Raw genomic sequence first — 72,089 nt, 5'->3', positions numbered from 1 at the left:
TCACAAAGAGTCAGACACAACTGTGACTAAACGTATGAGAGACTAAACATAACACATTTGTGTATCTGTCCCCTAAGGTGTGAGCTTCTTCTAGGTCCAAAGGGTGTGCCATGTAGTAGGAGTTTAACGAATGTGTTGAAAGAATGAATGGATAAGCAGTACAGGATGCATGACTATTTGGCCTAGTTCTTATGCTCCTGGTTCCTACTGTCATGACACCAGCTCTGTGGTAGGTAGAACAGTGGGAACTCTGCTCTCGTAGGTCTACAACCATTATCATCATCAGATAAACTTGCCCTCTAGCTTCATCTTTCCCTTTATTCCATTCTTTTCCCCACTTACCACTGAGACTGTTGGACCTCACCTGATATAAAGAGACAGTATTAAAAGAAGAAGCATGATCCAAATCATCTCTCTCTTCTCTGATAAAACACTATTGCTCACCTAGAGATCAGTGAACAGAAATAGGCCTCAGGAGTAGACTTGTATTTGGTCCTAGAGAACTTTTAACTCAACTGGTAATTAATTCATCTTCTCAAATATATGGGGTCTAAGAGAAAAGGTTAGGGCAGCCTGACGGTACAGTACCAGGACTTGGCCACATGTGGTACAAACGGTCCACAGTTAAAAAGGTGCAGAAGAGAAATAAGCAGACTTTGCAGACCGAAAAAAGAGAGGCATGGCCTCTTTCTGAGAGATTTTACTTCTTTGTACTGCCTGATACTGATAATATAGAACTTTGAAACATAGTAGGTACTCAGTAAATCCCTATTGAAAGGATGGAGGATGTTATCATTCACAATATTTTTCATAGCAAGTAACTGAAAATCCACATTCACCTGGCTTAGGTATTATGTAATTTATTAAACCATATAAATAAAAATCCAGGTCTGGACTTCAGCGGCTTTAGTCAGTTCTACCTCCAAGTCTCTGGAATTCTGGATCTGACAGACCTCCAAGGATCCGTTCTCCTCTGTGGTTTTATTTGGGCTGGCTTTCTTTTTGGTGGGCTTCCCTCATAGCTCAGCTGGTAAAGAATCCACCTGCAATGCAGGAGACCCCGGTTCAATTCCTGGGTCAGGAAGATTCCCTGGAGAAGGGATGGGCTCTCCACTCCAGTATTTGGGGCTTCTTTGTGGCTCAGCTGGTAAAGAATCTGCCTGCAATGTGGGAGACCTGGATCCAATCCCTGGGTTGGGAAGATCCCCTGGAGAAGGGAAAGGCTACGCACTCCAGTATTCAGGCCTGGAGAATTCCATAGACTGTATAGTCCATGGGGTCACAAAGAGTTGGACACAACTGAGTGACTTTCACTTTCAGCTTCACTTTTCTTCTTCTTGGTAGCAGAATGGCCTCCTCGGCATCAGACATTATATTTGTTTAATTTCACCATCCAGAGGAAAAGAAAGGGCCACTTAAGCTTGGAAAATTATCCCCTATTTTTGAACCAATGGCTGGGGAAAGGGGAATGAGATTATACTGATTAGCCCAAGTCAATAAAGATTCATGTCTGGATCATCAATCCCAACCTGACAATCTTTGGGGAAATATCTAGAAACTAAAAATAGCAAATGGATACTGAGGAGGAATCAAGAGAATTCTACAAAAAGTAGAAAGCAGAAAGGGAGGGAGGATGGGATGAGGGAAGGAAAGAGAGTCATGGGGAGGGAAATAAAGGAAGGAAAACAGAAAAGAAAAAGTCTATTCTTATACCTAGTCCCTGCTGCTGCTGCTGCTAAGTCACTTCAGTCGTGTCCGACTCTATGTGACCCCATAGACGGCAGCCCACCAGGCTCCCCCGTCCCTGGGATTCTTCAGGCAAGAACACTGGAGTGGGTTGCCATTTCCTTCTCCAATGCATGAAAGTGAAAAGTGAAAGTGAAGTAGCTCAGTCATGTCCGACCCTCAGCAACCCCATGGATTGGAGCCCACCAGGCTCCTTCGTCCATGCAATTTTCCAGGCAAGAGTACTGGAGTGGGGTGCCATTGCCTTCTCTGTACCTAGTCCCTAGGTTATGGATAATATAAAGGATGTAGGTCTATTGGGGGTGGGGAGGGACTTCAAGGGGTGAAGCATTAATTAAACTATTTGGGTTAGACTGACATTCTATATCATTGTATTCCTCCAGCTTACATTATATTTAATTAAAACAAAAATAGTTTAACATCTCCACAAGTGACTGGATTGATGTTGCTATACATAGAGATGTAAGAGGTGGATCTTTTTCCCAGTCTAGGTGTCTATCCCTATATCTTGATCACACACCATGACTCCACTGATGTGAAAGGCAAGAGGAGAGGGAAGCATGGTGCTAGAGAAGAATGACTATGTAAAAGTATCAAGTGCAGGTCTAAAGATTCAAGTTCAAGTCTGCCCTTCCACTTACTATATAAAGTTAATAGAGTTACATAATTCCTCAGCATCTTAGTATCCTTATCAATAAAATGGAGATAATATCTACCTCACAGTGTTATTGAGAGGATTATATAAAATCACCTACACATAGAACTGAGGAACTGGGCACAGCAACAACATATAAAGCTGCTATGAGTGTGTGCTGAGTTGCTTCAGTTGTGTCCGACTCTGCAACGCTATGGATTGTAGCTGGCCAGGCTCCTCTGTCCAAGGGATTCTCCAGGCATGAATACTGGAGGGAGCTGCCATGCCTTCCTCCAGGGGATCTTCCTGACCCAGGGATCGAACTGGAGTCTCTTGTCTCCTGCATTGGCAGGTGGATTCTTTACCACTAGTGCCACTCGGGAAGCCCAAAGCTGCTATAGAAGGTATTTAATGAGCAGTGAGTTTGAATCCCCTTAAGAATTTCTTCTGAGAATGAATATATATATATATTTTACCAGCTTTAAGACATTTAGCCTGAGGGACTTTCCTGATGGTGGAAGAATCCACCTTTTACTTCAGAGGATGCGGGTTTGATCCCTGGTCAGGGAACTGAGATCCCACACGCCATAGGGCAACTAAGCCCTTGCTGTGCGCCACAGCTAGAGAAGCCCTCGCTGCAATGAAGAGCCCGCAAGACACAACGGGTACAGCGAAAACTAAAAAGCACATTCAACCTGAATTCTTAGCTTCAGATATAATACTGTCTGATCAGATCCTAAAGGCTCTTAATCCTTTATTCAGAGCTCTCACAATAGCAGAAAAATGTCTACTATTTCTCAGGACAAACTGTCAGATATCCTCTATCTGCATTTCCTGCAACAGACATTTATTCAATATTTCTTAATAGCTATTGCTTGGCAAGAACCAGATGGAAAAGAGGAAGAGAAGGAGAAAATAACAGAAAGGAGGGAGGAAGGGGTTGAATTATTTTTAATTTATTAGGTTCATTATCATTGTTAAAGGTGAATATCATCTAACCCTTGTATATGAATCTCTGTTGGTGAAATATACATAATATAGTCCCGCCCTTACTCTTTTCTCCTTCTTCAAATCTCAGGTTTTCCTTATTTAAACACCAACAAAATGCTGAAACCTGAATGAAGAATGAAGCTGCCAGGCCCAGGAATCGCTGTCTCAGCACTTTCTCTGAGAATATTCTACAGCCCCTTTCAAGAAGAGCTGCAGTTCCCAGTTCTAAATTCTTTCAATTCTATGAGCACAGTTCTTAATTTTGCTACATATTACAGACTAGTGATCTAAATGGATAACCTTAATATTGACTGTTTAATTATTCAGCAACACTTCACACACCTGAACAAAAATATAGCTACTGTTTTTAACTCCTCAGGTCTTCAATTTTTGTGATTTCATTTATCAAGGCTAAATTCAGTAACTTTTAAGTGCAACATCAGTAATTATACAAATAACTATCCACATACCATCTTAAAATTCTAACACATAGTAAGTAGGCTATTTAAATAAGTTATTTATAAGGATATGATAGAATATAATGTCTAAAGAACCTCAGTGATCTAAATTCAAAAAGAAAATGCAGCAGTAGGCGAAAAAAAAAAAAACAACGTTCATTGTCATTTCTTCAGGAAAAGAAAAAAACTGTAACTTGTCCATCTGGCATAGGATTAATGAACAGGAAGATATAGTGCATAAGTTTTAAATTATTCATAAATTTGTTAACTAAATGAAAGTTTTTCCAAGACAAATTCTACTCAAAGTGAACTGATTTCAAAATAATAGCAGGGAAAAAACTTTTCTTCTACTCCTTAGCTTAGTAATATTAAATCAAAAATTCTATACAAACAGCTTCCGAGGAAGACATACTGATGGCCAAGAGGCATATGAAAAGGTGCTCAACATCACTAATTCTCAGAGAAATGCAAACCAAAAGGACAACAAGGTGCCACCTCACACCAGTCAGAATGGCCGTCATTAAAAAGTCTACAAATAATCAATGCTAGAGAGGCTGTGGAGGAAAGGGAACTGTTGGTGCGGATGTAATTTGGCACAGTGACTATGGAAAACTTTACAGAGGGTCCTCAAAAAACTAAGAACAGAGTTGTAATATGACCCCACAACCCCACTCCTGGGCATAGACTTAGACAAAACTACAATTCAAGAAGATACATACACCCCTATGCTCATAGCAGCACTATTTGTAGTACCCAAGACAAGGAAACAACCTAAATGTCCATCACCGGATGAACGGATAGAGAAGATGTGCTATGTGTGTGTGTGTGTTATACACGATGGAGTATTACTCAGCCATAAAGAAAACAACGCCATTTGCAGCAACATGGATGGACGTAGAGATTATCCTACTAAGTGAAGTAAGTCAGAGAAAGAAAGGCAAATACCATATGATATCATTTGTATGTGGAATCTACAACACAAATGAACACATCTACAAAACAGAAATAGGCTCATAGACATAGAGAGCAGACTTGTGGTTGCCAAGGGGAAGGAGGGTCAGGGGAGGCAAGGAATGGGAGTTGGGATCTGTGGAGGCAAACTATTATATATAGGATGGATAAACAACAAAGTTCTGTTGTATAACACAGGGAACTATATTCAATATCGTGTGATAACCCACAATGCAAAAGAATATGAAAAAGAATAGATATACAGCTATTATATATATATAGCTAGGCCTTGGAGTAAGAGTCAATAGAGGGAAAGGAGGGCAGTGGGATGTTGCAGATCCAGATAATGGCATGAACAAAATCAGATAACCTGAAATGGCATGACACATTAAAAAAAAAAAAGTCAGGTGCTGTGTTAATTTCCTAAGGCAGCTGGAACAAAGTACCACAACCTGAGCGGCTTAGAATCGACAGAAATATATTATCATCCAACTCTGGAGGCTGGAGGTCAAAGATCAGGGTGCCAGCATGGTTGGTTTCTATCCCGAGGCCTTCTCTTGGCATACAGTCAGCCATCATCTTGCTGTGGGCTCACAGGACTTTATCCTGGCGGGAGCCTGAGCTCTAGCAGGACAGGGAGGGGAGAGAGAGAGAGACAGAGGGAGAGCTCTATGGTGTCTCTTCTTAAAAGGGCATTAATCCAATGGTAGAGCTTCACGCTCATGACTTCATCGGACCCTAATTACCTCTTAAAGGCCTTGTCTCCAAACACCAGCACATTGAGTGTTAGGGATTCAATGTATGAATTTTGAGGGGACCCAAACATTCAGTCCATACAGCTTGTACGCAACACTTTGTAGAGAATTCAAAAAATTTAACAAGATGAAAAGATGTGAGAATCTATTCTTAGCATTGAGATTTAGGCTTCCAGATTAAATACAGGACACCCCATTAAATATGAATTTCAGATAAACCACAAATACATTTTTGTATAGGAATCTAATAACTAGCCATTTGTTACTTTTCTGAAGCTCAAATTTAACCAGAAATTGTGTATATTTGTTTTCTGAATATGATAACCACAGGAAGATTTTTTTGAAAGAACATATATTTCTTAATGGAATCAGACCTATATATATTTGGGACATGCAACACTTGGAACACACTGATACAAGAAAAAAGTATTCAGGGTTATCTGAAACTGCAATATAACTGACCCTGACCCTGTATTTTTATTGGCTAAATCTGCCAACCCTAATTGGAATGATTTACTGATCTGCAGGACTGGAACTTAATAAGAAGAAAAATTTCAAAGGATATCAGCAAAAAAGAGAAGTTACTCTCCCAAGGCATATAAAAACCACAGGTTTTCTGTTGGAGGCCCTGTCTGAAAGGACTGGATCTTACCTTTTTTTCCCTAATACCTATAAAAGCATTGGAAAAATTATGATCAAATAAGCATTTATTGGAATTCCAAAAGACTGAATTATCCAACAGATAAGAAGAGATTCACATGAATACCCCAACTCCAACTTCCCAGACAGTAGAGACTGCCAAAGTTGATCCAAAGGCTCCTGGAGTTTAGGTACTAACAGTGGAAGGTTCAAAGGCTGTACCACATTGAAGGCCGGTCAGTGCTGCTGGCGCATTGTTCTCTGGGAAGGCTGCCAGTCTTTGACTCCCTAATTCTCCACCCACAGAGTCTGCTGTCCCATTTTCTTCTCACCTTTGCCCTGGCCCTGGTCTCTTACCGCTTGGAGGGAGATGTTTCTTCATTTTGCTGCCTCTCTTGTACACAGGAAATAAACTTCTGACAGGAAGCAGCACCAAGAGACTCCTGCAACTGGCACAGAGCAGCCGGAGGGTCTGCTCTGCTGGGGTTAGGCCTACCCGGATCTAACATCCGCAAGGTTCCTTTTGCCAACTTCCTCAGGCTCACTCTCGCCCTCGCTGTGCACTGCCACATTTTTCTTTTGACATGTTTTCTACTTACATTTAAGCCTCTGAGATTCAGTCACATCCTAATCCTAGAGCTTAATGCATTTAATGAAATGTTTGTTTTGGACAAGATTCCAGTTGAAATCTTAAAAAGCCAACAGAAACCTTTTTTTGTCCATTATCTACTTAAGTGATTCTGCTCTGCATGGAGATTTCCGATATTAGAGATAAACATGGATGAGGCTTTTATGACATCACCAGGAGCACACAGGCCTATGGAAACCTTGCAGATGACCTGGATTCCCCTCTACCTGTACTTTTAAATATGCTGGTGAGGAGGGGTTGACAGGGAATAGTTCTAATGAGTATCAGCGCCAACTCATCATTTAGTTTCTTGCATATTAGGTTCTCTCACTTCTCTAATATCTTTTAGTCCAGCACTGTATGTGCCATACAGAAAGTTTCCAATATCCATTTCTTTCACTGTGAGCAGGTACTGATTGAAGTCTATCCAGCTTTCAAATGAGTATAAGCCCTAAAATACTCCCAAATGGGGAGTCCCCAACGAGGGGCTAAGAGCCATCCTTTCAGTCTATGTTTCCAATAAGTCCTCACAATTTTTTTCTGATTATAATGATGTGACCATAGAAAAGTCAGATCATTGCCTTATCAAGCACAAGATCACTGTCCAGTGAAGACAACGACCTTCATGCAATGACAAGAGCCCAGCGGTCAATACAGTCGTAGTGTTAGGTAGCTAGTTAGACATGAGTGGGTTCCACGCCATCCTGAGTGGGGTCGTCTTTCTCTTCTCCACCTGCACACTGGTGATCCAGACATGCCAGGAGATCCACACCCTTCTGGTCAAGGACCACCATAAAGTTCCCAGGCTTATCAGGACCAAGCAAGATAAAGCCAGCACAGGTTGGTGCAGGCACTCAAAGACCTAAAAGGTGACTCAAAGTAACTCAGGTTCATTATGCCATATTTGTAATAAACGAACATTGCAATCCCCCCACCCCAACGGGTTTCACCCGGGTGCTTATGGATAAGCGCCTGTGTCGCCGGAGAAAAGTTATTTAACCTAAAGCTGTCAGTCAATTGACACAGGATACAGCAAAGGACCACGACTGTAAAAAACCCAACCCTGCCCACTGCGGGGCTGCTCCTGGTCTCCAGACAGCTTGGTCCCATCCTTTCTCAGGAGTGTACTTTCACACTACTTAATAAAACTCCTGCTATTTAAATCTGCTCTATGCTTCTCAACTGAATTCTTTCCCTTGACAGAGCAAGAACCGAGGAAACCACCATTCTGAAGGGGACTTTAGGATACATATGAGTAATACATAATGAATACTCTCTAATGTCACTGAAGTAGAGTCTTTAAAATAGAATTATGAAAATATAAGTAAAGTCTTTCTAAGAGGTAGGTTTTTTAAGGAGATAAAGCACTAAAAGCACTATGAAAACATCATGGATTTCTTTCCTTGAGTATGTCTTTGTAAATGTGCTATTCCTCTAAATAGAAATCTTAAGGAGAGTCTTCTTTAAAACCAGAAAAATACATCTACTGTATTGCCTCTTTGAGGACTAGTCCCAGAATCCTATGAAACTTTTCTATTCTTATATTCAACTCTTTCAAGCTTGCTCCTTATCACTGAGTTGTTTTTTTTTTTTTTTTTTAACTCATCAGAATGTTCCCAAATTGCCTCTGTTGGTAAATTATTCATATAAGGCAGAAAAAAGCTTTTAAAAAGATTTGACAAAACAACTTCTTCAGCAAAGTCATTAAGATAAGAGACCTCAGCGGGGTTGGATGTTATTCAGATTAGATACAAAGCCTGCTACGTGAGGCAAGGCTTTTCTCTTCTCTTCTCCCTTTCTACCTCACAATTTTTTTGTTTGTTTGTTTTTTGTATCTTTAACTAAATGTCATTCAGTATAACAAATCACCACTTTGCCACAAGTAATGTAGGACTCTGGCAGAGTGCAAAACCATTTCACTTGCAGTATTATAAAGCATTGAACATGGAAATGTAGCCTGAGGAAAAATATTCAAAGTTCAGAGGTGGTTTTAGACACGGAGACTATTAACGACAGCCTCTTTCCGGGGATTCCGGTGACAGCAGTAACGGAAGAATTGGGTTAAGAATGGGTGCACTATGCGTGTTTGCCCAAGATAAAGACATGAATGACATGCTCTAAAAGCACATATGTGCTTATTTAGACAATATTTAGTGGCTCCAGAATTTTCACGCAAACAAAAGACATATGTTCAAACTTCAGTGTTACCAGCAGATGACCTCAAAATCCTCTGTCAACCTAAATTCAAAAGAATCAACAGAGTTTACCCTGTGGGGGCTTTTAGGCAATAACGTTTAAGGGGTAATCTGAGTCGGGAGAAAATTCCACCAGCAAAATTATGATATTACTTAGGAAGCAGAACCCGAAAGGGAAGCAAGAACTTCAAAGCTTCTACCGAGCTGTTCAGAACTTCCTCTCCACATGTAGTTAATTCATTCAGGTCCACACATCATTACAGGCAATTTGCATGAAACCTGATGTTAATGATTAAACAAGGCTAACTGGACAACTTCACAGTCTCAATATTGCTTATTAAACTGGAAAAAAAAAAAAACACCTACATTTGAGAAAATATCTTTATTGGTTCGTAACTAATCCATTATACTGTTACAGTTTTTCAGTACTCCAACTTGTTGAAAATTGTCTTAGCTCCCTTATGAGAAGATTCAGTAAATGTAAAGCTAAGGCAATTATACCTATTTGATTCTCCTGTCCCAGGAAGACCACCTTCTGAGGGGATTCTTTGCTGAGGATGAGGGTTATAGACCCACACAGGAGGCAAAACATGATAAGAAGGATTAAAAAAAAAAGGGGGGGCCAACTGATGCAAACAGTCAGGTTTTCCACAGGAGACCACTAAATGCTCTTCTTGGTTTCCATATCACCATCATCTATAGTGAGAGTAGACATCACAACACTTGAAAGATGGCACACTCTGTTTTTCGTTCATGACATTTGACACCTTAAAAGAATTTTAAATGTTCTTTATCTAGAGGTCACATAAAATCAGTCCATAGGCCAAGTGTAACCTCAAGTTTGTTTTCTTGACCTGATTATTTTTGTAAACATATTAATTACAAACCTTAAAAATGATGAGATTCCATATATAAACATCTATGTCTGGCTCCTTTTGAATACTCAAAGGAAGAAGTAACATTTGAAGCTGAGTCATTGTATCCCCTTTAGATCTAGTATATCAGTTTGCCCAAGTTTCAATCCAGCCTGCAAGCTTCTATTACATAATTAGCCAACCTGAATCTTGTACAGATATTTGACTTTCTACTTCAAGGCTCAGAGAAAGTACTTGTCCAGTATCAAGAGCTAATAGTCAAGAGTTAGGCCTAGAACCTAGTTCTTTCCATTATAACTCTCTATCGCTTCTTCTTGATATCCTACCTGATCTTGATTCTGGAATACTGATTATGATGGCAGATTTTAATTACAATAACCATAACTGAAAAAAAAAAACATTTTTTTCAATGAATGAATCCAAGGAGTTATAATAAGATAAAAAATGTAAGAAAGAAACTAAACCTTAAGATTGGTGAACACATCAACTGAAGATTTTCAGAGTTTCCACAATATTTTTAAACAATGCAATATGTATATATGTAAAAAAAAATATATATATATATATATATATGTATATATGCTGTGCTGTGTGCTCAATCATGTCCAACTCTTTGTGACCCCATAGACTGTAGCCCAATAAAGGAACTCAATTCTCTTGCCTGGAAAATTCCATGGAGAGAAGATCCTGGTGGGCTACAGTCCATGGAATTGCAAAGAGTTGGACACGACTGAAGCGACAGAGCACAGCACATATATACATATGTTGCAGGGCATGTGGGATCTTAGTTCCCTGATCAAGGACTGCACCCTGCAGTAAAAGCACAGAGTGTTAACCACTGGACTGTCAGGAAAGTCCCTAAGCAATGTAATATACTAATTAAAGCCATACTTAGGGCCAACTAAATGACAGGTAGGAAAATGTAGCAGTCAAATTATGGTAATATCTAGTAAGCAGGACTCCAAGAGAACCAAGAACTTCAGTGTTTATACCCAACTCTGTAGAGCTTCCTCTCTCTATAATTATCAGTGTGTTAATCAGAACTGAAAAATATGGAAACTAATTTTTGGTTTGAATTCAGTTTGCTTTTGGCAAGTAGCATTGAGGATGCCTTCGTCACACTTTTAGACTGATTCCTGTTAACAAGAGGTATTAATCCAATGACTACAGAAAGTCTTTGATTCTTTGAAATTTGGAATTTGACTAAACTCCATGGCTGATTCATGTGAATGTATGGCAAAAGCCACCACAATATTGTAAAGTAATTAGCCTCCAATTAAAATATATTAAAAAAAAAGAACACTGTAGATGTTAGGTGTAGATGACTGTTTACAATGGACTGTTAAGAGATTCTTTCTAAAGCTGCCAGTCCCTGGTTCAACACTCCCAATTGCACCTGTACACCTCAACCCTTCCAGTCTGATGTAACCATGGACAGAATCTTAGAGTCCCACCAGGTCTTTGAAGTTCAAGCAAAGGAATAATCACTTGATTTTTCTAACTTTAGGAAGCTCCATTCTGTCTTTATGCCCACACTGGGGTCACCATTTGCATTGAGTGAGAATTGGTGGTACCAAGTCACAACACTTGAGGCTCTCAAAATTCAAAATCAACAATCTACTTTACATAGGCGGCTCCTGCTCTCATACATTCAGTTCAGTCTGCTCAGTCGTGTCCGACTCTTTGCGACCCCGTGAACCGCAGCACGCCAGGCCTCCCTGTCTATCACCGACTCCCAGAGTTCACCCAAACCCATGTCCATTGAGTCAGTGATGCCATCCAACCATCTCATCCTCTGTCGTCCCCTTCTCCTCTTGCCCTCAATCTTTCCCAGCATCAGGGTCCCTTCAAATGAGTCAGCTCTCTGAACCAGGTGGGCAAAGTTTTGGAGTTTCAGCTTCAACATCAGTCCTTCCAATTAACACCCAGGACTGAGCTCCTTTAGGATGGACTGGTTGGATCTCCTTGCAGTCCAAGGGGACTCTCAAGAGTCTTCTCCAACACCACAGTTCAAAAGCGTCAATTCTTCTGTGCTCAGCTTTCTTTATAGTCCAGCTCTCACATCCATACATGACCACTGGAAAAACCATAGCCTTGACTAGACGGACCATTGTTGACAAAGTAATGTTTCTGCTTTTTAATATGCTATCTAGGTTGGTCATAACTTTCCTTCCAAGGAGTAAGCGTGTTTTAATTTCATGGCTGCAATCAACATCTGCAGTGATTTTCGAGCCCAGAAAAATAAAGTCAGCCACTGTTTCCCCATCTATTTGCCATGAAGTGATGGGACCAGATGCCATGATCTTAGTTTTCTGAATGTTGAGCTTTAAGTCAACTTTTTCACTCTCCTCTTTCACCTTCATCAAGAGGCTCTTTAGTTCTTCTTCACTTTCTGCCATAAGGGTGGTGTCATCTGCATCTTGTACATTACACATTCCCAATCTGTCAAGGACTAATGGTCAGAGCACTAAGGCATTGATATAAAGTTCATGTTTTACTGTCTGCCACCAAGTCTAAGATCACACCACTTTCTCTGTGTGTTTTCTGAAGAATGCAAGGGGATGATGGAACTACAAGGGACCCAGATTCAGAGGGAATTAAGAGGATGGCATTTATGCACAGGCTCTACAATAAGCACTGGTCCTCTTCCATGGTTTCTACTTCTTTGCTCTATCAAAACCACACACAGACACACAACTCTCTCTGGCTGTTAACTCAGAATCCATACTCCTGCTTTGAAAATCATGAAGTAGCTATGGCTCAGGATTCTGTCATTGGGAAAAAAAATCAGTTTTCCCATTTATAAAGTGAAAAGCTTGGACTGATCTCTAAGATCAAAAGATAGAAATTCTAAGATCTTGTTAGTCGTGAGTTACTTTGCAAAATTCAACTAATTCAGAAATAGAATACCTTGACATTATAAAGTGGATGCTGCTGTATAGGATGATATTCACCTGAAGGAAAACTACCGTTTCTTCTCTTTTGAAAGTGAGTTTCAGAGATGATGGCATTTTTTTCAGGTCAGCTCAACAAACATTCCTTTAGCCTTGTTAGATATTGGGAGCGTGGGTATGCAGTCAACCATTTCACAAATATTAAGGAGATAACATTGAATTGATACATAAATAATGTGACTAGGCAGAGAAAGCAGCAACTGCAAAGACCCTAAGACCCATATTTGGCAAGTTGGAAGAATCTGAAGAACATAAAGGAGGCCGATATTTGTAGGGAAGAATAGTGGGAGATGAGACACAGCAGGAGGCCAGGATCAGAGCGTGTAGTCCTGGAAAAGACTTCAGATTTCGTTCTGAGTGCAACTTAGATTTTATCCTTTGTGCTTCTGGAGAGTTGGAGAGAGAGTAGCAGCAAATTTAACAAGATTGATGAGGTGAGGTGACCTGAGCGAACTGCAAAAGTTGATGGCTAAGCTGAATCTTAAAGGATTAACGTGTTTCAGCAGGAGAGTGGGAGGAAAAGTTGAAAAGAAAGAGGAAAATAGGAGAAAGAGAGAAGGCAGTTGAAGTGGAGACAATGTCATGAATAAAGATAGAGGATTTTCATGGTGTTTAGGGAAGCCATAAGAGGACCAGAGTTGCTAGGGCGTAAAGTAAGAGACGGCACAAGCAGTATCTGAACCTAGGAAAGGTGGAAGGTTCTAGAAATGTTCATATTGCAACCACTGCCACTCATATATATAAAGCACATTTGCTTATACACGCTAAGATTCTATATTTTATTAGACTACACTTGTGACCAGCAGGCTTACAACCTTAGGTAATTTGCTTCTTCTTTTAGCATCTAGCCTAGAATTCCATGGACTGACCCAAAAAGAGTCAGATGAGACTGAGCTACTCTCACTTTCACAGAGCTAGTAGATAATCAATAAATACTTGTGACTTGAGGACCCTTAAGTAAACTGCACTGACAGTTTCTATGCACCTCCCCCAAATGTACCACCAGGGTTTTCACCAAGTCGCGTAAATCAAGACAACTTGTAGGCATTGATAATTGCTGCTTAGAATTCATGGTGAAACAATGTTCAAAGGGCCCCATCACCTCTTATATTTCTGGCCTATAAAGTTAACAAGACATCCAATTTGTTCAGATGACTTGTCTTGCCTGAGTAATGCTTTATTACTTTACCTGAAGTGCAAAGCAACTTCCTTAGGGAAGATAATTTTACAGGAAATAATAATAACTTATGTAGAAAAGCTTTAGAGTTTTCAAAATGCTTTTACATATGTAATGTTTTATCCTCATAGCAATTCTTTGTGTTAGGCAAGATAGATATTGTCATTTTCATTTTACTTTTATGAAAACTAACACCCAGAGAGGTCACACAACTAATAGACTGGATCCTAGATTAGAACTAAGTCTTTGACTCATATTTTTGTCACCAAGGGCTTTCCGTGGAGAACAATTTTAAGAAAGAAAAATGCATTATAATTCTACTATTTTGGTAAGAAAAGTACATGAATTTGCTAATCTTTTGTGTAAAAGACCTGCATCTGTTCTTCCGTTTCTTTATTGAACAAATATTAATCCAGTGCCTAGTATATATCAAATATTTTTCTAATCACTGGGGATATAACAAAATAAAAATCCCTGACCATGTGCTGTTTACATTCTATTGAGAGATGGACAGTCATCAAGTAAATTACATAGAATGTCAGGTAACAGGTGGAATGGAGGCAAATGAAGCTGGGAAGGGAGATGGGAGCCATAGAGTGAGTATGTATAGGTCAAATAGGATGATCGGGAAAAAGGCATGGCTGAGATGACAGCAATGGAGCAAAGGTCTGTGGAAGGTAAGGCAAGCCCAGCAGATAGCTGGGAAAAAAGCCTTTAGGTGGATAAAATATCAACTGCCAGAGCCCTGACATGGTATAATGCCTTGCTTATCGGTGGATCAGTAAAAGTTCCATGTGGCAGGAACAGTGGGCAAAGCAGGTAGTTTGCTATGATGTAGTTTGCTAATGATGTACGTGTTGAGGATGAGGAAGCCTTGGAGGGTTTTGAGCACAAGACTGACAAGTTGTTTTACTTCTTAAAACGATGATTCTAGCTGTTGTGGGAAGACTGGATTATATGGAGGAGGTGGTGGTAAAGATAGATGCAGCAAGACTCATATAAAGATGACCACAATAACCCAGATAAGGGAAGACATTGCATAAGTTCCAGGTGGGAACAGTGGAGGAGGTGAGCAGCAGTTGGACTGAGAATATATTTTGAGAATGGGGCCATAAGAACTTGCTAAAGGATTCAATGTAGATTGTGAAAGAGAAATATTTTTGCTGTGTCTCTTTCTTGCTCCAGGAACTTGGTTAAGCAAAGAGAATGTAAAGATGCTTCAGATATACATAGTTCCTGCCTTTGTTGAATAGCCACCTCCAAATTTGACCAATGGCCACACAGATCAATAAAGTCTCATTTGTTTCAGTGTTTCCATTCTAAATGATCACCCATCACGCCAGGCCTGAGAAAATCCACCATTTTCATTGAGTCTCAATTTCCTCATAGGGAATTGATAAGACAACCAAACTTAAATCTCTTTTAGTTTCCATATTTTATGAGTTGGTGCACCTAAAATAAAAGGAGAAGGGTTCTCTTTTTCATTATCTTCTATGAAAAAGGACTGTATTTTTTTTTTTAGGAAACCTAGGATCGCTCCAAAAATTGGAAATGTTAGAATTGGGGAATATGAGGAGCCTCTTCTATATCTGTGTTCTCACTTTGAAAGCACGTGATTGCCAATTCATCTGTCACAGACTCTGAATTGCAGTCTATACCCTGCTAAAATGCTACCTCCAATACACAGAAAAAAATGAGACCCAAGAGAGCTCTATCTTTAGGAAACCCCTGGCTTTCTTAGGATGCCACGGAGGTCACTGAAGCAGGAAGTTTGGCTCTGCTTTTCCCCAACAGAGACTTAGAGAACCAGCTTTACAGCCTCACTTTGGACTTGATCTCTCTGTGTTGCTTCTGAAAGACTTTATTTATATTTCATTGTCTCACTATTTATCATTGCTCCTTCTTTTCCTTTCTTTCTTTGATGCAGAAAGCTGCACAGGCTCTGAGTGATGTATAAGGTGGATTCTAAACATCACATTCGCTCTCGCCACTACAAGTCCAGCTGGGGAAACAGGAGCACAGCAATGGCCCATGTGGAGCCCAGGAAGACAATGACTCAGTAACTTCCTCCCACAGGTTGGAGCTCTGCCAAGGAGATGCATGCAAACCGAACATTCCCCCTGCCTCCTGCTTTGCTCCCAGGTGTCCACTCCTCTCCCCTGCCTCACCTCTTACAAGATGACCCTGTCTCTTTGGCCCCCACCTTCCCCTCCTTGTCAATGGGTGATTGCATCTCTCTGCATCTGCATCCTCAGCTAACCCTCATAACAAAGGTAGCTTTTTTCTGCTCATCTCTCTCTCTCCAACTGGCCTCACATACAGAACCTAGGAAAGAGGCAAAGCTTAAAAACATTTTCTGTAGATAGAATCCTATGATGCAACCCATTTTGTTTTCATGAAGATTTTTTCTATGGGAAAAATTTGTCCTAGGGCACAAGGAATCATCGGACCAGTAGCAGGCTTGGTTCTGCGGCACCGTGGGCCACTGTGCACCCCAAAATTGGTTTTCTTCACTCCATCCCTTTGGCCTTTGTCTTATCTGGTTTCTGTCCTTACTTTCAGGAGTCAGGGCATATTTCTTCCTTTCTCCCCTCTCCCCTACAAATTAGTCATTATTTTGAACTTCCCCCACCTGTATCCTCTTCCTCAGTTCTATGTGTGTGGACTGAGAGATACAAATCCATGGTTAATTTCTTTTATTTTTTGATGGTAATTTATTTAATTTTTATTGAATGTTGTGTTCGTTTCTGGCATACAGCAAGGTGATCCAGACTCTTTTCCATTATAGGTTATTTTGTGTGTGTATTCAGTTCTGTCTGGACCAACCTTTTGGACTATGGCCCACCAGGCTCCTCTGTCCATGGGATTTCCCAGGCAAGAATATTGGAGTAGGTTGCCATTTCCTCCTCCAGGGAATCTTTCCAACCCAGGGACTGAACCTGTGTCTCTTGTGTTTCCTGCATTGCAGGCAAATTCTTTACCACTGAACCATGGAGGGCTTCCCGGGTGGCTCAGTGGTAAAGAATCCACTTGCCAGTGCAGGAGACACAGAAAACACGGGTTCAATCCTTGGGTCAGAAAGATCCCCTAGAGGAGGAAATGGCAACCCACTCCAGTATTCGTGCCTGGAGAATTCCATAGACAGAGAAGCCTGGCAGGCTACAGTCCATAGGTTTGCAAAGAGTCAGACACAACTGAGGGACTGAGCACAGAACTGCACACTTGAGGGAAGCCCATTATAGGCTATTACAAGGTATGAAATACAGTTCTCACCACCATGGTTAATTTCTATACAATCCTGTGTTTCTTCCAGTGGCAAGGAGGGCTTCTTTTTCTTTTCTTTTTCTTTTTTTTTTTTTTTCTGAATATGCTTATGTTTGTTTGTGTGTGGAAGAAGGTGGTTATTAATTTAAATAAAAAATCTTCTCTAGCACTGTGTAGTCCTTGCCAGAGGAAGTCACAGTCTGGCTGCCTCTCTACCCAGAAAACACTACCCCACCATTCCTGGATCCATGGCCAGAGTGAGCATGTGGCCCTGGCCTGGGGCCAACAGGGCTCTGCTACTGGCAGGGAGGTGGTGACAGATTGAGGGGGGCTCAGAATCCTCTCATCGCACTTTCTCTGGGAAGCTCGTCCAAATTCATGTCTCTGCTTCATACATTCTGTTAGAGTCAAAGCCAGCAAGTATCTCGTAAAAGGGGGATTTTTAAATACACTTCAGACTACAGGATTGTTTTTCTCATGATCAGGTTTGTAAATTACAGGGGAGGAAAGGTGCTGGGAACTTCTCCTACACACAGAAATGTGTGGCTGTGCCTTTGGGGTTAGGAAATAAAATGAACACTGGCAACCTGTCCTCTGGGTGGAGGCGAGGAAGAGAGAGAGAGAAGATTTTGGGGTTTCTCTGCCAAATGGTGGTTTTGACTTTGCCAAGATCGTCCTGGAGTAACTCCTGCTTTTCCAAGAAGGTCCAGGATCCACATAACAGCAGCCAGATGTGAGAAATCCTTCCAACCTGCCTCCAGCCCCTCCCCTGGCTGAGGACTTTCAAGGGTGAGTCCACCTGCATGCAGCAGGCAAACAGAGGTCCTCCTCTCTGCCTGTAGCTTTATGAGTTGGCAGCACCGGAAAAGCCTCCCTTTGATCTGGAGCTTTGAAGGGATCAAACAAGCTGCTTTAATGGGTGGGAATGCTGCTCTGAAAATCCTACCTTTTGTCGGTAAAGCATTTCTCCTTCTCCTCCTGGGGCAGGTGCAACCGAAGGATGGAGTCTGCTTTCCAGGCCTCGCACCAGATGTTCGTTCTTGCAACCAGTAGAACAAAGGAGTGAAAGTGAGATCAGGGCAGCGACTGACAAGGCCTTGTCCACAAATGAGCTCAGCTGGGCTGGGGAGTTCGTTCTTGATGTGTTCCTTCCTGAAGCCTGCTTGAAGTAACGCTGCATTCTACAAAGGCTAGAAATCAGCCGCTTTGGTGGTAAACGTGCTGATCATGACTTCTTCGGAGCTTTTCGATTCTGTTTGGAAGAAGGCTCACCTTTAAGCAAGGGGATTTGGGCTAACATCCTTTGATTTATGAGATATGTTTCCAACCCTTTCAGCCTAGGATCGCAGACTCTTTCTGAATGCCAAAACAGTCTTTAAATAACCACTTTTATTCCCTCAGCCTGTGCTGCTACTATGACAGCAGAAAGAGAGAAAGAAAAATTGGATTATGGTTGTTCTCCTGAGGACCTTTCCAACATGCCTCCAAGGACTTACTGCTAAAATCTCACATCAGAGAGATATTTCCAAAGCTCACCCAAAATAAGTAAATTCTGCACACTTTCTAATTCCTGGATAAGTTTAATACTGTTTCCTTATAATGTTTTCCAGAAATTGCCTTCCATACCTTTAGGGAAGAGATACTGGTGATGATTTCTCTAAATGATTCCATAACTGTTCAAGCTAGCAGCTGAGATTTTCTTGGTGATGCTTATATTTCATTAAGCACCCCATAGAACTAGATCTCCCAGGGTATACTGTGCAAATCCTTAGTCCCAGGAGATGCTTCTTGAAGAAAGCACTCCATAGCCAAAGGACTTAGGGAAACATTTGAGTACCACAATTACCTCCTGATAATCTCACTGAGCAGTAAATGCAAAATCTCTTAGAAGAACTTTGTTAGATATCATTTAACCCATACGTCCCTAAATTATCTGACCAGGGGAAATGTTCTCCATATTACAATTAATATCCCATGGAACTAACTCTTGGGGGAAAACATTTCAAGATAATCTGCCTTAGAGCAGGAACCCAGGATATACCAGGAGCAGTTTCTTAGCAGATTCCCAGGTCCTTCCCTGGGGATCTGATGGTTCAGATCTGGAGTCGGGGCTGGGAACCTGAGTTTTAAGATGGACTCCTGCTGATTCTTATCAATGAGGAAAGTTTGAGAAGTTCTAGCTTTCTGTATACCCATCCTCTCCACCCGTCTCTTTCTCGCTCACACACACAAACACAAATATATGCTAGTTATCAAAGATCACCTAAAAATATAAATAAGTTCCTGAAAGTAACAAAGCAGATTTCTTCTTGCAATAAGAAGGCAGAGAGAATGTAGGCAGTAGCATTCTAGCTTAAGTCAAAGCAGGTAAAACAAGCCTATCTTTTTATTGTCAGGCCTCTGAGAATAAGGAGCAGCAGCCTGAGAGTGGGCGCTGGTACAAGACAGTGGGTCAGGCCGCAGACCAGGAATGCAGCCACCTGGACTTGGGACCCTCACTCTCCGGCCCTGTTTTCAGAGCCTCAATTTCCTCATTGGGTAAAATCGGAAGTGAACAACATTATAGTTTGCTAACCCAAGTTGTTAGAGAGGATTAACTTCAACAACATGGGTAAATTGCTAAGTATAACACCCAGAGTGTTCTAAGTGCTTGATAAACATCAGCTATCATTTTGAAGTAAAGATTTTAGGAGGCACGAAAATACCCAAAAGAAGCAAATATTGAAAGTGGAGAAAATCTTGGATGTCTGGAAATTCACCACTGCAGAAGACTCTTTGGAGGGAATCACAAAATGACCCTCGGGGAGAGTGCTGCATGCCTTACTTACCTGGGCTGCCATCAGTTGCTCCCAGACTCCTGCGGCTGGAGGAGGTGAGCATTTCTGGAAATGCTTAGACCTACCAAGGTCCAGGCCACCAGCCCCCAGGGCTAACCTCAGCTTCCTCCTCCAACAAATGCAAGGCAGCACAAAAAGGGTTACAGCCATGCTTCTAAACAAATAAGAACTGCCACGGCTTGGTGCTGATATGAAATTATAATCAACACATTCATGGATTGGTAGTATTTATCATGTTGTTAGCATTGTAAATTTGTACCATTGTAGATAGGAGTCACACAGCTTGGGGCCCTGTCCCTTCACCTATTGTTTTCCCTGTGTTATGATAAATTTCCAGCAACACTTGATTAAAACTGCCAATTTGTTGGGAATAAAGAGAATCTCTCGACACCACCAGGACTAATTACGTTGTCCTTGCCAAAGGGGTAGTTGAATAATTGCACGCGATTATTGCTCAGGCCTGGCGCTTTTCACGTCAGCAGCAAAGCAATGAAGATTGATTCCCTTTAATTAATCATTCAAAAATAGCCCCCTCGTATCATTCCCCAAATAGGAGGGAGCATGTTCCTACATTTTTCTTCCAAAAGGCACCCTAATGCAATGGGTTCCCTGATGAGATATCAAAATGTGTGTGCCTGTCCGAGATAGGAGGATCTTCTCTGTAATTGATTGTGGATCCTAGTCCCTGGATCCTTTCTCCCCAGCCCTGAACTCTCTTTGTAATGTTAACAGCCTGGAGCACATTTACAAAGCTTTCGTTAATCGTACTCCAACTTCTCATTAGAAAGGGAGGCAACAATACTTATCTGATCCAATCTAGGCTTTATTTTGCATTCCTACTAACGGGATAGTTTGCCAGGCCAGGCTCAGATGCTCAGTCATGTCTGACTCTTTGCAACCCCATGGACTGTAGCCTGCTAGGCTCCTCTGTCTATGGGATTTCCCAGGCAAGCACACTGGAGTGGGCTGCCATTTCCTCCCCCAGGGGATCTTCTCCACCCAGGGATTGAAGGCCCATCCATTACCACATCTGTGTTGGCAGGTGGATTCTTTACTGCTAGTGCCATCTGGGAAGCCCAACAGGATGGACTGGGCTCAAGTATGCTGAGTATTTGCTTGGAAGACCACAGGTTCCACAGGATAGTATATTTTAAGAAGGCCTTGATATACACTATTATTTGTTATTTGCATTGTTTCTCACTCTTTCTGACAATAGCCAAATTCAGTCTTGTTTATGTTTTTGAAAACACCAATGTCTACTTTCTCAATTCAACCCTTTAAATGTTAAGAGATCGTAAGTCATCTTAAAATGTTGCTTGGATTTTTCATATATTCTTCATTAACTTGACTGTTGTCTGCCTTTGCTGTGGAAAAAAATTCAATCAGCAGTGTTTGTGGAAGGTCTTCTGCACAAGCATTCTACTTGATGCAAAAGGAGGTGGGTGGCACCGTTTTTCTAATTGGAAAGCAAAGTTGTCAAGTAGGGAATGTCCAATTTTGGCACATCTCCACTTCCCATGCTCTCCTCTCACCAAGTGTTCCTCTCCCGTTTTCAGATAGTATCATAATAGCAAGTTTTCATATAATCTGGGTTTCAACTTTTTAAAATGCTAGAGAAATAGGGCAGGGGCTCCTCTTAGTATGTCATCTACTTATTTGCGATCGGAACCTTCCTCGCCTAAGCTCCTTTTCCTTTCCACCAACCCTCTGCCCACTCCTGCCCTGGGAACCAAAGCCCTTTCCCTGTCATCTTTCAAGGCTTATTCCGTCCACCAGAAACAAAGGACGAAAAGAAAAGGGAGATGCAGCGTGTGGAGAGCACGTGAGGCTTTGTGCTGTGTACACCGGATGTTTATCACTGCCAATTTTGTTTGTTTGTTTAAAAATGCATTATTTGAACAAACTTGAAGAGCTGGGTGGCTGAATATCTGCTTGCATGGGGTTGGCTTTTTAATAAATTATAGAAACAGGGAGCTTGACTACATCTCAAAGATCATCTGTTGAAATGAAAGCAGAGGTCCCAAAAGAAGAAGTGTTCCTTTTTGTGAATGTTCAGTGGATATTACAGAAGGAGGGAAGGCAGACAAGAGAGGAAGAATGGTGGATGAGCAGAACACAGCTTAGGATATGCACTCGAGGCTTTGGAGTCAGTCCTCTACGGGAACATCAACTCTGGCATGAATGTTTAGTGCTCGACCCTCAGTTTTCACTTTGGACTTCCAAAAATAACACTTTCCTATAGGAATGTTGTAAGAATGAAGTAAGCCAGAAGGAAAAACATAAATACAGTATACTAACGCATATATATGGAATTTAGAAAGATGGTAACAATAACCCGGTGTACGAGACAGCAAAAGAGACACTGATGTATAGAACAGTCTTATGGACTCTGTTGCAGAGGGAGAGGGTGGGAAGATTTGGGAGAATGGCAATGAAACATGTAAAATATCATGTAGGAAACGAGTTGCCAGTCCAGGTTCGATGCATGATGCTGGATGCTTGGGGCTGGTGCACTGGGACGGCCCAGAGGGATGGTGGGGGGGAGGGAGGAGGGAGGAGGGTTGGGATGGGGAACACATGTATACCTGTGGCGGATTCATTTTGATATTTGGCAAAACTAATACAATTATGTAAAGTTTAAAAATAAAATAAAATTAGAGGAAAAAAAAAGAATGAAAAATCATACAGAGACGTAGGCTGTGACCTGGGACTCTTTGCTGCAGTGCTTGCACCTGAATAGATGTCTCCTTGAGCCACAAAATACAAAGAAACTATGAAGGACTAAGAATAACCACATGCCTGGGCAGTTGGAGCAAATTATGGACAACAAGATACAAAAAGACCAAAATCTCAACTGCTACTTCTGAAGAGGAGCTGCTGCTGCTAAGTCGCTCCAGTCATGTCCGACTCTGTGTGACCCCATAGACGGAAGCCCACCAGGTTCCCCCATCCCTGGGATTCTCCAGGCAAGAACACTGGAGTGGGTAGCCATTTCCTTCTCCAATGCATGAAAGTGAAAAGTGAAAGGGAAGTCGCAGAGTCATATCCAACTCTTAGCGACCCCACGGACTACAGCCTACCAGGCTCCTCCATCCATGGGATTTTCCAGGCAAGAGTACTTGAGCGGGGTGCCATTGCCTTCTCCGACTTCTGAAGAGCAGGGAGCAAAAATGGAGTCGGGAGCAAAAGGACAGTAATGTACATGCCCTCTTCACTCAACACCATCAAGCAACCACCTAAGCCACTGCTCCAACCAGACCCCTGGACCCATCCCTACCTTAACCCCATGTAAGGAACCAGCACACCCTCTCTCAAGGAATGAGCAAGGGGATCTGTTACTTGTTTTTGCTCCCCCTGCTGCAGTAGGGGCCCCAGTGAAGCCTTGCCTCAACTTCTTGTCTGGTCCCTTATCAATTTCTATCAATTGGGGAAGGCCAAGAACCCTGGCTGATACCAATAAATGGGCAATGGACATCAAAGAGAGTCTTTTTGAAAGATAAAGAAAATAACAATAATGTTAACAAAGTATGGCGTTTGTCCCCACATGTTCAGGGCTTCAGTGTTTTGAGATTTGAAAAGAACCTTCGTTCATTCTCAAGTGAACGTCATTGCCCTCCTAAGACTTTATTTTTACTTTGGAGTCAGTTGGGAATAGAATAATGTAAAAAAAAAAAAAAAAGTACCACTGCTGGCTTTCTAAGCTACTCCCTTATTACTCTTTCTCTTCTCTCCCCCCTGCCCCACCCCCTACTACTGGATGCAGAGAGCAGAACTGGATAGAGTGAGGAGGCAGGTATAAAATCAGTACCTGCCAACTGGCCAATGTAAGTCCTTGCGGCTCTGAGCTCATGGGAGGATGGATAGATAACTGTGACGTATCTCAAGAACTCCTAGAAGAAAGCATCTGTTAGCTGCTCCATCTTGGAGAACCCTGGTAGTGACACCTGGAAGCTTCAGCTGTGGATCTCAGCTCTAGAACCATCTACCTTAGGTAGAATTTAACTTCCCATCTGCCCTGTGTGACCAACCTACTCATCTTCTCCATAAGTTGGGGTCCCTCCATTGACAGGTGTTTCTTACCTGACACTACACATTAGTAATTCTCAAATTTTAATTGCCATGGAGATTCTGTTAAAATACAAATTCTGATTCAGTAACTCTGAATAGGGCCCCAAATTCTTCACCTCGAATGAAATTCAAAGAGATGCTGATGCTGCTGATCTGTGGATCATTATATCAGCATCACTGTCCTCTGGACAGTGAAGTTGAACAATCAACTTCAGTCTCAATCTCAGAACAGTTTTAGCCAATATGATCTCTCCATCCCCTTAATGGATTTATAAGAGTCAACATATAGTCTCATTTCAAATTTGTGTTACTATATATTATGATATGTTTGTGGAAGGAGTGGCAGGTTTTATTTTGGGGGGCTCCAAAATCACTGCAGATGGTGACTGTAGCCATGAAATTAAAGATGCTTGCTTCTTGGAAGGAAAGCTATGATAAACCTAGACAGCATATTAAAAAGCAGAGACATCACTTTGTCAACAAATGTGCATATAATCAAAGCTGTGGCTTTTCCAGTAGTCACATATGAATGTGACCGTTGGACCATAAAGAAGGTTAAGTGCCAAATAATTGATGTTTTCAAACCATGGTGCTAGACAAGACTCTTGAGAGTCCCTTGGACAGCAAGGAGATCACACCAGTCACTCCTAAAGGAAATCACCCATGAACATTCATTGGAAGGACTGATGATAAAGCTGAAGCTCCAATGCTTTGGCCACATGATGCCAAGAGTTGAATCACTGGAAAAGACCCTGATGCTGGGAAAGATTGAAGGCAAAAGGAAAATGGGGCAGCAGAGAATGAGAAGGTTAGATAGCATCACTGACTCAATGGACATGAATCTGAGCAAACTCTGGGAGACAGTGGAGGACAGAGGAGCCTGACATGCTACAATCCATGGGGTTGCAAAGAGTCAAACAAGGATTAATGACTGAATGACAACAATAATACTAGTAGTCCTCTGTTTTAACTTCCCACATAATCCATACCCAAAACCACCCTGCAATAGATGGGAGAAATAGAGGAGATGTAGCTCCTAAGACAGAGGGAATTTTCTGCCAGACCCTTTTCTACCTTTCTTAGCAATCACCTCTCTCACTTGGCTGGTAAGGCTCCTTCCAAGTCCCTGTACTAGACCCTTCTCACTGCGGCCTAATTGCGTTCCAGGCGAAAAAGTGAAGGTGGTCTTTCAAAGTGTAATGGCAGCACAGACATAAAGAAAGGGCTGGATATGAGAATCATAGTAGAAGGTCAAATACCATATCAAACAAGCAGTTTAAAATTAAGCTAGGATATTCTTGAACTCATAGTATAAATCTGCTAAGGCTGCCATTGCAGAGTACCACTGACTGGATGGATTAAACCACAGAAATGTATTTTCCTGCAGTTCTGGAAGCTAGAATTTGGAGATCAAGTTAGGAGCAGCGTAGGCTTCTGAGACCTTTCTTTGGCTTGTGAATGGCTGTTTTCTTTCCAGTGGTCCTTCTTCTATGTCTGTGTCTAAATTTCCTCTTCTAATAAAGATACCAGTCATACTGGATTAGAGCTCACCCATATGACCTCATTTTATCTTAATTCCTTCTTTCCAGGCCCCATCTCCAAATGTACTCATATTTTTGAGGTACTAAGATTAGGATTTCAACATATGAATGTTGAAGAGACACAATTGAGCCCATATACTAAGTACTTGGTTCTCACTGGTTGAATGCACTACGCTTATTCAGTCACCTTCAAAATCTGGCAATGAAAATGTGCTTTCAAATGCACCTGCTGGGTTAGAGCAGCTTGTTTAGAACCCCCAGAGCAGTCACATGTTTCCATCAGGTCCTCCCAAATCAAAACAGAACCAAATAATGATGCAAATAAAAGCTTTTATACTCAGGCATTTCTGAAATAGCTCTTGTTTCTGAAAGAGAGGTCAAATACATCCCATGCAGACAGATTGGATTAGAGATCTAATTACCTCAACAGCATAAAAGAAGTACTCCTGGTTTCCCCTACAGACAGGTCACTGCAAACTGGGCCTTTGTTTTAGCTGTGTTTTTATATAGATTTGACCTCAAAGAAAACCATTTTTATATACGCAGGCATTGTTACTAAAGAAATGCTAAAGTCTCGCTCTCTCTCTCTCTCACACACACACACACACACACACACACACACCATATGCAATTTCAGGAACTGGGCCCTTGCCTCTAACTAAACATACCAGCAGGTAACTGACTACATTACCATGTTTTAAGTCCTGAGGAAGCAACAACCGATTATCAATATTCTAGGTGTAATCTCAAATTCTGTGCTGCTTTCCAAAAGAGCATTAGCTTTTAAGGCTCGCATTAGGTGGTGTAAACTTTCTTTTGATTTGTCAGTCACTATTACCGTTAGGTCTCCTCCTGCCTTTCTGCTTCCGATGTTCCTCCCACCTGCAAGGCCTGGACAATGCTATGTCAGGTTATAAAGAAAAATAAAGTACTTTCCAGCTCCCCAAATTGTCTCTTCTGGGGGCCTATTTATCAGAAGCCACACTACAAAAGATAGGCAGTACTGTAGGTAGATATTATAAATTCCATTGGGGTTTCAGAAGTTGAACCATCTATTTTATTCTAGCAGGAGATGTTTTCTATATATCTGCTGATTGCACATTCATTCTTTAATCTTTATACATGAAAAGTTACAAGCAGAAAGCCACGGACTCAAATTTTCACTGTAAATTGTTGAACATTTGCAACAGATATAGAAAATCACAGTGTGAAAGCTGCTAAAGCTGGGAAAAAATAAATTGGAGGCACCACAGGAAATGAAGGTTTTACATAAGGACAAGGAGCCAACCAGAGTTTTCAAGTCCATTTTATAATAAAGGAAATTATGATCCATATAAAGCCCACTTTGGGAAATTTACATTTTGATGGATAATACGCTTATAACAATTAGTATGAAATGTTCCTGGTTTACTTACGACACGTTTCTAATAGATAGTCCACACGTGTCCTTAGCAGAATGTAACTGCTAATATTTGAAGTGCAGGTAATTCCTTGGTTCTCATTTAAAATAGCATAATGCTCTCCTTGCTCCAGGCAGGCAAAAATAAAATCTCAATTAAAGTAAAAGCAGGCATGGTTCCAGTTGAGCAATGATCATTTTGAGAATTAATGCAATAAAGCTTTTCCCTGTAAAGTGCATAGCCAGCGTGGTGTGGGAGCAATAGCACTAGATTGCAACCCCAGTTCCCTGGATCCAGAACTGGCTTTGCTTTTACCAGGCTGTTTAACCTCGCCCACTTCACTTAACCTCTCTGGGCAAGAGCTCCCTCACTGATAAAAAAAATGAAATGGTTGTTACTTGTCATCCCTCAGGCCTCATTCAGCTTTGGAATGCCGGACTCTGCAATCGAAGCAACCTGTGGAAAACCTTGTAGCACTGCGAAATAAAAGTACTCAGAGGAACTTGGCTTCGCTACACAACTTGAGGAAGCGATGAAAAGCCTACAGGGACTAGGAACAGAGCACGCAAACTAGCAGCCCTGTGCCAAATGCGGTCTTCAGAGCTTTGCTTGACAAATAAAGCATTTTAATTAAAAAGGAGAAACAAAGAGCACTGTAGATGTCCAGTTTGCGCCAGGACTCCGCTTTTCTATCGTCCTCCTGACAATTAAAATTGGCTCTCACCATCTGCCTCTACCAGGATGAAGCCACTAGTCACTGCAGCAGCTGACCTTCAATACACCCTGTAAGGGGTTCAGGATAGAGATCAGGAATGAGGCATTCTGTGTTCTGGGAAAACCTGGTAGAAGAGACCTTCAGAAGATTTTATGAGCCCAACTGTTTTGTCTCCTTATGTCTAGAGAAGCACTAAAATCATTAATGGTGACATCTGATCATATCTCCCTTTACTAAAATCATGTATATTCTGATCTCTCCTCCCACCTCTTTAGAGCAGTTTCTCAGAACTATCTGAAACGCTGTCTCCCAGGCTATATCTTCATTTTGCCCCAAATAAAACATGATTTGCAGCTCTCTCATTGTTTTTGTTTTTTTTTTTTCTCCCAGTCGACACTCTATCCAACCTGATGCAGTCACTTAAGTCATCTGCCTGACCCTTGGGGGGAATTCGCACTGCTGATTTGAACTAGGTACTCATTAATTCTTTACTCAGAATTGCTGAGTTCCAACTCTAGGTATCACATATTGTTCTAAGTATTGAGGTTATAATAGTAAATAGAAGAGACAAGACTCCTCCGCCAAAAACATCTAGTTGGGTTATTTACTCTGAAATGAATTTTTATCTTATTTGGAAATAGAAGTAGTCAGATCAAACTTTGTCATGGCTACTTTTGTTTCTAAAGCCAGGAACTTAGATGACTCACAATCCAGCATGGGTTGTCATGGTGTCTCAGAAGATACAGAGCTGTGTTGCCATCATTACAAACTTGATCAAGCACCTGAGTTTCAGAAATTATTTCTACTGCTCCCCTCTGCTTGTGGCAAACATTTCTCTCCTCCCACATCCCTGAAGTCTGAGAGACTCTTCCTACATGGGCAACGAACAAGAAGTTCTAAGGCAGAAGGAGTTGGATCCCATTGTTGAATGCTCCACCTCTGCTGCTGCCTTATCCTCATGCCCTAGGTCATTTCTCCTTCACTCATCCTTCCGTCTCCATCCCAGGTCTCTCTCAACCCACTGCCAATCTCTGAGCGTGAATGTAAAGCAGGGAACCAATGAAAATGCCCAATAAATAGTTGGCTTCTTAAATCCATCTGCTTATCTTTGCAGTTTGGGAGTGGGGAGAGGAAGGGAATAATAAATTAAAGCATTGGCTCAACAGTTATCAGAGCAGGAAAAGAAACTAGGAAAAGAATAAAAGCAATCGTGAAACCAACTGCCCACCAGTGGGAGGGGGGAGAAAAGTGGTGAAAATTATTCTTAGGTTTTTCTGTTCCACGACCTCACAACTAAAAGAAAAACTGAAGTGTGGAGAATGAATGCAGGACCAAACTTGAGCGTTTTTCTAAACTTTAAGCCAAGTCTTCATCATCTCTTAGCTTCTATTTCTAAAAATGCGGAAAATTGGACTATGCTGGATTTCAACCATGGTTGTATATTAGAAGGGCCTAAGGAAGTTTTTTTTTTAATGCCAATTTCTCTATCTCACTCAGACCAATGAGATAAAAATCCTTGGAGGTAGAGTCCAAACAACAGAATAAATGTCTGCTTCCCAAAAGATGCTAATGTCCAGCCAAAGCTGAGAATCACTGGCTTAAAACAGCCATCAAAATAACGTCTGTGTAGCTGGCACTAAATTAATGTTGATTATTTGAATTAAATGAGCTTAGTGTTTCTAACTCCAAAATTTTATACTTCTCATCTTTTGTACTAATTTTATTTTGTAATGAATTTTTTTTTTAATCTAAAGTGTATTTCTAATTTGTACTGGAAATTTAGAGTTTCAACAGAACTGAAACCAAACCAAACCAAAAGAAAACTAAATGCAGATGATCCTCTAATTTGAGGATATAGAAGTCACTCCAGACAAATAGTAAGTGAAGTATCAGAGGAGCCCAGAACGCATGTTTATAGATTTGAAAAAACAGCTAAAGATTCTATATCACAAAATATAAGTGAAAAAGTGAAACTAAAAGTCCCTTAATTGTGTCCAATTCTTCACAAGTCCATGGACTATCCAGTCCATGGAATTTTCCAGGTCAGAATACTGGAGTGGGTAGCCTTTCCCTTCTCCAGGGGATCTTCCCAACCCAGGAATTGAACCCAGGTCCCCCACATTGATTATTCACCAGCTAAGCCACCAGGATGTTGGAGAAGACTCTTAAGTCCCTTGGACTGCAGGGAGATCCAACCAGTCCATCCTAAAGGAAATCAGTCCTGGGTGTTCATTGGAAGGACTGATGTTGAAGCTAAAACTCCAACATTTTGGCCACCTGATACAAAGAGCTGACTCACTTGAAAAGACCCTGATGTTGGGAAAGATTGAAGGCAGGAGGAGAAGGGGATGACAGAAGATGAGATGGTTAGATGGCATCACCAACTCAATGGATATGAGTTTGGTTAAACTCCAGGAGTTGGTGATGGATAGGGAGGCCTGGCGTGCTGCGGTTCATGGGGTCACAAAGAGCTGGACACGAATGAGCGATTGAACTGAACTGAACTGAAGTCACCAGGGTAGCCCATATCACAAAATATAAAATACCAATAAAAAAGCTGGCAAAAATATTTGTTCCTACATGAGATCTGATGGTGGTTTAGTCGATAAGTCATGTCTGACTCTTATGACCCCATGGACTGTAGCCTGCTTGGCTCCTCTATCCATGGGATTCTCCAGGCAATAATACAGGAGTGGGTTGCCATTTCCTTCTCTAGGGGATCTTCCCAACCCAGGAATCGAACCTTGGTCTCCTGCACTGCAGGCAGATTCTTTACTGAGCTATGAGGGAAGCCCTCATATGAGATATAAAGGGATGAGATATATCACAAGAGATATATCATACCTCATATGAGATATAAAGGGATGCTATCTTACTAGATACAGTGCTTTCACAAATGATTAAGTAAAACATAAATATCCTAATAGATAAATGGGAAAAGGCTATGAACAATCTATACATGGTAGAAGAAATATTAAAAATTAATAAACATTAACCAAAGCTTAAACTTGGTAGTAATTCTCTTTTGTTAGAGAATATTTTTTGAAGAAATACAACTTAAATTGATTAGGTAGCATTTTCATCTAACAAATTTGAATGATTTTATTTTCCTTTTAAGGAATGATCAGACAACACATTAAGAGGCAAGGGTAGCTATCTTTGCCTATGAACAGTACAATTTTCTTGCTAAAATAATCACCCCCTTAAATTTGTAAGCATACGATATGTGCCTGTTTGCTACTTAAATGTCTTTAATGGCCTCAAAAATGTTTCCCACGTGAATGTTAACCATGGAATCATTTTTTCCCCCAATATTTAGGTTGACGTTTTTACTCCAAGACAAGGAAGAGCAAGTGGAGGATAATGAATCCAGATGTCAGAATTACAGGCCTGCTGGGAGGGCTATAAAGCATATGAACTTGGGGGCAAGGACCAGGAGGAAAGAAGAACGGCTGACCTGAGAAACGCCTACTCAGTATAAGGACAGATAAAGAACAGGTACCGAGAACCTTTTGCATTTTCAAATCTTTCTGGATTAGGATTACTTCATGGCACTTCATGGCAGAAGACAAGAATCAAGAATTATAGGTGATAAAACAAGAACACTATTGAGCACATTCATGAAGAATCAAACACAGCGTGAAAAAGTCTTCATGTTATATCAGATCAGATCAGATCAGTCGCTCAGTCGTGTCCGACTCTTTGCGACCCCATGAATCGCAGCACGCCAGGCCTCCCTGTCCATCACCAACTCCCGGAGTTCACTCACACTCACGTCCATTGAGTCGGTGATGCCATCCAGCCATCTCATCCTCTGTCGTCCCCTTCTCCTCCTGCCCCCAATCCCTCCCAGAATCAAAGTCTTTTCTAGTGAGTCAACTCTTTGCATGAGGTGGCCAAAGTACTGGAGTTTCAGCTTTAGCATCATTCCTTCCAAAGAAATCCCAGGGCTGATCTCCTTCAGAATGGACTGGTTGGATCTCCTTGCAGTCCAAGGGACTCTCAAGAGTCTTCTCCAACACCACACTTCAAAAGCATATACATTGCCTTAAAAAAAAGAACAAACATCTTATTGAAGCTATAAGAGAAAGAATGCATCCATTGAATTAAGGGTAAATTGAAATTATTAACTTAGGCGGGGTTTTGTTGTTGTTGTTGTTTGTCTAAGTATTGTTTTGTGGGATATGTAAGCAATTTACTTAAATTTCTTCCCCTTAAAACATTTTAGATGAGCCTGCCATGGATTTTCCTACTCACAGGTCTTGCTTTCTTATATGACCTTCAAAACAGACAAGCCTTATCCAGGAAATGCACCAATTTCATATTGCTTCTGGGTCATTCTAGGCTTTCAATTTCTCGCATCTTGAGGAGAAGCCCCTTCTCAGCCTTCTGGAGCTAAGTCCCATTTACTCATGCTTCTTACTTTTAACCACAAAATAAGAACATGAGCCAAACTAAAGCCATGTTCTACCCAAAGATTACACTGACTTAGAAGTTGAAGCCTTTCCTGAGTATCACTGCTAAAGGATCCTCTTCAACAACCATCTCTTTACTTAATAGTTTTGAAATGTTGAATGTTTTCAGTTTTAAAAATATCTGAAATTATAGATATATAGACAGGCAGAAAAAATGTCATGTGTTTCTACAGTTACCACCCACAAACCCTATTGATAAAACAGAGCTGAGTTTACTGCTTACCACAGTGAAGGAGAACACCACCTCAAGAGAGCTTTGATGGTATCTCAGAATCGGAAGGCAAGATCAGAGTTTAGTTAGAATCGGAAGTTTGGATTAAATTAGGTCTTTCAGTGTGGGTATTCCATTAGGATTGGGTAAGAATCGTGATATAACAGTTTAGGATTTGTGTGTAGGGGAGGAAAAAACTTTTCGTCTGTTCTCTGAAGTTTTGTGATTGAGGCCTGTGAATTAAACTGACAAAGATACATGATTAGAAAAAAAGATTTATTTGTTTGTACATGGAAGCCAAGAGAAGAAGTACCTGCCTAAGTGATTAAAGTAAAGGTTTATGAATCTAACTTAGAAGAGGAGGAGGAAAGGGGAGAAGTCTTCTTGTGGGAAGAAGAAAAAAGTTTCTTTAGAAAAGAAAGGGGTTTTAGGAGAACAATCAGGAGATAAGAAAGTTTATGATAATATTTATATACAGTATGAGAGGGTCTTTCTTCCTCCTTTAGGGCCATACAATTCCTCTAGACAAGGGATTTGGGGTAGGTTTTAATTCACATTCACATTCTCTCTTCTAGGAGTAAATCTGCTCAAACGAAGAAATTTATGGAAGCCTTATTTTTCAAAAGTTGTTGCTTTTAGTCAGATAAGGGAAACTTTGAGTCAGCTTCTCTCTGTCTCTGTGGATTCTCAATTATCTTCAGCTCAAACCAGTCCTTATGCCACAGTGGCAATTTTGGGGTAACATATTCTGGTCTCCAAGTGGAAACAGCAAGGCCAGGATCTTTGAAGCAAGGAATTCAAAGAATCTTGGGACTGTGTAAAACTGTTGATGCTTTACATTGAAGAACTGAATTTTTTTTTTTTTTTTTTTGAAAGTTCTTAAAATGAACAATCACGTTACATGGCTGTACAAAATTCTTTTGGAATCATAAAGTTATGTTATCCAAGATAATAGTAAAGTCAAGTCCTATTAATGTAGAGAGTAAGATCCATGGGGTTAGGTAATGTAACAGAAGGTGTGTGTATGTGTGTGTGTAGCTGAGTTGTAGGGCATGGATCCCCAACTTCTGGGATCTAATGCCTGATGATCTAAAATGTATCTGTTGGGGACTGTGGATGTAGGGGATACTCAACAAATGTTACTTCTCAAATCTGTAAACAGTAAGTGCAGAAAATATCATAATTGCCTACTGATTTGAATAAAGCACAAATTATTGAGCCTGTATTCAAGACTCTTAATCTTGTATACTTCTATCACTTATTACATTTTTCTGCCAACTTAGAGTACTCAAATCGCTACCACTTCCCAATCTTTCATTTTAAATTAATTTTTTGCCATGTGTCTAAACTATATTTTGTGGCTGGTTGATTATCACACACACAAAGAATTATCATTAAACAAGTATAGGAAAAGCTGAGTAAAATAAAGTTTAACAAATTTCTTTAGTCAAAGACTTCTCAAGGCCTTTTTTGGATTTTTTAAGGCAAGCAATTGGTATAATATTATTTTTCCAAATTCATTATGGTACAGAACACTTTTTTGAAGTCCATATCACATGACTAATTCTCTAAGAAATATACTCGAAAAAACACTGGTCTAAGTCCTACCTACTCCTCAAGCCCCAGCTCAAATACCTCATTAATGGAGGTATTTGAGTTTATTCCTCCAAACCCTTATGAGACACTGAACATGAGGCAGACTACTGATTCATGGGGATTTTTATAACAGTAACTGCAGCTTTTATTTCAAATTTAAGTATTGTTTTCATGACTAATATTACTCATATTAGGAAATCTTAGGAAAACAAAGTTAACCTTTTCACTATATAATGGATATTATTAATATTCTACACTAGACATGAAGAGAACAATCAGAAAAGTCTAGGCATTCCATAAGCTCCTGAATGAATGTCTGATGGCTGCTATGAGAATATGTGGGGAGAATTATTCAAGTAGAGTCAAGCTACTGCTCTGTAGACCACTAGTGAGCTTGCAAGAACAATGAGAACAGCTATTAAATCAAAATCTACTGTAGTTGAAATGAAAGCATGTTTACACACCAAGCAATTGTCAACCAGGAACACCCACCATTCCTCTTCCCATTCCTCCCTTTCTTTAAAAGATAGTTCCTTCCTTCCTCGCTTTCTCCCTCCCTTCATCAAAAAGGCATAGGCAGGCTTGAATAAGGAAGGCACCAGAGCAAGCAGGTCTGAGACACGATCAGGGCCAGCAGGGGCATTAGGGGAGGGGAAGGGCAGAGAATGGCACCAGATAAGGACAGACACTCAGGTTAAATGTAGGGATAGTAAAACAGAGGGAGTCAGGTTTCTCCCTGTAGGGAAAGTGATGGAAGCATGGAAAGGAAGAGGCTGGAATGAATCTGTGGTGTTGGCTTGAAATTGGAGGCCTCAGTGTAAATTCAAAGTTGTCAATATGGATAGATTGACAAATACATTTACAAAACAAATACACTTGTAAATGTGCATATAGAGATATATCTCAACTCTTTCCACTGAAAGTGTGAGGAAGCAGTGATGCTCTAGTGGCCAAATCCTGATTTCCAGTGACTACTCTGGATGTGCCACAGATCTTTGAAAACATGGATGATTCTTGTAGACCACATGGTTTTGGTATAACAGGCGTCTGAAATATCATGTGGCATCAGAAAGTATGGAAATAGAGAATAAAGGAGTCATATAAAAGGGACACAGGAGTAAACTCAAAGGAGCTCCCACTGGCCAAATCTGGGGAGAACTGATCATCAAAAGAAATAATTATAGGGTCTTCCCCAGATGATCCAGTGATTAAGACTTTGCCTTCCAATTCAAGGAGTGAGGGCTGGCTGGGGAGCTAAGATTCCACATGTTTCATGGCCAAGAAAACAAAAACATAAAACAGAAGCAATATTACAACAAATTCAATAAAGACTTCAAAAATGGTCCAAATATTTTTTAAAATCTTTAAAATAAATAAAGGGATAGATTGAATAATAAAAGTTCTCAGAAAATAAGAACCTTAAGTTTTAATAGTGACATAAATAAATTAAAAGCCACATAAATAAGGAGAACTACTCCTCATAACAGAAAGGAATAATAAAACCATCTTTTGGCAACCATTATAGTAACAATTAATTCAGGCAGGAAACATCAGAGGATGTTAGAACTCATGAATGAACATGGGGTGACGAACAGAATTTTACATGGTCTTGAAGTCTTTGCCCACAAAATATTAATCCATATTTCTTTAAAAGTAACTTATGGTGAAAAACCCTGGCAGACATTATGTAAACCAAATGATAAATGCAAACACCATCACCAATGGAAAAAATAAACATGATGTATTACCTAATAGGATACAACAGAAACAGCACAGCATCTATAATATTCTAGCTAAAGACTTATTACCAGGCTCTACTTATAAGGAAACATTAGACAATCCTAAATCAAGAGACAGTCTATAAAATGCCTGACCTATAATCTTTAAAACTGGTAAAATCATAAAAATCAATGACATACCAAAGAATTATTCCAGATTAATTATAGATTAAAAGAACTAGAGAGAGGTGACCACCAGGAGCAACCTGTGATGCTGGGCTGGATCCTTTGCTACTAGAAGGACATTACTGGAACAATGGGCAAAATTTGAACCGAGTCTCTGGCCACTGAGGGAGAGCTGTGTATTATTCTCACAATTTTGCGTAGTTTTGAAATGCATTACCTTTCTCCCCTGGATTAGAGTTATATACCTGTAGTTTCCCTTTCCAGTCCATCAGGTGTTGGACTTCTGCATCCGCAGCTGTCCCTCCACAGCGCCCTGCAGCATAGCAAACCCTCATAAATGTTTGCAGGAGACAGAAGGGGAGGCAGGAGAGGGGAGAGAGGGAGGGAGGGAGGAAGGGAGAAAAACTAGCCAAAGGTAGACGTGTTACCTCCTCTGCCAGACAGTTCAGCTGGGCTAGGCTCCTGGATGACGCTGGGCTAGATAATGATTGCAGAAAATTCTATTCTTGCTTTACTTAAAGTGTCTCTGGAGGAAAGAAAAATCATTCAAGTGTGTTTTTGGACCAGCTTGTCATTAAGCTGGAAAAAGCTATTTTGTTGCCTTAATTAGTTTTATTGTTTTGACATTTTAGCTTTTTAAAGGCTTTGTGCTGGAATTCAAGTACTGTATTTCATTGCCACGGAGTCTATTTTAATGAATGATTATTATACAAATGAACCTGCTAATAGGATCCTTTTTTTCCAGAAAACAAACAAAATCCACAGAGAAGTGCTAGAGGGCCCTACTTTATATTAAACCTGCATCTTGCTGCTGCCTTCCTTCAAAACCAAACCAAATCAAAAAATAAAATAAAGTTCTGCTACAAAAATCTAAATGGAAGTTTTGGTAAACTGACACATTAATAATGCCAAGTATTTAATGGTAAGACCACTTCCATTTAATTTTTTTCCTCAGATTATAAAACTAATAAAATAGTACTCATGAAATAATGCATTAGTCTAGGAGCCACAGATTGTTCACAGTGATCTTTTAAGGACACTGATTCTTGGTGTTTTCTGTATGAATATCCTGCCCTCAGTGGTTATGCCTTGAATAGGTTGCCAAGCACATAAAACAGAAGCACTCACTCCTGTAAGAAATGCTCCACCCATTTCACATAAACAAGGACAGCATTTGTAGGAGCTAAGCCTCCCTGGACTTCAATGGATGTGGTATCACCACTTCCTAGGGAATGCTGTGGCATGTTCCCCAGCAGGATTCCTGTTACAAGAGCATGGTAAATAATTAGACCTCATTTACATTTTACAATTAGGTTTCACTTACATTTTACTGTGATTTTTACACGCATCAAAGGCTTTATTTCACATCTTTACTAAATCCACAAACCGTGAATTGAAGCATCCCATATTTTTGACATGTTATTCCACATGCTAAATGTCGGTCGTCTACATTTGGTTGAACAAAGGCTAAGAATTATACAAGAGTACTTCCAAATTGAAATGAAATGACTCTGAAATCTAAAAGCTGAGCTAAATCATTTACAGCCGCTTCGTAAAAGCTAGAGAGATGAAATGCAAATTTCCTCGGGTGTTAAATAAAATATGTTTAACTCATGTCATGTATTCTAAAGGTCTCCCCGGATAGATTTCTGAAGGTCTGTCAGTTTATTAGGGCACAGATGATATCCATCAATTGGAAATCAATACTTACTGCTGGGTTCTAATTATAAATTATTGGAAAAATGCAGGTGGTAAACAGGCCAGGCACTTCTTGCTCATAATTCGAAATAAAATTGATTTCCAGTATGTGAATTGAAAAAGATTTTTTGTTGTTGTTCATATGTATTTGCTTTTAATCTTAAACTTTTTTTTTTTTTTTTTTTTTTTAAGATTTGGTTGCCAGAGGAACAGTTTCTTTCTATGGATTGTTGCATTTTAAATTCTGGAAAAGAGTGCTCTCTAAATCCAATATGCTGATGTTCACAGAGAAATAACAAGCATTTACATTTTATTGGTACAAATCAGAAGTTTTTCTGCCTCCTTTCTTTCCTTTTCATGGTCACTTTACTCCCAAATATACAACAGTGCGCCTGCATTAGCATTTTGAAACATTTTCCACACAGAACTGCTTTTCTTTTTCAAAGTTCCTCATCCTACATTTATGCCTATATAATAAAGTATGCCTCCTTCCTTTTTGTAAAGGCATATAAAAGAATTTTGCACTCAGCAAAATAAGCTGAAACTTCACACAGAGAAAAGAGGTTCTTTTTAACATGGGCTGTCTCACTGCTCCAGTAAAATCTGCCACCAATGTTATTTACAATGTAGTTATTCAAAAAATTGGCTTTGTTTGCCTTGTCAGCAGAGGAGAAAGATTCCGTGTCCAGGACTAATTCTTTACACTCAGCATTTGCATTAGATTCTGGGAGCTTTCCCCAGTTACCTGCTATTGATTCATTTATGCCTTCAGGCCAGTATTTAGTTAGTGGTCATAGACCAGGCGCCAGGCACAAATATGACAGCCTCTGCCCTTATGGCACCCAGAGTCTAGTAGTGAAACATGACAATACAGAGTGACAGTCATTGTGGCAAGAAGTGGGAAAGGATGCTTGGGGAGTGTCTTCAAAATGTCAGACATAAAGTACCATATTGGAGGGTAGTCGGCACTCTTCCCACTATGCTAGTTGAAATCAGGAAAGGCACAGAAATCTAGTGTACTCTCCAATTGCCTGGCTAGTTCATCAGGAAGCTGTAAAGACAAAACAAACAAAACCTCAGAGACTCCGATTAGAGGGCTGGTCACGCACCAACTCAGGAGACCTGGGCACACAGGACTGTTACAGCCTTTGCCCACATTCTGCGGAACTGCAATCAGCAAGTCCGCGACTAAGCCAGGCCTAGGATATCCTCAAGGCCAGTAAGTTACCTAAGATCCGCCCTCTTATTTTTGGCTTCAAAGAAGACCACAAGTCTCAGGAAGTTATTAATAATAATACATTTTTAGTTCCTGTGCAAATATTACTCACAGAGTCAAATATCCATAGAGGTTCCAGGTACAAAAAATAAAAAGCAGGAGAACAGCTCAGCCCATCAGTTCACAGTAAAGTTGTTCAGTCATGTCTGACTCTGTGCGACTCCATGGACTGTAGCCCACCAGGCTTCTCCATCCATGGGGTTTTCCAGGCAAGAATACTGGAGTGGGGTGCCATTTCCTTCTCCAAGGGATCCTCCCCACCCAGGGATCAAACCCAGGTCTCCCGCATTGCAGGCAGATGCTTTACCCTCTGAGCCACCAGGGAAGCCCCTCAGTTCATAGCTCTAACCTACTGCCCCAACATTGTACTGTACATCCTATAATATCCACACAAACATACACACGTTATATGCACACGTGCACATGTTTCCATATAAAATACACATATACAGATAGGCATTACACTCATATACAGATACACAAATACATCTACACAGACTATCATTGAAAAATAGCATCCTAGTGATAACATTAAAAAATTACACACTCTCTAATTTCAGGTATATTTTTACATATATTATTCCACTAATCTTCACCAATTTTCCTCTTGCTTGATATAACCCCCAATTACTGAAAACCTAAATACAGCGCCTACATCCCCAAAGTCCATCTTGTTTTCCTACTCCAATGTCTGCTCCGATACTGGGTAACACTGTCACTCACTGTGACCGTAATGGAAAAGCAAACTCACTGGAAACTACAAGTTAAAGAAATAATGGAAGGTATGCTAGGACAGGAAATATTACAATGGTTAAAGAACCCAAACCACAAAGTTCCTCTTGGAATCACTTTAGAATTGTTTATTCTCCCGATGATGAACCACTGTAAGGCTCACTTAACCTGTGTATGGTTGGATGGAACATTTCTGCTACCCACCTCTTTAAGTCACAGGCAAGGCAGCTCTACCCTCAAGGCCCTCGTACGAGAGTCCAAATCGAGTTCCTTGTTGCTAAATTTAAGATTTTGTCCTACATACAAAAGTATGAGACATGAAAGAAGAAAACTTTGCTACCAGCCCCAGACCCATCTCTTAGTGGCTGTGAAATACTGTATATGAATTTGAATCCCAGTTTCCTCATATACAAACATTATGTCTATCCACCTTTGAGTTTTGTAATTTGTATCAGCGTGCATATCAAAAAAATAATGGATGTGAGCGCTTTGTCAGGAGGAAAAGAAATCTCTCTTTTCTACCCATCTTAGGTTCTCTGACTGGGGCCCTGTAAATTAGAATGACAAAAGACAGATTAGTCGGAGAAAAATAAACACAAGTTTATTAACATGTACATCATGCATGCACTTAGGAGTACCCAGTGATGAGTAACTCGAAGGGGTGGCTGAAACTTAGACTTCTATGGCATCTTAACAAAAGAACAATAAATTATTAGAGAAGGGACAGGCATAGGAACAGGACTTTCAGCTTCATGGGAAACCAAACGGTGGAAAGACAAATACATGGGGAAACTAACAGATGAGAGCTAGTCTTGGGCAAGGTTTGTTATGTAGGTTCCCTCTCTCTCAGCGGATAAGCGTCTAAAGTTGTCTAAGTGACTAACTTCTCTCTTCCTTGTAGAAGAGGGTCAGGAGTACCTTTACAAATCTATATCCCGCCTTTAGGCAAACAGAGGGAGAACAGAGAGCTTTTCTTATATCTGCTTCTTCATAAATGCCTTCAGCTCAAAATAAACCTTATGCCAAAGCGGTATATTTTGGGGTGGCACATTCTAGTGCAGTGGTGTGAGTTGCTCAGTCTTGTCTGACTCTTTGCAATCCCACGGACTATAACCCTCCAGTCTCATCTATGAGCCCTACTACTGCTGCTCCTGCTGCTGCTGCTGCTGCTAAGTCACTTCAGTCGTGTCCGACTCTGTGCGACCCCATAGACGGCAGCCCACCAGTCTCCCCTGTCCCTGGGTTTCTCCAGGCAAGAACACTGGAGTGAGTTGCCATTTCCTTCTCCAATGCATGAAAGTGAAAAAATAAAGTGAAGTCGCTCAGTCGTGTCCGACTCTAGCGACCCCATGGACTGCAGCCCACCAGGCTCCTCCATCCATGGGATTTTCCAGGCAAAAGTACTGGAGTGGGGTGCCATTGCCTTCTCCACTATGGGCCCTAAGGTATTATAAATATTTTAAGTCTATTGTTACACCAATCATATGATCAGTATTCAGTAAAAAGCAGTGCCTTAATATGTATAAATCTATACCACATCTAAACAGAGAGCTAGAAAAGAGCATAGACTTACCCCACGCAGCTTTACATTCTGATTAGGTTAAATCCCTCATCTACACTAAATTTTACTTTTCTCTAACTCACTATTTCAGCATATCCTTGAAATGCTCATGTGTCAAAGGGTTTTAGGGCTACAGCAATTTTGCAACCTTGAAAAGAAGTACTTTCTAGAGCATACCCAGTTTTGTTAAAATGTAGCTTTTATATGTTTACATGAACAAGCATTAACCTTATCTAGCAATAAGTAGATTGTGTTGTCAGCTTACACATTCTTCTTTTTTTCTTCCTCTGTAAGTTTATCCTTCATGGATCATGATATGGTTCTTTCCATTCTTGGTCACAAGCATAATGATCCCCCCCCTCCCCCCGATCAGATACTCCAGCTTACAAATTAGATATGGTGGCAGTTTTCCTCCATCTGGCATGTAAGCGAGAGACTTGGCAAATGCAGGTTTTATATTATTCAGTGGTGAGATTGACAGTCTTGCAGAGTCAGAAATGGCTACAGTAGATTCAGCTGCCATGTCAAATCAGATGGAAAGTCTGTCATTGTTTGTGATCTGATGAGGACAGAGGAGTCAGCACTGTGGTATTACATTCTACAGTTGAAATCAAGTGATAGAAATTTATAACTTTCCCCAGGTATCATTTATCTAGCTGTATGGAAAGAGTTATTCAGCCTTAAAGAGCTGCATTTCTACAATGCCTAAAAGCAATGACTCTCCAGCCACGGTAACCACAACTCTACAAGGCTTCACATGGACCATCAGATCAGCTCTGTGCTGCATGAGCGGTGGATGAAGTTGGAGCAAGGGTGATTTTTGTGAATTACATAATTTTGTGGATTACCTTCAAAGGTGAGTCATACAGTGACAATGAGAAAGTCAAGAATTTTCCTTTAAAGGGCTGAATCTCTGGAATATATTGCACATACTTATTTAAGACCCTATTTCCTTCCAAATAGGAGTTCAAATTTAGAAAAATCCCTAGGATCAATCATTTAAAAAGAAAAAGCCAGAAAAAGATCTCCATCACAGATGAATAACAATAACAAAAGGGAAAGGAAAATGCCCAACACCATGGGAATGGATAAATGCATTATAGTCTAAATGTGGTGATATAATGGTGCCCTTAAAAACACTTGTAATAATTTTAATAGCAAAAATGCATATCATTAAGTTAACATGTCAGGATAAAAAACCATATGTACGTTATAGCTTTAACTATGGAAGAAGCCTATACGTGTGGAAAAATACCAGAAATAAAATATACTGAAACATGAGTAATAGTTACTATGGGTAGCAGAAATATTCGTTGTTTCTTTTCCCCCATATGTCTTTCCATATTTTTCATATTTTTTCCATAGTAAACAAGCATGACTTTTATATTTAGGGGGAAAAAATGACTAGAACTAAAATAAAGTCCTTTAAACTGACCAATTCTAGTGACTGGCTGGTGGAACTTTTTGTATAGTACAGACTTGCAAGTCTTTATCCTTTTTAAAAATACCCTTCCATAAATTTTTAAAAGGTAACATGCTCTTTGAGGTCTTAAATTAAAAAAAAAAATGTACAGAACATGAACAAAAGACGTCTACTTTGCTACTTTTTCCAATTTTAAGAGGTAAAAAAAGAACTATTTTCTTTCCAGTGACCCATATTTTCCCCTTCCCCATGTGTCTCTGGTAGGTGGGTTCTGGCCCCCAGGCATCAGGCAATCCTACGCATTGACTGACCCACCACTCTGACCTGGGGCAGCCTGGGAATTCCTGACCTGTTCTATTCATTTTATTAATCATCAAAACTTTGGCTATGAGACATGTTGCTACTGAAATAATTTCACCTATGGGGTTCATTTTGCTTTAATCATTAACTTCAGCTTTCAATCTCTTCCCCTTTATCCCCATCAGAAAACTTCTCAAGCCTCCAGTCTGGCTTGGAGATCTGCGTTGAGGCCTGTTGGTTCAATCAGCCTCTGTGCTTCATTATGAACCATGACATAATGACGGGATGTGACTTGCCCTGGTGTACTCTGAAGTGACTTGCAGAGTGCAGCAAGGCAGCAGGAATTTTTGAGAAGCCACATTCTTATTGATATCATACTTTTAAAAACACCAGATTTCTCACTGATTCTGCAGAAAATTCAGTGTCTATAGTTTCTGTATGGCTAACTCCACCACCAGACAAACATAAGCCCTTGTGCACATACAGCCATGCTAGCTTACATGGAAAATCTTCTTTTCTTATTTTGTAGGAATTGCTTAATAAATTTGGGGTCATGTTTTGGACTCAGTAGTTTGTATGTATGTGTGCATAGCTTTTAAAAAATAGAGGAGGATAGATGGAAAAATCACTTTTTAAAATACTGCTGAAATAAATGCTGAACTACATTTGTTGTAGTAATTATTTTCTATATGTGACTATCCAGCATTGTGAATGCCTTTGAAAAAATTAGAGATATATGTTCAATACTTAAGGTAAAATCGTAGGATTTGACCTTAAAGTTTTTATTTATTTTGGCCAGGTACAGACAATGAAAGCAGAATATGCTTTTGGCCCATTCACCTTGACTGCTCAGTGGTCCAGTCATGACCTCCAGACAGAGTTTACTTGGTCTCCAAGGACACACCACCATTTATGTACAATTTTCCTTTGGATCTAATGGCACCAAGTTCTCTTCACTCCTGGTTCCAGTCAGTCCAAAGAAAAATACAACAGTAAAGTTGAGTGTTTCTTTTGCAAGACACCAGATCACTATTCTTTAGTTAAAAGCCTTTTTCCCCTATACCACCAATTCAAATCCAGACAGTTTTTTCTCGGTTGTTTTAATTGTGTGGTAAGGAGTCACTAGTTAAACATAGTCATAAAATCACACAAAATTATTACTCTTCTTTTTGTAGTTACTTGTTCTTATTTTTCATCTTAATATTACAGAGTCAAAGTTGGGTCCTCTTTGAACTTAAATCATTGGAAAAGCAGGCACACAAAAAATGTGTGTCTAACTATGCATTAATAACATAATGTTTTAGCACTGAAAAATGCTGCAAAGAGTTCATAGTTTTAAGCAATAGAACTCTTTTGTTTTATTAAGCACCATAGCCTTGTTGAGATTTAATATCTTGCTTGTGTAGAATTTGTTTTGGCATTGAGTGCTTTTCTTATATCCTGTCTCATATCTTTAAGTCATCAAGAAAATTGGTACACCTTTGTTTATTACTGGATTTAATACAAGAGTGAAGATGAATAAAATGTGTGAATCAGCTCATTCACATCTGTCATCAATAGAGCCAACTTTTGGATCAGATAAATAATTCATATTAAGGGGAGTTGGGATGCAACTATATTGCTAAAACTTAAACCAAATGCTGAGAAACACACTCAAATATAGTTCATTGTCTCAACTTTTCTGAAAGATGAACTACGTAATTCTAAATTCAATTGAAAAGTTTCATGGAGCATTTGAAATAAACACTAAGCCAAGTGTACCTTCAGAAAGTAACTATGCTTGGACAAGGAAAAAAATCTTATGCAATGCCTAAGAATCAATCCATAGCTTCTGAGAGCAGTCACAGAGTTCAGTGTTTACGGCAGAGCTCAAAGCAATGGCTCGGAGCCAGACTGCTAGGGTTCAAATTCTGTCTCTGATGTCTACTCCAAAAACTTGGATAACTGATTTACCTTCTATTAGCCTCAGTTACACAGGAGACCGGCGGGCTACAGTCCATAGGGTCGCACAGAGCTGGACTTGAGTAAAGCAACTTAGCACGCATGCACAGATTAGGGTCATCATGGTAGATTGGGGCTAATATCTCCTACTACCTAGGGCTGTACAAAGTAAACACAAGTTAAACCACCTACACAAATACATAAAATACATGGAAATTACCTAGGATATACAGAGTGAGGTCAACGTTGCTCAGTTGTGTCCGACTCTTGGCAACCCCATGGACTATACAGTCCATGGAATTCTCCAGGCTAGGATACTGGAGTGGGTAGCCATTCCCTTCTCCAGGGGATTTTCCCAAACCAGGGATCAAACCCAGGTCTTCCGTATTGCAGGTGGATTCTTTACCAGCTGAGCCACAAGGGAAGTCCTAGAATACTGGAGTAGGTAGCCTATGCCTTCTCCAGTGGATCTTCTTGAACCAGGAATTGAACCAGGGTCTCCTGCATCGCAGCCGGATTCTTTACCAGCTGAGCTACATGGGAAGCCCAGGAAACACAGAAGACTATCCCAAATTGGATCAAATTCCACAACTAAAACAGATGATTGGTTTCAAAGTCAGTGGGGAAAAATCAATTATATTATTCTTTTGATTTATAACAGTATTGTCTTCTGCTTGACAAAGTGGGGGAACCAGTTGACTTTTATTAGATGTATTTTCTATTGTAAGAGACACCATCATCTTGATTCCTGCAGTTGAAAACTTCTCCAGAGTGGGTGAGTTATAGGACACTGCTAAGAAAAACCAAGTGTACGAGTGCTTGTTAAATGTCCAAGTCTATATTTAAAGCATTGTGTGCAGGTTACAGCAATGTACCATTGAGGAAACAAACTTTGCAAATTCTCATCAGTGGACAAATATCTCCCTACGATTGACAGACAACAGAAACCAGCTTTTATTTTTAGCTACCAGAACTAATAAGCTGAAGGACTGAGCTTTGCATCTCAAAAGGAAAGATTCTGTGGGGCAGCAGAGGGAGTGTATGACCAAAGAAATCACCAGAAGCAACTTAGAAAGGAAAATTGGGAGACTGGAGTAGTTCAGCCCTGAGGCAAAGAAACATAGTGAATAAATTCATGAAGTAATAAAAGGACTTTGTTCCATCAGGGAGAGTACTAACGAGTAAGTGGAGGAGGAACCGCTCAGAGTGTAATTTGCCTCTAATGAAAACTCTAGGTAAATTTTAGAGCACCCAGGTTAGAGACACGCTTTGACCTATGAAACCGAAATGCTCGTGTAAAATTGCGTGATCAAAAATGTGTACTTTAAAGACAAATAACCCATGAGAAATAATGATGAAGGAGTAGTGCCATTGGAGTTTACACCAACCCAGGAGATTATAGCCTATTTCATGAAATGCTCTGTACATTTGAATATATAGCAGGAGCGGAAGGATTGTTGGAAGGCCAAGTGTACAAGCAACAGAATAGAAAGATAAGGAGGTAACGGTGCGAACACAGAAGGTCCACCCCTGACGAACACCTCGATAAGCTGTTGGCTCTCAGGCTTTACTTCCTTGGCAGAGAAATGGAAGCTGACAGCTTTATGACGGATTGTCTTCTATGGCAAATCTCGCCTAGGATTAGGAAAGCAATCTAACAAAGTAAACTTTGCAGTTCAGTGAACATAAACCAGGCACAGATGAGATGCTTCGGAAAAACGGAGTTGCTGAAGAGCATTCAGTTTGTTACAAATATAGCAGGAACAAATTTCCCCACCATAAACCCTGACAGGTAGAAGTGTAAATTTATGGACTGTTTCTCTTTGCTCTTTATCTTCCACTCTGCCAAATGGCAGAAGACATAATATTGCCAGTTCAAGGTAATCTTGGTCACTCCCATGTTTTTTCTTTTTGGTGTATACAGATAAATTCAAGAATTTCTCCCACTCACTCCTTTTTCTTTCCTTTCCAAGGGATGCTTCTAGAAGAGACTTCCCAGGGCAACTCACCAGAAGAGATGTCTCCCTTCCATGGTCACTGGCCTCGGTCAGCAATGGTTTTAACCCGTAAGTACAATCTCCAGAGGCTTTTAGTAGTTGCCAGCCATTCTCACTGGGATATGTTGAGAGGGCCCAAGGTCAGAGCTGGTAAACACACACACATTGATTCTTCCTCATTCCAAATCTGAAACCCCCTGGGTCCAGCTGCCTCCTCAGAGACACATTCATATCCTCCCTAGGGAATAAGGATTTTCAACTCCTCTTCTGGCAGCATTCCTTGGTAAAAATTCACCTTATCACGCTTCCATTAATACTGTGATACTGGTATAACAAAGTGCCTGTCTCCTCTTTTAGACCTCACTCTATTGATCAGTTACAAGGCCACATGTTGATTTTAAAACTTAGGGTGCACTACTCTAAGTGATGTATTATGTTTGACAAATATTTGACAATGTATTTAACCGTACATACATGTATCTTTGGGCTTCCCTAGTGGCTCAATGATAAAGAATCCGCCTCCAGTTTGATCCCTGGGTCGGGAAGATCCCCTGGAAAAGGAAATGGCAATCCATTCCAGTATTCTTGCCTGGGAAATCCCATGGACAGAGAAGCCTTGTGGGCTATGGTCCATGCGGTCACAAAAGAGTTGGACACAACTTAGCAACTAAACAACAACATATATCTTTACCCATCAATACACAACATATGTATATATGCTCAATAGTGTATGATATATAGAGGTAGATATATATTTTATATATATACACATAAATTGTGCCATTAGTGTTATTATGTTACCATCTCCAAATTGCTATTTAACTTTAAATTTAAATATTCTAATATACAGTTTAATTTCACAAGCACATTTGTGCATTGAGCTCATTTTTAGAAATGTTTATAAGCAGCAACATAGTGTGATGATTTCTAGACATGTTATAGAGTCTAATTCTTCGACTGAAAATCCAGCCCTATCACCTGAAGAAAAATTTGGATAGTTACCAAAAGATAGGAGAATGGGACATGGATCAGTCAGTTTAAATATCTGCTTTAAGGGTCAATGTAAATGATGGTTAAAAAATTGTGTTCTAGAGCCAGACTACCTAGGGAAAAATGTTGACTCTGTTCCTTTCTAGCTTCGTGATTTTGCACAACGTCCTTCATCTGTCTTTGCCTCAATCTGCCCATCTATGAAATGAACAGGATTATCTTTCCTGCCTCACAGGATTCCCTGAGAATTCAATGAATTGACAAATGTAAAGTACTCACAGTATCGCCTGCTGCACCATGAGCACTCAAAAAAACAATAACTATTACTATTTGCTTGTTTAATTTTTATAAGATGCCATTTTATATTTATATTGATTCAACAGCTAATCATTGCAGGCTTGCTAAAAACCACCTTCTGGTCTAGACACTGAGAATGGAGCAATGATCCACACAGACTGGTTCTTTCTAGGATACAGTTAAACAAACAACTTGTTTAGGATCAAACAGCTAGTAATCTTCAGAGCTTGGAATTGAGGTCAGGTTTTCATGCTCTTATAGAGCCCTCTTCCTTCCTTTTCTCCTTATCCTTCTGTACTTTCAATTATTCTCTGCCTTCGCCTTAAGCCTAGAGGTGGGCCAGGGGGCTTTTCTCTCCTGTTGCTGACAGCTAGGGTGAATGACATTTAGGGTTTGCTAAACCTATGTTCTGGGTGATGGGACATCAAGCGGAATCCCTGACTAGTTGTGATGGTTAAGGATTTCGTGGAACTTCTTACTAAGGTGTTAACTGGACCGTCTGGCCCCTTGCCCTCTGAACTCTGGCTTTGCCCTCCTGCAGATCCTTGCCTGTGGTTCTCCTTCACATCTTCAAAGACTCTTCCAGTGATCTGCCACAATCAAGGCCATCTCTAGGCAAATTTTTCCCACTGTTGCTGGACTTTGGAGTCTGTGTCCCTAACCACAGCCATTTCCTCCAAATCTCCAGTGATCTCAGACCATTTCCTGGCCACCAAAGGCCCCCCAACTTGAGAACTGTATGCAAGTCCATCTTCTTGGGTGGCATTATATGCTCTGAAACTGGTCTTTTATCTGTTCTCATTCTCCTACCCGAACAAGTTAGTCCTATATCCTATTTGTGTGGGACCTACCTCTCTGTCTGTTGTTATTTAGTCACTAAGTTGGATCCAACTCTTTGTGACCCCATGGACTGCAGTCCAGCAGGCTCCTCTGTCCATGGGATTTTTCAGGCAAGAATTTTGGAGTGGGTTGCCATTATCTTCTCCAGGAGATCTTCCCGACCCAGGGATTGAACCTGCATTTCCTACACTGACAGGTGGATTCTTTACTGCTGAGCCACCAGGGAAGCCCTCTCTGTCCATTAGGGGAAAGTTATCCAGGTTGAGAAATGAATCCGTGTGAAAGGGACACTTACAAATGATCAATATTTTCCCCCTGCTTCCCCTTCCCTACAAAAATCCTCAGTTTGCTCCCCAGAATTTTATTTCTAAATCACTGATAATAATACCTCTGTGAAACAGCCTGTTGAACACTTGTATAGGTGTTTACATTGGCATATTTAATGTTTGTAACAAATCTATAAATGCTATTAATACTATTATCAGACCCATTTTACAGATGAAGAAACTGAGGCTTTAAGAGTTTTGAGAATTCACCCAAAGTCACAGATAGAATAAGTGATGGAGCCAGGATTTGCTTCCAGACATTGTGGTCACTGAGCCTTTGCTCTTCCTTGCACCCCAGCATCCCTGCTTCCCTCCTCTGGTGGGATCTCACAGCTCAGCTACTTAAATACCCTCAAAGATAATGTGATGAAGCTGGAACCACCTAGACGGCAAAAAGACCCTTCATCATCCACCCCCACACTATCCTTGAAGAATTATCCTCCATCTCTCCACCCAACATGCCACGTTTGCAATGCCCCTTCCCTTGATAAAGTGCATACTCCTAGAAATCTACATTTCATCATGCTGTTACCTCTGCGCAAATGCCTTTTCATTCATGCTCTCTGATTGGAAAACCCTTGCTCATCCTTCAAAACCCATCTCAAATGCCTTGTCTTCTTTGCAGCTGTCCCACAAGGAGATAACTAACTACTGATACTTCTTTGCTCCCTATTACTATAATGTGTGTGACAGTATGTAAAGTAGCTTAGGAAAAGAAAGGTGACTTTAGTCATTTCCAGGGCTCAAAATATAAAAGCAAGATATCAGCTTACTCATTCATTCTCTCTCCAATCCCCAAAAAGCCTCTCTCCATGTGGCCAGCCTGTGCCTGTGAGCAGTTCAAAACTCACATCCTACTAATTAAGCTGTTCCAGTAAAAAGAAAGCATTTTCTTTCATAATGCTAACACAAACATTACACAGAGGGCTCTCAGGATCCTGGCTTAGATCACATATCCAACCCTAAACCAGTTACTGTGACCAGGAGACATTTAGTATTGAATAGCCTGTGTTACACATCCAATCCATTCATGAGGAAAGTACTGGGAGAGGATGTGATGGTCAGTCTGCACTCTACACCAAAGAAATGGTTGCCCCACAGAAAACCAGGCTCTTTCTTTCAAGAGGGCATATGGGATGCTGGGAATAACATAGATCTCCATTGTATTCTACTGCTTGTCTGGTTAATATTTGTATCACACTATCATACATACCATGAGAAAAACAGTTGCAAAACAATTTCACTATGAACTCTTCTACTAACAACTAGAAGTACACTATGTTCAAAAGAGACAAACCAAAGGTCTGTCCAATTATCACGTCTGGCTCCATGTTCATTCAGCACCCCTGATTTCAGTCAAAGCAAGTCAGGTTCTAAAAGCTGTAACCACCTGTGAAATGAACCACCCAACACACTCCAGACATAGGGATGAAGGTAAAACAACATAAATATAGCTATTCCCTTCTCCAGGGGATCTTCCCTACCCAGGGGCTGAACCTGGGTCTCCTGCATTGCAGGTATATTCTTTACCATCTGAGCCACCAGGGAAGCCCATACCAAGAATACCACTTAGAAACCACCTACAATGGCTACAGCCCCAAATATATATCATCTCCTGCCAGACAAGGATTACAAAGATTCCCTATCCAGGCAATAAGGTGGCTTCCTCGGTCATTTAATATAACTGCCCTGATTCTATCCTCTGGGAAAATCATCCATGTCCATTGCTCCTTGTAATCATGAGAATATGAGAGAACTATATGAACTTCCTTGGTGGCTCAGATAGTAAAGAATCTGCCTGCAACGCAGGAAAGTGAAGTTGCTCAGTCGTGTCCAACTCCTTGTGACCCCATGGACTGTAGCCTACCACGCTCCTCTGTCCATGGGATTTTCCAGGCAAGAGTACTGGAGTGGGGTGCCATTTCCTTCTCCAGAGAATCTTCCCAACCCAGAGATCGAACCTGGGTCTCCCACATTGTAGGTAGACGCTTTACCATCTGAGCCACCAGGGAAGTGGCAACACAGCAAACCCAGGTTCAATCCCTGGGTCAGGAACATCCCTGGAGAAGGGCATGACAACCCACTCCAGTATTCTTGCCTGGAGAATTCCAAGGACAGAGGAGCCTGGTAGGCTACAGTCCATAGGTTGCAAAGAGTCAGACATGACTGAGTGACTAACACTTTCACTTTTATCAAAGAATATTCCTTTCCTGAGGGCTTACTTGCCATAACAGCCCAATTCTTGTTTATTAAATTTGGAGGGATGGGAAATCACAGACCTTGCAGAATAAGCACCTTAAAACTTCACTTGATCACTGAACAACTAACCTTCTAGAAAACTCCACATACAAGCAATTGAAGTCAGAGAATTTGTCCAGGCGTGGTCTCTGAATCTAACTTAGGGTTCTCTTTCTACTTCTCTGTCTTACTGAGGTGCCCCCATGGCAGTCCATCCTCACAGTCCTGAATTAAAACTGTCGTCCCAGCAGAGTTCTCCCCTCTCTGATTTCAGGTGGTCTAGCTTAGACTGTGGCTGGTACCTTTATTATAATACTTTATCAAAAATCTCAACAAGAGGAGGTGGTATGTTTGAGGAGACAGGGGGAACTTTCTGTACTTTCTGTTCAATGGTTCTGTGGACCTAAAACTGCTCTAAAAGGTAAATTAAGTTCATTAATTTAAAAAAGACAATGTGGTACATATATACAGCGAAATATTACTCAGCCATAAAAAATGAAATAATACCATTTGCAGCATCATGGGTGGACCTAAAGATTATCATACTAAATGAATGAGAAAGACAAATATCATATGATATGGCTTATATGCATGCATGCATGCTAAGTCACGCCAGTCATGTCCAACTCTGTGTGACCCTATGGACAGCAGCCCACCAGGCTCCTCTGTCCACGGGATTCTCCAGACAAGACTACTGGAGTGGGTTGCCATTTCCTTCTCCAGGGGCTTATATACAGAATCTAAAAAATGATACAAATTTACTGACAGAACAGAAACAGAATCACAGAGTTAGAAAACTCATGGTTACCAAGGGGAAAACGGGGAGAGGGATAAATTGGGATTGATATATATACACTACTATATGTTAAATAGACAGTCAACAAGGACCTCCTATGTAGGACAGGGAACTCTACTTAATCCTTGAAAACTGAGTGATAAAGATCAATATATTTGCATTTACTTGATATGAAATCATGTTCATAAAAATAAACCGATTCATCTAATTATTTTTTAAAGTAACCAACAAATTCCAAGTTTCCCACATTTTCCCATAAAACCTCTTACAGTCTTTCATTGTTCACTCACTCAGTTGTGTCCGACTGTTTGTGACCCCATGGACTTAACAGTTTAGCAGCTATATTTCTGTACAAAGAAACTACAAGCAATGACATTGTAAGAAGGTGTTTTGGTGTCACTGAATGAGCACTGCCACCTTCTCCGTCAGAACGGGGGGAATTCCCAGGGTCCTCACCCTGCCATCTTTCTGCCAATTTTATCCCTTAGCTTTTGTTATCTGCAATACCCCATTCCTAATACCAATTTCTCCATCAGTCACAGTCTTCTGATTATAAGCCAAAATGCAGCTCTAGTTAACAAACAAAAAAATAGGAAGTAACAACCAAAACTGTGGAAAAGAAAGATACAATTGCATACGAGAAATGAGGTGACAAACTCGAAGTCTCACAGACTTGCAGAAGGAATTGGACCATCAGGCCTCTGGGAGGACAGCAATAGGGTAGTTACATGACTCATAATGGTAGAGAGTAATGGGTCATCTCTGCACCGTTGCCTTCACAAAGAAACAACTAACGCCCCCACCTTTTGTCATTTACTTCAAGACTCAAATTCATGAAAAAGAGAATGGGCTTGGTTTATCTTGAGTCACGTGTCCATTCCTGAATGAATCCAGGATGAGACAAGAGATAAGAGAATGGAGTATTTTCTCTCTGATTGGCTAAGTCTACATCTTGGACTCATACTTAAACTCAGGCTCATGGACAAAATGGATTTCCTACAAGAAAGATAAATTCTGTCACCAGAGAAAGGGAAAGGGATGGCAGGAAGGCCTGCTTAATCAACCCCCACTACAATATCCAGCATGGTACTTATTTATATTTTATTTTGTTGTTTATATGTCCACTATGTATGTTTATATGTCTTGCCGGAGTTGATATTGCTTTAAACAAGGTTCCAATGTCTATTTGCAAATGAGTCACATACAGCTCTCTCAATAGGTGTTTTTTAATTGTTAGCTTACAGTATTATTCATTCAAGGTATACTAGCAGGGATCTTCTAGTAATATTGCCCAAATTTATAGCATGATGTTATAAATTGCAGATAACATGTTAGGATAAGTGGTTTATCAAAGCACATCAAATCACTCCAACTGAGGACTTGTGAACAAAGGGTGGGAAGGGAGCAGTTCACTTTCAGTCTCTTTCCTCATCCTCACATTCACTCCATCACTCCACCCTACATGTGTCATGTTGAGAAAAGGACTTTCCCACAATCTGGATGGTTTTATTTCAGTGAGACCTGAATCCTATGGTTTGAAATGTGTACTGATATCCTTAGTATGAGAATTAAGTGTTTATCAATTAGGGGAATGGCTGGATGACACAGCCCTGCAGAAGACAGGCTATGTGGAGTCATAATTCTCCGACACCCCCAACACACTAGTCAGTATATGAAATGGGAATAATAATACCCACTTCAAGGTTGACGTGAGGACTAAATCCAATAATGTTTATAAGGTCTTACCGCAGTTTACGATGTATGATAAAAGTCAATAAACAAGATAGCTTTTATTAAATCTGATCTGCCATTAGATTTGATATGTGAATATTTCCTGGGGATTTTTTTTTTTACAATAGCCACACGTTATAAATAACCTAATAGAATAATCATGTGCGAATCTTTGCTACTTTGCTAGCTCTGATCACATTAACAGTGTACTGTTGGTCTTATTAATGATGACCATGCTATCCCTTACACAAATATTAAGTTTTGCCTTTTAGCCCTGGGCTCTTTATTGCTATGCACATTAACTTTGTACTGTTATAAAATTATTCTCTGTCATTCTTTATTTGTGCTCCTTTACGTGATTTTATACTAATAAGAACTCGTTGCATTTAGCAACCTTGCCATGGCCCCTAGAGCATGCCTTGCTACTGGCCCCTAGGCTCTGAAATTAAGCTGTCAAGTTTAAACATATAGTTTGAAAAACTTCTACAATCACTCCCTACCTGTGCTCCTTTTCTGTTTTTCTTTTTCTTTTTGCATTCTTTCTGTTCCTCATACACCTGAGGGAGGCTGGACGTGGAAGTCATGCCCACGTAAGTGTTCCTTGAGTCACTAGCTCCTGAGACTAGAGAATAAGGACATCACCTGCCATGGCTGTCCTTGAACTGTGTCAATGTGGGACTAACTTGTAAACCATTGCAGACATTTATAAACGTGCCCAGTCAACAAATTATCTCATCTCACCTTTCCCTTAGGCCAGGTCTTTCTGAGAGAGTTTTAAAGACCTCCAGAATGAAAGGATAAACTTTAAACAAAACTTTTCTTAACTCCTTGAGTGAGAAGCAAGTTATCTTATTATTATTACTTGAATGGCGATACTATTGGCAATATTATGCACATTCTCTTTTCAAACTTTGAAAATATTCACCCATCTATTCATTCCATAAATGAAAAAAGTCTTTCCTTTACTCTAGACAATAGAGACACAATAATGAATAATGCAGAAATCAGTCTATGCCCTTAACCCTGTACAAATGGTGGGGAAGACTGGTCAGTAATTAAACAAGCAATTATAAAGAAAGCAGTAAGACATAGAAGACACTGAAGCCGCCACAGAAGCATATAGTAGGAAACCTTAATATGAAGGGTATCAGGAAAGACTTTCCAGGCAAACTCCAAGATGAGTAGTGAGTCAGTTGCATTTAAAGTAGGGTGAAGGAGAGAAAGAGTGAAAGCAGGGGAAACAATGAAGGGGCTTAGCGCAGTAAATGCTCAGTAAATCACTGTTGACTAAAAGAGAGAAAAAATCAAGGCACATTGGAGGAAATAAAATAAGTTTACTAGTTTAAAGAGGATATGCAGGGAAATCAGGTAAGATGAAGTAGAATTGATAAGTAGAGTCCAGATCACATAACTCACAGAAAAAGGAGTTAAGGTACTGCCTTTTAGGGCAATGGAGAGCTAGAAAAAAACTAGACGATGACTTGAACAGACTTCTGTTGTAGTAATACCACTTTCGCAGCAATACAGAAAGTGAATTGGAAACAATACAGAAGATAAAGAGAACAGTTAAAAGTCTATGGAGTAATTCAAGCAAGAGAGACAGTAGCTGGGATTAAGGTATGTGGGAAATTGGATGGAACTGAGACATATTTAGGGTTGTGTGAAAATGTCTTGGAGACACAGGATGGATAAGAAGTACTAGGTTCAGGAGGATAAGAAGTACTAGGTTCAGGAGGATAAGAAGTACTGGCCTGAGCAACTGGGTGAACTCCTACTATTCACTGAGATAAGTAACATAGGAGGAAGAACAGGTTTGGAACAAAGGGTGATTTGCCCTATACTGAGCTGGAGATGCCTGTGGAACATCCAAAGTGAGACATCTTATAGGTATTTGGATAACTGGGTCTGAAATTTAGAAAACATACATATGTTGGAAATGAAGATCTGAAATTTGCCACAATATGTGTGAGAAGTTAAACATAATGAAATGGGTGGATCATACAATTTAGGAGAGACTCTAACCAATGCCAAGAGTAACAACTTGGGCAGAAGAAAATGAGCCTGCAAAGAATTCTGAAATGAAATGGCCAGAGGGTTATGGAAAAAAACATGAGTATATAATGCCCTGTCGTCAATAAGGAGATTGTTTTTAAGGTAAAGATATCATGGTTAACAAATGCTGCCCATGGGTTAAATATGATTATGCCTAGAAAGTATATATCCAGTGAATTTTGCAACAACCTATGTCTTTGGGACCTACAAAAGTAGATTCAGAAGTATAGCAGAAGTAAAACATAGATACTTTAGTTTGAAGAATGAGTGGGAGTAAAAAAAAAAATTTTTTTAAAGGAAGCAGCAGCATAGACTTCTTATTTCAGGAAGACTTGCTGTGAAGAAAAAGAGAAAGATAAGTCAAAGCCAAAGAAGATAGGGAGTCAGAGGAAGTGGCTTAAGCATAAATTGGAAAGAACCACAAAACAGAATCATGCTAAACATACAAGGAAGAGCACAATGACTAGATTGAGCTCTCTGAAAAAAGCACAAGGAACAAGGACAAAGAACCAGTAAAGAGGGCAGATTTGAGAGAAGAGGCATGAATCATTTGGGAGAAGAGACATGAATCACAGATAGATGAAGGAGAACAAGATAGGTAGAGATGTAAGTGGTGGGGGGTTAGACACAGGAGTTTGAAGGAGACCATTAACAGCTTCTACTTTGACTGTAAAATACAGAGTGGGCTCAATGAATCGGAATAAGCAGAAAATTGAGGGGATGGTCAGGAAGCTGAAGGAAAATGGAGGCTTGAAAAAATTAGGCAAGCAGAGGATAATCAGGAAACACTGAGAGCCCAGGAGAAGTTGTAGATCTTAAAGTTGTAGTTGTACCAGTCTTTCTGGTTCTGTGAGTTTAGTAGTTTTCACCACCTGAGACAGAGAGAGGCAAAAAGAGGCAGATAATTGGACAAACTGACCTAATTTACTCATTCAGCTTCAGATGACAAATAGCTAACCCTCTTCCGGGCTTAGAGGGAGGAGTCAAATCTATGGATTTAGAGAGATTCACTTAAACTTGACATATTTCCTAAAATTATTTCCACAACCAAAGCCATGAGAATGGGAGAAATAGGGGAAGCAGCTATAGGTTAACAATTAGACCCGAGTTCTAACCATAGTTCTGTCCTAAACAGCTATGCTTCCTTCATCAAGTCACTGGGTCTCAATATCCTAATTGATACAATGAAAGCATTGTTTGAGGCTTCCCAGCCAGTGATCCAAGTTTCTGTGGAAACACTGTTACTCCCTTCTACCAGGTGTGAGGGTATCTCCACAACATAAACACAAATGCAGGAAAGGTGATCCTAGGCCCCATATCACAAACAACAAAATGGAGGAAACTTCTAGAAATCCTCTTATGTTCGAGAACAGAGATCCCTGTCTCCAAATCATGTCTCGCCCACATTCAGAAACACCCTCAGATTAGGTTTGCCTAGGAGAGATAAACTGTGGTGTCATCTAGAAAAAGAGTTTGATTGTTAGCATATCACAGGGAGAAAACAGTCCGAGGGAGAAAACAGTCCGAGAGGAGAAGGCATGTTAGCCAACAAGATTTCACAGACCTTGGTGTAACTCTACAATTAACTGACACACAGTGTAAAGCCAAATCAAAAAACCTTTTTTAAAAAAAAAAAAAAAGTCTTCCTAGAAACTCAGGCCAGAGAGTAGCAGAGGGATTTTTCTTTCATTCTCTTTCTCTGCCAGATGAGTTATTTCAGAACAACTGCTGAGTGCTGAACAGTAAGACATTCAAGGACCAAAACTCGAGAGTCATTTTTTTCACCACAACACCCTCGGGTAGCTGTTCCCTGTCTCTGGCAGACAAAATTATTTTCCAGCCGACTCCTGGAGGACCATCTATAAACAAATTAGAAATTTCAAAGGGTTTGTTTTCTGCCTTCTGGCTGCCAGTAGGGGCCACTCCCTTTGTGTCCTTCATATGAAAAAGTAATTTAACAAAGAAAAAAAGAGAGCATGCCTCAGTTCAAAACAGACAAGCGCGTCCCCTCTCTCCCCCTCCCTTTCCTCACCCTCCCTCCGTCCATTGTCCTGTTTGGTCAGTTCTCTGTCAAAACAACTTTTATTGTATGCAGCTTTCAGCTCCCCGGGCGCCAAGAGCTTGAGAGACAAGCTGTTTTCCTCCAGTAACTCCATCAATAAGGAGAAAATGGAAATTGAGCGCTGATTTATGGCTACTTCTCCATAACAAACAGGGGCAGTAAACGCCCACCCGGCTCTAGAGGATGAAGTTAAAAGTGGGCCCATTCCCCACCCAACTCAGATTCAGACCAAAGGAAGTACAGCCTCAAAACAGAAGTGATCTCTTGAAACATTTTACAGCAGCTTGTCACAGAAAGGCACAGGACATATTTTAATGGGAAAAAACAAACACACAATCAAGTCTGTCTTATACTAACTCAGAACAGGAATTCAGCTCAGTATCTGGCAAAAACCTTCCCCCTCAAAATATCCCAGCATCAGGTATTTAGATAGAAGAATGCATTATATTCCAGAGGAGGAAGTCAGCAAAATTTGTCCCCAGTTTACTCAAAAAGAAACCAAGACCTAAAGAAAAGGAAGGGTCTATGTATAGTCACACCGAAAACTGTCCTAAAGATAGGACAGAGTCACAGCTCCTTGTTTTATGTGGCCTGAAGTCAGCATACAAAAACTAAGGTCCTTTCCTGGGTTTTGGCTTGAAAAGTCCATTTTCTCATTATTATCTTATTTTTCATTCTTTGGGATTGATTTGGGGCTTGGCGGACAGTCAAGAGCTGGAGAACATGAGGTTCGCAAATGCAGCTATTTCTAGCCTGCTGATACACTCCACTAATCACGGTTTAAGTGGCATGCCAAATCAAGACTTTGCTTTCTAGGTTTGCACTCTAAGGTGAAGAGGCCTTAAAAGCCTTCCTAGCCCAGAGCATGTCATTTAAGGAAATTCTTGACTCAGGCAAACCAGTTTGAAACTATTGGGAGTATGCCAGTAGAGACAACAATACTGTGTGGCTTAATTTGGTTTTCTGTACTTTCTTTAAACATATACTTTGCATACCTTTTACTTCTAATTCTGTGTCTGCAGAACATCTGGATTCTGCAGGTAGATTTCCAGCAGTGAATTCCACCTTGGGGGTCAAGGAAAGAATGAAAATGATCTGTAGGAGTAAAAAGCTTCGGAGCAGTCAGAACTCAAGCCTAGAGTGCATGTGTGTGCATGCATGTGGGCGAGTGAGTGAGCGATAGTCGCTCAGTCGTGTCCGACTCTTTGTGATCCCATGGAATGTAGCCCGCCAGACTCCTCTGTCCAAGTGGATTCTCCAGGCAAGAATATTGGAGTGCGTTCCCTGCCTTCCTCCAGAGGATCTTCTCAATCCAGGGATTGAACCCCGGTCTCCCACATTCCAGGCGGATTCTTGACCATCTTAGCTACCAGAGAAGCCCATACTTATGCGTAGGCATGTGCTTTTTGCTGGAGGAGTACAGAATGCTAGTGAATGAAGTAGAGATGCAGGATAGAGATGTGACACCTCAATTTGGGTACGGCTCAAATAACACCTCGTAGCCCTGATTAAGCAAAATCCTCAGAAAAATGTTCAAGCCATGGGAAATGATACTAGCTTGCTCACTGCCCACTCTCAGCACTCCGTTCACTCACCCTCCATACGTATGTACTTTTCATACATACCCCTAAAAGCTTGCTTGGGAGCCAGTTAAGAAACAAATGCTATTTTAAATTCATTTCCTTTTTTAAAATAACATTCACAAGAAACATATTTCAAGTCTGTTTCTCATGAGCAATGTGAAGCCATCCCTTTCTGGCCACGTTAAAGAAAAGCCTAATCTTGGAAATACAGAAAAGGAGTTAGATTTCAAAGAGAGTATTTACAGCACTTGGGCAAAGATGACGGACCTAAGATCAAATGACTAATGGAGAACAGACAAATATTCCTTCCCTTCCCCCAAGAGCAAAAAAAACATACAGGATTATGCCAAAGCCAAGATTTAATAAGCCTAAACATGTGTAATATAAGGAAGATGAAATGTAAACCGCAGAAGGGGGTCTAGGTAGTGTATTCAATATCATACAGCAGTTTTACAAATTGTTTATTTCCTTTACCAGATGGGCCTTTTAAAATTTCCTCTCTGTGTACCTTAGGACCTAATGGCAAACCCACCTGAATCCCTTCCATCCCGCACAGCCCTTGCCGGGATCTCGGTCAGACGCAGTGCAGGCAGGGTTAATACCAGCATTGAGCAGCCCTCTTCCCTGAGTAGGGTTATTAAACAGGACCATTTGACTCATAATTTGTTCTCCTCATGTTAAGTAGATTGCAATAACTCAGCTGTCCAGGATCTGTTTATCAATGCTCTGTGGCTTTCAGCAGCAAATATTTTATAACCACTAAGTAGATGTTCAGACCACTCATCAAATGAAAATCTCCTGTACTCAGAGCTGGTTTTATCATCACAACCCACCAACTAGAGAGCCCTGGAGAGGTGGTAACCCTGCCCCAGAGCCTGTCAGGCTTAGCCAGATCCTCATTTTGGGAAATTCTCTTCCCTAAATGACTTTAAGAGAAACCAGCCCACTCTCAGAAAATAACATTGCAGAGATTCTTCATCGGCCCAAACTGTCTTAGTAAATGGCCTTTTTATTAAGTTTTATTGTCTCTCTTATATGCATTCTAACAAAAGTGAAATGGGGGTATATGTCATAAAGAGGAATGGAAATGAAGGAAGATGTGGATGAGAAGAAAGAGAGAGAGATGAGAAGAAAAGAGAGAGAGAAATAAAGGAGAGAAAACAGAGAAGTTTAAGAAGGGTGGTAGGTAGATGGATCCTACTACAGGTTGCATTATGTTGATGTTGATGCTGAATCCCTAAAAGTAGACCATTTGAAATTAAAAAGGAAATTATTATTGCCATAGATGCGCTTTCTCCATAATAATCTTTTTTTTTTTTTTAATGAGCTGCAGTGGTACTGGTATTTTCCATTTAGAATGTAAGGTACTATCCCCTCAAGCAGGTATACAGTAGTTTATTGTATAACTGCAGAATATTCGACCAGTTGTTAAAGAATTAGTAATGAAACCAAGTCCATTGACCTATTATGCTGATAAGAACCTATTAAATAATGTCATGTCTAAAATAATACAAAGTAGAACATTAACATACATTATTTCATTATTAAATGAAATCCACATGTTGGGGGAAAAAAACGCTTGTGATCCAATTTTTGAAACAAACTTCTTGTACATTTCAGTGACATAAATACATGAATTGCCTGTATTGACTAAGCTTAAGTTGGGAGACTGTGCCTTGCCACCTTGTGTGTGCAATACGGTGTGCCTTGCAATACTGAATAATACTGAGGTTGGTACTTAGTAGGGTCCTCTGGTTGGCTCAGCCTCCATCACTTACCTACCTAGAACAGGAATGAGGCATAACTAGGAGGTGCTGTACAATAACCATCCTTAAGTCCCTAGAGAACATGTGAGAAGCATTTGTCCAAAGGAATGGGGGCCACTGATAGTTACAGACAACAAATAGAATGCAAGACAGACAAAAACACAACTACTATCCAGAAAATCCTGTCTTCCCCCTATGTGTTCGTATTTTTGGTTACAATAGCCACATTAATCACAGAGTATTAGTCCTATCACTATGACAACTACTGAGAATCTCACAAAGAAAATGATTTACAATTACAAGAGAAATAAAAGGATTATTAGGGGAAATCTCTCCTAAGGAAATGATATTGAAGCTGAAACTGGAGTGGTAGACATGAATTTGACAAATTCCTTTGAGGTTGAAGAGACCCTAAATGTGAATTGTCTTAATTCTAAGGAATTTGAAAAATTCTGCTCTAATTCACATGTAGAAAGGAACAAAAACCAAACAACAACAGAAGGCTGGAAAGGCTGCAGAATCATCCTTTGAAACCCATCAGAAGAGGACACAGAGAAACTCAAATGAACTGCACCCCAGAGAGTGAGGAATGCTTTCCAGGAGAAAAAGGACCAAACACTGGTCTCATACCTGGCACAGCTTCAGCAGAAGAAATCCATTCATAGACTTAGTAGTCAAAAATCTAATGACCTTTTAATAGTCTCATGTGGGAAGCGTGATTGATTACAATTCAAAGAAGCTTCAGCAAGCCGCAAGGCAAGTCTCTACTCACTCACCAGGTCTCTTCCATGGGTCTTCTCTCAGTGCTTGGGAGTAGTGACCTAAAGACAAGGAGAGGAGATTTGAGAGAGATGCCCCTTGAGATGGAGTCTATTTCTACCTATCTATCTATCCATCCATCTGTCATAGATTTGCATGTATATACACACATACATATTTGTTTTATATAACATAATATGTATTATACACACACATGATTTCCTTCTGGGATATTATAAATTCTATTTACACATAAACATGTTTTTAACAAACTTATTAAAACCAAAACAGAAACATTGATTATGGTATTTATAATATATACAGTGGTAAAGTATAAAATGATAAGAATACAAAGTGTGGAAGGAAATAGAGGGAATTGTTCTATTCAAGGTACTTATGCTGTTCATTAAAGGAGATGACAATTAAATAATTCATATTGTACACTCCAAAGCAATTACTAAAAGCAAATTTAACACAAAGAACTACGAAGATAATACATAAACGGAAATGGGATACTAAAACAAGCGCAATTTGCTCCAGAGAGGAGGAAAAACTAGAGGAACAAATGGGTTAAATATAAAACAATAACATGGGAGACTTCCATGCAGCTATACGAACAGCGATATTATGTGTAAATGAACTAAACATATATATTAAGTGGTAGAAATAATTAGTTTGGATTAAAATAAATCAAGAGCAACATCATGCTGCTTCTAAGAAACATATTTTAATTATGAGCATAAACAGGTTGAAAGTGAAGGGAGGGGAAAAGATACAGTATGTATAGTAGATAATCGCTGGAGAAGGCTACCATCAATCCTACCTTGAAGATAAGCCTACTGTCTCTCACATCAAAAGGTACAGTCTAATACCCCTCCCCTGGAACCAAACTGGCTTTAGTGACTTATTTAATGAATTGAATACAACAGGCATAACATTCTGGGACCAATGAAGCAACTTTATCATAAGCGGACAGCTTCTGCCTGAGGTGCTTAGAACGCTTACTTTCTAGATATTGCTTTTGAAAAACCAAGTACCGTGCAGTGAGAAGCCTGGGTTCTCCCCTGTGGAATCAAGTAAAGGGGAGAAAAGGGACAAGAATTATACTACATGAGATCTCCCCACATGGAGAAAAACATCTGGAAGAGAAATATTGCTCCAAAAAATTCCCTTTGTTTTTTACTCCCCCCCTCCTCCCTTAACATATTGGGCTTAATCATGAAGTATGTAGTCAGTTGGGGATGGGGACGGCTGGCTATTATTCTGGGGTGAAAATAGGTGTCTATCAGAAGAGTGGGCTTCCCAAGTGGGTCAGTGGTAAAGAATCCACCTGCCAATGCAGAAGATGCAAGAGACAGGGGTTCAATCGCTGGTTTGGGAAGGTCCTCTGAAGGAGAAAATGGCAACCCACTCCAGTATTCTTGCCTGGGAAATCCCGTAGACTTAGGAGGCTGGTAGGCTGCAGTCCACAGGGTCACAAAGAGTCAGCACGACTGATCATGCACACACGCATCAGAAGAGTGCTTCATGAAGTCATCCCCACAACATTCTCTTTTAGGCATCCTCCTGAGACCATTGGGAATCAATATTGATTTTCCACCTGGAAAGCTCTAAAAATGAGTTTGATGGATGCAATAAGTAAATTAATTTCAACTTTCTTTTGCAGCCAAAGCTGAAAACTCATTCACTGTTTTATTTTTTGCCCTAAATAATGTCCAGGCACACAGTCTGACATAACATATGAGAGAGTCAGTAATGAGATTAAGTGCCAATGTGAAAATATCCAATAAAAAACTGCAGAAGGATACTCTAATAATAAAATGTCAACAATGTAGAGATGGCTCAGATTTTAATATACACACTGTCCCATTATCATATTACAATTCAAAAGCATTGCATTTTAAAATCCAAATCAAATTATCTTGCCTTTGTGAGTAAAAGTTGTTGCGAGTTGAAGTCCAAAGGCATTCAAGTTAAAAATCAGTTTTTCTTGATCAAGTGAGTTGATGATCCAGTCTGAAATTCTTACAGTTCAAAATACACCTTTCCTAATTTAGTATCCTTTCATCTGTCAGGTAAAGGAGTTCTTAATGCCTCAGTAAAATTATTGTTCCTTCAGCAGCCCTGTCCTCTGTTGTCTCTCCTTAGAATGGATGTAATCCCTTCTCGACATCAAAGTGGCATTTAGTTCCATGCCAATTCTCTGTGTGCATCCTTCAGCTGCTGAGCCCAATTCTGATGTGTGGAGGTTTTCCATACCATCACATAATTCTCAGACACCAGCTGGGAGTCCTCTAATTCAGTTCAATTCTGACACTTATCAGGAGATAGTATTAGACTCCATGGGTAAAGGACAAAGTCTCACAAGACTGTCCTACACTTCAGATGCCAATTGCAAGTCCAGCTTGTTACCTGTGGCTGTGACAGGCTGGCTATATATCAGAGGTTCCCATGACTCCCTTCTTGGATTTGATAAATTTGTTAGAGCAGCTTACAAAACTCAGGAAACCTGTTTACTCAGTAGCTTACTGGTTTATTACAAAGGATATTAAAGGATGTAACTCAGAAATAGCCAGATGGGAGAGATGCATAGGACAAGCTAGAGAAAAGGATTAGGAGTCCCATACCCTTCTGGGGCACCACTCTCCTCAAATCTATTTGTTCACCAACCAGGAAACTCTCTGAACCCTATCCTCTTGGGTTTTTCTGGAGGCTTCATTACATAGGCATGATTGAGTAAGTCATCAACCACTGATAGCTGAACTCAAGCTCCAGATTTTGAGCTCACTTTGGGAGTGAGGGAGTGGAATTGAAGGTCCCATTTCTCTAATCATGTGGTTAACTCCACTGGCAAGAAATGCCCATCCTTAGGTACTTTTCATCTCATTGACATAACAAAAGACAACTTTATCTTTCTCATCTCTTGGGAAAATCCAAGAGTTTTAAGAGTTCTGTGCCAAAACAAAAATAAAATATGTATTTCTCATGGCTAATCACAATATCACAATCCCGTTTCTAAGATGCTGAAGACTTCATATGACACACAGATTATTATAGCCCTGGCTCCAAAAACACCAAACTGAGGAAACCAGATGATCCCCAGCCTCTATCAACAATTCCTGCAGTCAAAATTATACTCTGAGAATCCATTCTAAGAGTTGCTAAAGACCATATAACAAAAATTCAGTGATGTCTGAGGGGAGTAAAGTAAATGGGAAAACTATTGGTGCAGCATCTTCACATGAAATCAGTTGGTGTCTATTATCCAGAATCCATGAACTATGAATGAAAAATTGGTCGGGTGAAATCTCCCAGCAAATGTTACTATTGGCACTATTTATTCACCACTTCTGTGGTGGTCTCTGTAAACTCAACATCTCATTTCTCAAAGTGCATGCCAGATGTTGCTGCGTACTTACAAAGATTAGAAATTTGAAATACTGGGAACCCAATCATAAGGAATTATTTGCGGTGCCTATCTTTTCCATCCAAGGTACTAAACTATTTCCGTTTCACTTGCCTTTTTGTCTTTTGCATTCCTGGAACTTCCATGCTGCCCAAGGGTGAGGTCTGTCTGGTAATACAGACTTCACACAATTTTAGGAGAAAGAGTTTCTGAGCCTGTGCTGCTACCTTTACCTCCTGTATTAGAATTGTTTGGGTAAGAATTTTGGCCCCACACTGAATACATTCGGCTAGAAATACACTCACAACTGGATATCCACTTGCAAAGAATAAAAGTGGACCCCCTACCACACACTGTGTACAGAAGTTAACTCTAAATGGATCAAAGATCTAAACATAAGGGCTAAAATTACCCACTAATTGAAAGAACCCAAGCATAGAAGGCCACATGTTGTATGTTTCCATTTATATGAAATGTCCAGAATAGGCAAGTCCAGAGAGCAGAAATAGATTAATGGGTGCTGGGGTAGGGGGAGAAAGGAATGAAGTGTGACTGCTACTGGATGTGGGGCTTCATTTTAGGGGTGATGAAACTGCCTAGAATTAGAGACTGGCGATCGTTGCATAAATTTGTGGATACACTAAAATCCACTAGATTGTATACTTTAAAAGTGTGAATTTTATAGTATGTGAATTATCCTTACAATTTTAAGTACATTCAACATATTCTGGAACCAAAGTTGCTGCTGATACATCAAATCCACATCAAATCCCCAGCTTTTAGTGCCTAGTGAGGACCAACATTATCACTACATCCTCAACATGCTGTCTTTACTCCTCCCACAAATTCATCTGGCACCTACTCTTGGAAACCTCTGTAACAGATTTTGCATAACTACTCTAAAACTTATTGGCTTAAAATAGCAACTATTTATTTAGCTAGAGATTCTGCAGTTTGGTCAGTTGAGCTAGGCTGAGATGCGTAATTCTTCTAATTGGTAATCTAAATCTGGATCAACTAGGGTTTACCTATTCTAGGACAGCCTCAGTGGAGTAGATCATCTTGATTTCACATAAATGTTCATCCCCCAGCTAGACTGGGATTGTTCTCATAGGGGCAGCAGGGTTCCAAGAGCGAAAGAGAAAATGAACCTAGGAGGAACTATTGGCTACAGTCACAAAGCCAGTCAAGTCTCAAAGGCAGGGAAGTAAATGCCAATGAGGGAAGCTGCAAGGACACATTGTAAGGGGTGGGGATTCAGATATGGGTAAAAGATATTGAGTACTTTGGTAATCTGCCATTTCCTAGAGCAGAAGTTCCAAGACAACAGTTGTACAGTGGATCTAGAAAACAACCAGTACACATCAGAAAAGGCTAGAGGATTCGAGGAGGGAATTTCTGCGAGGGAAAAAAAAAAGGAACTTAATACATGACCTGAGTGTTAGAGTGAAAGGAGTCTTAGAATTCTTTCAGAAAGTACTAGTTTGGATTATAGGATCACAGAAAACAATTCCTTCTGGATCAGGTGGGTAATATAACTGTGCAAAGTGGCCATATGGAAGTCAGCAAAGAATGAGGTGCAGAGTGCATACCCATCTTAAGACAATGGGATCATTAACTTCAGGGAAAATAAAAAGGATTTCATATATATTAAATATAGCATAATATGACCATATATGCAATGAACTCTATATTTACCTACTTACATATGTATATGGTCATAATAATGAAACACTGAATATTAATTTATCAAGAAAATATATAATGCAAGTACAATGATAAAATAAAGTACAGAAAGATGCATGTTTTTGGATTAGGGAGTGGGGTGAGATTTGGGAAATCAAAATCCCAGGATCAAGAGAAAACTTAAAACATCTCTAGTACTGCTGATAGGAACAGAGACAAATCTTTAATTTACTGAGAAATTCTCAAGATGCAACTAAATGCAAGGATGTAAAACTAAGCAGTTAAAGTTACAGACTTCGATTGTCCTATATATTATATTAGCATACTGTACTTGTCTGTCCAAGGAGAAGTTTATTTGAAGAAATCTGGGCAAAGTAGTACAAAGTTTAATTCAAAACATGTGGTAATTACACTTTAAATAAACTTAAGAGTTTTAAGATTTCCAGTTGCACATGGTCAATCTTTGTGGCTGCCCTTAAAATAGTAGTTAATGTAGCCACAGAATGATAATAAATGATGTCAAAACCTCAAAGCTTATTGGGAAGAGTTCCAAAATGTATCAGCATTTGCTTGAAATGACTCTACCCATGAGCATGGGTTTAAAATTATTACAGGACAATTATCCTTCTTCAAGATAAATTTGGAAATTCTGCCATAAGTAGGACTTTCTATGTTAAGGACAACCTTGACCTTCATACCAAGAAAATTAGTATGTGTAAATTTATACAAAGTCTACAGTAGTAGAACATGAAGGCAAATGCATTCTTGAATGAGAAAATAATCTCTTCATCTTCCAGTTTGGGTCAGGTACCTATTTTTAGTTCAGATGCTTTATAATTTTTATAAAATAAGATTACTCATAAATCTTCCTTGTCAGAAAACCAACAGTTAGTGACAGAGTTTTTTGGATTTCTGTTTCCTTGAAGCGGTTCTCTTTCATTTTCTGAAAACCACATACCAGAGTTTCTCCTTGAGGCCAGTGAGATTGATGTACTGGCTAGTGGGGATGGGTATTTTATAGAATGAGGAACTGGCCGGAGCCATTGTTCCCAATGGCATCCTCATGAGACACACCTAAGTTTCATTCAAGATTTCATTGTGTAATACCCTCATTTAAGCACAGCTTATGGATTAAAAAAAAAAAAAAATTCCTCTTAGGAGGAAACTCCTAAGACAGGACCAATCTGTCCTGTTCAGCAGGTCACATTTTCAGGGCCACTGGGAAACGAAACATCTGTTTTTCGATTTTTGAGGCCAGAAAAAGGAATCAGACCAATATGCAAGTTTTGGTCTTGGTGTCTCATCTTTCAGCTCAAAATTCTAGATGAGAGACTGAGAGGGGGCAGGTGTTAATCAAACTATTTTAATAGTTTTAAATTACCTTGGTATGGATAGAGTCTATAGAAAAAAAAATGACTATGAGCTGGAAGATTAAAGGCAAGTTTTTCATTTTGTCATTTCACTGAATGGACATCTATTGGGTATCTACTTATTATTGGGAAAAGGCCTGGACAAGACACAGAGGGTTTGCTAAATAAGGACTTTCCAGACCCTGAAGATCTTTAGTTATAGAATCGGGTGTTTAACCATGGTTTGCAAACCCACAGCCTGTAGGTAAATTTGGTCTACAGCCTTGTATTGTTGGCTTGCTTTATTGACTGTCCAATTTGAATGTTTTAAGCTAGGCATGCACTCTCCAGCTCATTCTCTGCTAATTTACTTTTGACCACGCCTCACAATTATATTATCCACCTGATCTCTGAGGGAACTGACTTTGCAACTTTGAAGACTAAATATATTACAGAAGAAATGAAATAAATTGGAAAAGTGTGCTATAGAGAGAAGCACAGATTTTTAATGTGAAAGAAACATGAATTCTGGTTCTGCTATTTAATATCTATGTGATCTTAAGCAAGTTGTAATAACTTTTTCAAGCCTTAGTTTTCTTATCTATAAATGGAGCTACAAATACCATCTCACAATGTGGTTGTAGGGATTAAACAATATAATATTTCTTATTTGTACGCAGCCATCACACTGAAGGCTCTAGAGTTTGCAGCTATTCTTCGCTTCCCCTACAGGAGATGCCTATGGAAGCTCAGGAAGAATCCATTAGTTCTGGCTGTGTGGGCAGGGAACATTTGACAAATTAAGTCATCATTTGAACTGGATGATAGATGGGAAGGATTACAATGGACGAATCAGGAATATAGGACTTTCTAAATTTTAGGATCTTCTGTTTGAGAAAATGTGTTTTGAGTCAAGCCATTTGATGAGAGTTCTGTGGTGCCGGGGGCAGGGGTAGGGGGCATCTCCATAGGGGAGGCAGAGAGCCAATCCAGTCTAGATCAGGTACTGCTGCACTGCTGTTTAGCATTTGCGTTCACATGTTCCCGCTGTGGGGTATGATGCACTGGTGCGTGCATGAGTGCTAAGTCGTTTCAGTCATGTCTGCCTCTTTGCAACCCTATGGACTGTAGCCCATCCATGGGATTATCCAGGCAAGAATACTACAGTGAGTTGCCACGGCCTCCTCCAGGGGATCTTCCCAACCCAGGGATCAAATCCACATCTTTTATGTCTCCTGCATTGGCAGGCAAGTTCTTTACCACTAGCACCACCTGGGAAGCCCTATATAATGGGGGAGAAAGTAATTCCCAGGTTCCTTTGGGAAGGGTTTGGAGGGCTTTAAAAAAGGGCCATTCGTGGAAGATAGCCATGAAAGGGAATATTAGGCTCCCAGGACCAGTCCTATAGTTGTAATCATACACAGCTATTTTCTTGATAACAAATCAGATGATTTACGTTAGTTAAATAACCTCTTCTTGGGTTTAGTGGCAAGCAAATTATGTTTTACTTAGTTCTTAGGATTATCAGAATATGCTGTAAGTCCTTCTGAATGGACTGTGACATCTACAGATGATAGTTAACTACCTGAGACTAAGGAAGTATTAGTTGCTGGAGTGGTTGTACTGTGGGTGGATGAATAGGCAGGTGAGTCTGTGCAGATTCTGCAGTATCTGAAGTTATAATTTGTGTAGGTTAAGTAGGAATAGGGCATGCCTAAAGGAGCAGTTGAATTGTTCCATCAGGCCATTAGTGATGACAAACGTGTGGGTGGACATGAAGGCATTTGAACAGTGCTCCCCAAATCTAAGATATAAATTTGGACCAAGTATCTGAGAACTGGAAGAATGATAACTTTAAGGAGATGAACATCTTCCTTCATGACAAGGGTTGCAGAAATTATCACGAACGTGAGGAGAACGGAGGAATGGTAACATTCAGGAGATAGAGAGTGTGCCATCTAAGAAAGTGTCCATCTTTATGACTATAGGAGGTAGAAGGCACAAGATCTGAAATAAAGCCCATCCTGAGACTGTCCAAAGGATACAGGGATTAGGAGTAGGAGGGTCCCCTGATCAGGTGTCTTTGTCATTTTTCTAGTGGTCTGCTTGCCATCTCTCAGCCTGGTGACACAAGCAGCAGGTATCTGGCCTTACCACACCAGTGGTACTGCTGACCCTACCTAGTGATACATGTTGTTTCAAGGACCCATGAGAGACCCAGAAAGCCACTATCTGTGTAAGTGCATCAGACATCCTCACCCCAGTATGACGGTTAAGTGGTATGGTGGGAGTCTTGGCAAAACTCTAGCCTTTTAGAAGTCTATATGTGCCAAGAAATCAGATGATTCTAATGCTCTGGACTCAGAGTGCACTTTTCTAAGACGTCTTCTAACTCTCTAGTCAAGGGATTAATCAGTCTACTCAGATGACCAGATGAGAATGCAGAATTCAGTGTATGAAAGTCCATAAAACCTACCTTCCAAAGAGTTCATTCACAGCATTTGCCACATCCTAGCTGATAAAGTCATCACACGTGAGCATCCTGTGATCAAAATTCTAGGGTAAGCCCCACAACCAGGGGCACCCTGTTAGAAGATGCAAATTACCCATTGTCCCACCACTGCAAAAAACAGCACCTCACTGCATTCTCCCTTGATCACTGAATCTGGGTCTCCACCACAAAGCTAACTGCTTTTGCCACTGCATGTTGAGAAAATTGATGGATTTCCCGAAAACTCTCCAGATGCAGGAGTGTGAGCTGGTTTCAGCTTCCAACATTTGAGAATCATCAGATGGCTGCCTTGTTCCACTTTTTTTTTTTAAACAACACGGTTATATTTCTTTCATGCAGTACACAGAATATTAACCCCCCACTGAATAATGAGCAGGAGGATCCAGAACCTTGTGCAGTACATGGAATGTCCTTGCGCAGTACATGGATGTCTGATGTGCCTCTCTAGGGTTCTGTTGCACTGAAACTGTCAGAGATGCTCTTACACAAGTAGATCCTGGACATATGATAAACTCACATGATTATTGGTTCTTGCAGATCTGCTCAAGGGAGTTTCACGTAAAAATTCAAATTTTCAAGTTCTCTTGAAAAAAATAAACATCCCCAAACAAAGAATCTACATCCCCACACAGCAACAATCCAAGGACAGGAATAAAACTATTTCTTTACACTGGCCCTGCTGTCAAATCGCCACAATCTCCTTCACTCTTTGTCATGTTAAATGGACAACCTCCCTCATTTACATGTGCAATTGC

This window comes from Bos mutus, chromosome 7 (assembly GCF_027580195.1).
Source record: "Bos mutus isolate GX-2022 chromosome 7, NWIPB_WYAK_1.1, whole genome shotgun sequence".
NCBI lineage: Eukaryota > Metazoa > Chordata > Mammalia > Artiodactyla > Bovidae > Bos > Bos mutus.
This window is presented reverse-complemented; position numbering follows the sequence as displayed.